Genomic DNA, 72,089 nt, shown 5'->3' on the forward strand with positions numbered 1-72,089 from the left:
AAATCATTTATACTGGCTACACTTACTTTCTTTTTCGAGATCCTTTTGTGTGATTAACACCTTTTCTTGGTTTGTCCATTAATTAAATTATTCATCTTCAATATTTTTTATGATATTGCAGGCACTGCTACAAGAGAAAAATGTAAATTTTTGTCTGAGTACCATGTGGTAAAGCAGGTGAGTTATTCCAGTTCAGTATCACAAGAGTGAACAAATGCAGGATCTTGGGTCCAACAGGGAAGTGAAGCAGAAGTGTAATAATGACAAGAGAAAGAACTGCTAGCAGTTTCAGGAGATGGACGCTTATGCCAAAATCCGGTAGGGACCTCTGAGCCATAGTAGAAAGATACACAGTATTTGCGTCTCAGTTGTCAGCCCTGCAGCAATGAATTTTGCCAGGTGAGAATTCTCCTCCTCTTGTACCAGATTTACACAGTTGAAACCAAAAATTCAGAGGAATATAGCAGTTGGAGTACAGGGCAACAAGAAGTGGGAAGGAAGATTGGGCATATTACAGGAACGGCTTTAGGAATAGTTCAACAATGCCCACCTTCATGTTACCAACATCACGGGCTGCCTGCTGGAATCAGCTGTTTTCATCTGCACATAGGTCGGCCCTCCACCTGAGCCAGGTGTTCTTAATTACCAGTCCTGCCAGGAAGGGCATGCTGGGATTGCTTCTTGTATTCACAGACACTATGTTAAACCTCTGAGCTTGTGGCCAAAAAGAAAAAGTCAAGCAAACAGACAAAATCCTGTCTCAGTGGTAAAGGTACCTCCTTATTACAAGAACTAGATCTCTGTCCTCCCTACTCAACAGCTTCCCCTCAGTTTCTGTGGGTTTTCTACTCCCTGTCTTGCATGATAGATCAATGAGAGCGAGAACTAGGACTTCAGCAAGATGGTGTTGCTGGGTTTAAGTACCCATTTGCTTGGCTAACTGTAAGGATAATAATTATGTTGGCAAACCTTCCATGCTGCTTATCCTGTGCTAAGCACTTTGTTTATTGTGTCTCAATTAATCTTCACAATGACCTTGGGTAGACTAAATTATATTCCCTTTTACATGGAGGAGAAAAAATAAGGCACAGCTAGTTAAAGAGTGCAAAAAGCATTTCCTGAATATATGAGTGAATACATTCAGTCAATGGGAATATTTATTGAGCACCTCGAAGTAATCCCTGTCTATGGAAATCAAGTCTTATTTTATGAAAAGGAAGGATGGGAAGGAGGAAAGAAATGAACAGCAAATTTTAAAGGTCAGTGCACGACTCAAAGGCTAGCAGGCACCATTGCCCTAGGCATACTGAATCATGAAATCAGTTGAGGGTTGAAGAAGTGACACTTAAAGTTGGGGAAGTCAGAGGCGGGGAAAAAGACATTTTTAAGCATGAGCTAGATGAGCTCTGATTCTCTAGTGCACATGTTTGAACTCTGCCCTGTTTTATAATACTTATTGCCTTTGAGTGGCCCCAGGGTTAAGTGTGTCCAGAAGGGGTCCTGAAGTCTTTGGGTAAATCCTTTCTGGAAGAGAGGCTGGGGCCAAATATGCTGAAAATAATTCACATTTCTGAGTTCTTTTTGTGGGGGTGAATATGGAACATCTATCTTGTTTTCTATACTCTGAAATTCATGTCTTTCTAGTTCTTTCCTGTCTTTTGCTTCTGGTCAATGTTTTTTGTTTGTTTGTCTCCTTTCTCTCTTTTCATGTGCCAAGAGATGACTTGTAAATTAGAATTTACCTAGTTATTTTACTAGATGCTAATTATTCCAGTTACCTAATTAGTGATTTATCCTGGATTTTTATTAAAAAGCAAAAAGTCATTCCAGCTCTGCCTTGATGACCAGCCTCTGGGCCCCATCAATATTTACCAACACTTTCTTTCAAAACCTTTGGACTGAACAATATCTGCTATTTTCTCTATTTTTAGTGCTGACAATTATATTCTGTTATAGAATGATTTCTAGAATAACTTCTGTGACTTATATTTCATGTCTGCCTAATCCATTCACATAGTTTGAGTATTCAGTGCTTTTTAACACCTGGCATGTGTGAAATAAGAAAAGACCCATCCCTTGGTAACCTGGGCAAAATGAAAGATAGAAATGGTTTCAATGATCCAGCCCTGGCCATGTCTCCTTCTTTGATATTAAGGTCAAGATCCTTATGATCATAGAACTATTCTTCTCAATGTCGTGTGGATCTGGAGTCATTGTCCCTGAGACTACTCAAATCTGTACCCTTCTTGATTCAGGCAGAGACAGACTTGTAGTTCTGCATGGAAGGACATGAATCTAACAAGACAAATGGAACTAAAACCACAAAAAAGGAGCCCAGATATTTTCAATTTTTCTCCTCCTCTCCTCCCTCTTCCATGTTCTATCCACCAAAGAAGGCCTATTCACTCTTCTAGGTCCCCTCCAGCTATCACATCAGACCTGGAGTGGAGATTTTCCCCTATTTTTCATTGCCTTAATTTCTTCCCAAATTCCAGTAGAGAAAGGGAATTTCATTGTTGGCTTTAAATGATACTTTATCTTACTCAGGAAGACATATTTAATAGATAAGAGTTATTCTACTGGCAATGTAGTTATCTTTTGTTTCATGATATATTTCAGCCAAATCACACTCTAACATAGAGCCTTGATCATATCAATGCAGTTTTGCTTCTATTTTTGAAGGTTAAAAATCCCTACTATTTGAGTGTTGACAATTTTCCTTTTTTTCAGTTTTCTCTCTTTAAAATGTGGGTCATAATGGGACCTACTTCAAAAAGTTTTGGGGAGAATTAAATAAGTTTATGTATGTATTCAATAAATTACTTAGAAAAGTCTGGTGCATAGTAGATTTTAGGTATTATTTTTCCCAAAGTTATATATGAACGAAAAGATCTTTAAGAAATATTCTGAACAGTTCCTGACATTTTCTCTAAATATTTTTGTATAGCATTTTACTTAATTGCACAAAGTTTGAAGTCAGAGAATGTAGGTTAGTGTTCCACCTCTCTTACTGGATAAGTGATTTTGGGTAGGTAATTATCCTCACTAAACTTCAGGTCCTTCGTCTATATAATGAACACATTATAATATTATATTATATTATATTATATTATATTATATTATATTAATTATATTATATTATATTATAATAAAGAGTGCTTTTAGCACTGAGTACATGTGATAAGCTCTGAATATATGGTAGCTATTATTATCACACGAAGAGTCTTCAGATAAAATTGAACTACTCTGAATAGTTTGACGATTCGAATTTAGAAAGGTCTAGTTAAATGTGCAAATCCTTAGGACTACAATGGATCAGGCTGTGGTCACAAGTTCAGGCTTGAAATGATTTCTTTACTCATTCAAATGGTAGTTGTGGTTTCCATGATATGTCCCCAGTGCTCATCACAATCTCTGGATAATTCATTAATCCCCAGAGAATCTGACCATCATAGATACTGGATGTAAGTATTGAGTGACAACAAGAAAGGTCAACTTACTTTAATGTGGCATTTAAAAAAAATCTACCAGATAGTGAAGTAAATGGGGTTCCCCCCTCTTTCTCTGTCTCTCTGTCTCTGTCTCTCTCTCTCTCTCTATCTCTCCCAGACACACACACATACACACACACACACACACACACACACACACCCTTAGGTATGCTGTGCTTTTTTCACTGTGGTTTTATAGAAATAAGAGATTGCTTTGATTTTCTCTGCAAAATATATTAAATTAATATATAAAGAGGAGATTCATTCAAAAACAGTGAAATATCAGTGATCTGCTGAGAATGACCTCTTTTGGAATAGATGTGGGAATTATCAGTACTACTAGGAAATATCTCCTTTCTGATTATGATATGTAAATGTGAATGTATGAAAATTTATGTAAATCTTCAGACATTTTAATTAGAAATGATAATGTTTTGTAAATATTAGGAATAATAGTGAAATTTTGCTTTCGATCATATTTAGAATAAGGTTAATTCCAATAAATATGCTTCAGAGTTAGTCCATATTACAACTCTAAAAGGGCTTTTTGCTTCATTTGCTAATAGACCCAGGAGTTGTAGTAAGGTGACTATTTGTGCTTATATTATAGTGTATGGTACATATGTATTTAAAATCATTGCTTTGAATATTTGGACAGAAATAATACAAATACTAATTTCATTTAATATTTTTCCTCTCTCTGTTTGCTTTAAGAAGACTCAGTGTTTCTCCATAAGTGTTTTCTTAATGTCATTTTCTTTAATTAGGTGTTACAAATGAAAATCCACCCTCCCAGGTAAAAAGTGCCAAGATGAAAAACAGAGAAAGCATAGAAGAGGCTACAAAAACTTCGGTCCTCAAAGCCACTTGCAAATCTTTAATTAAACTCATTGTTCTCCCAGAGAAATCAGAGCAAGAGATGACTCTACCAAGACATGGAGTAGCAAAAAAGTTTAACATAGCGGAGAGGCGAAGGGAAGATGGGAGGTGTGTGTTATATGTTTACTATCTTTGGTACCCATATTCTGGAGGAATTCACTTCAGAAGCAATAGTAAACTAAGATTTGTTTTGAATTTAAAGTAATTTAGGCATAGAGAATGTCATTCACCATGCCACTTTGTCCCAAGTATAAATGTTTTTCCACAAAGAATATGGAAAATACCATTACAACCATATAGAAAGGTGGACTCATCATATATGTAGTGATTCTGTTGATAGCTTTAGAAATGTCTCTGTATGTAGTCTTCTACTCCCACCAGAACCCAATGAAACAAATATTTCTGAATAAGAATTATATGTCAGAGTAACTTTTTAGTACCATTGGTTATCATAAAATTTCTACATTAGCTTACTCATTATACCCACTGCATTAGCTTACTCAAAATTTGTCTGTTTCTCTGTTCCTTAAGTACATGAATTTTCAGTGTTATACAGGAAACAGTTGGAATAAGAAAGCCATGCAAACCACAGAATGTGTAGGGAAATTCTTGACTGTGTTAAAAAAATAAATTTTCTTTTGTTTCCTCTGTGCGTTTTGTAGTGAATATTTATCATGGGGTAAGGAAGTTTAATTCCGTAAATTTTTGTCATTGAAACAAAGTGAATCAAAGTAAAAAAAAAAAGATAAAATTTCATTGTTGAAATTTGAAATCCAGTGGTTTTCAACCTTGGCGATTTTGCCCCCTAGGGGATATTAGGTGATTCTGAAGACATTTTTGTTTATCACAACTGGCAGAAGATGAAAGGACAGTGCTACTGGCATCTAGTGGATAGAGGTCAGGGATGTGGCCACACATCCAAAGAACGAACTGGTCTAAAATGTCAATAGTACCAAGATTGAGAAACCCTGATCTAGTTAAACAAACTTAATCTGAGTGAGGGACGAAGGAGAAAATTAAGTTGGACCTGGGAAAAAATGGCTAAAATTGGGTTTAACATCACATCTGGGACTTTTTTGGACATAATTTAAAACTGAATCAACATATTGATTCATTTCCCATAGCATATATTCTGCTCCTTATTAACTGCAATGCAGATTTTAATTATCATATTTCATTGAATTTCTTTGCATTCTTTAGTTGACATATCTGTCTCCACATTAATCTCTTTCTTTTTTTTGAATCCCTGTTCACCTAAAAAATGGATTATCTGTTTCATACTTTAAAAAACATCAGGAGGATGTTTCTGGCTTTTTAAAAATTAAAGTATAGTTGATTTACAATGTTTCAGGTGTACAGCAAAGTGATTCAGTTATATGTATATATATTCTTTTTCAGATTCTTTTCCATTATAGGTTATTACAAGATATCAAATACAGTTCCCTGTGCTGTACAGCAGGTCCTTATTGTTTATCTATTTTATATATAGTAGTGTGAATCTGTTAATCCCAAATTCCTAATATATCCCTCCCCCTCCCCCTCTCCTTTCCCCATGGGTAACCATAAGTTTGTTTTCTATGTCTGTGAGTCTATTTCTGTTTTGTAGATAAGTTTATTTGTATCATTTTTTAGATTCCATATATAAGTGATATCATATGATATTTGTCTTTTTCTGCCTGACTTACTTCACAGCAGCATCCATATTGCTGCAAATGACATTATTTCATTCTTTTTTATGGCTGAGTAATATTCCATTGTATCGATCTATATATATATGTATATATATATATATGCCACATTTTCTTTATCCATTTATCTGTGGATGGCTATTAGGTTGCTTCCATGTCTTGGTTATTGTAAATAATGCTGCTATAAACATTGAGATACATATATCTTTTTCAATTAGAGTTTTTGTCTTTTCCAGATATATGCCTAGGAGTGGGATTGCTGGATCATATGGTAACTCTATTTTTAGTTTTTTAAGGAACCTCCATACTGTTTTCTATAGTGTCTGCACCAATTTACTTTCCTACTAACAGCATACAACTGTTCCCTTTTCTCCACATCCTCTTCACCATTTATTATTGTAGACTTTTTGATGATGGCCATTCTGACCAGTGTGAGGTGATACCTCATTGTAGTTTTATTTGCATTTCTGGGAAGGTGTTTCTGAATTAGTATTACTTTTTTTTTTTTTTTTTTTTTTTTTGCAGAAAAATGATTATAGAGATACTCTCAGATTCTTCAGTGCATTAAAGCAGTGATTAAGAACATATGCTTTAGAACCAGACACACCTCAAACGAATGTTGTCTTTGCCACTTATCAGCTTTTGCCTTTGGGAAACCAATTTAACCTTCCTGAATTTTAGTTTTCTTATCTGGAAAATGGGACTAATGATATTTACTTCATAGGCTCACATAAGTTAAGGAATATAAAATCTATTACATGTTGTTTAGAACATCAGTACCTAACAGGTGACTTGCAAATTTTAGTGTAGTTACATGGGTACTCATTTACCACCACCCACCGACATTCCATGTATGTATTTACTTCATCATTGAATAAATATGGTTACAACCAAGCTTGGCAGTTGCCAGTGGATACTATGGATGAAGTGTGTCCTTCTACATCTTCACTAGCCACTTGGATTTGGACTACTTCCTCCTCCTCAGTTCTAAGACTAAAGAGTAGCTCCCTAGCTGCTCTAGTGGCATGGATTTCTACTTCAAAACATCACTGAATTGTATTTTTTTCTTTCTAAACCACTTATCTGGCATAAATCAGTAAAATTTTCTGATATGTCTCAGAAGCATTTTAGCTTACAGCTGTACATAAACCTAGATTGAGAATGAATTATCAACAAATAGTAAAAGAATAATATTTCCATTGGGAAATGAGAGACAACTTCTTTTCTCAAATACATTTTTCTAAAAAAAAGATGTTTGCGTTTTAGAGTTAATAGATCAAATTAGTACCTTCTTACTATGTTTTCCTAATTTTAATCAATGAGATTTCTTGAATGTATTTTAGTGGACATACATAATAAAAATCAGAGAAAAAATGTATGAGAAAGAAAAGTTACTAGTTATTAAAAGGATTAACCCAGAAAGATGGAAATATTTAAGTTTGTACTACAGTTGCATGTATTCTTACAACATAAATTGGTTAGTTAAACAATCAAGTTAAAATAACTTCATTAGTAAACCACATTATGCAGATATTTTAGGTGAAAATTTATTTGATTTAAAATGTTTAGATGATTAATTAAATTGTATTCATAGAAAAAATCCAAACCAATAATTAATCAATAACATCTAAAAATTCTCATTTTAATGAGTTTATCATATCATTTCGTATAAATGATTTTCTTCCTTATGAGAAGAGCTTTTGATCCTCATATTTTAAACCATTCCCAAACCCTCAATCTTGGGTATAAATACCAGCAAAAGAGAGACTTTATTATTTTACTTATGAACCAGGGTGATATTTGGAGTTTTACCAACTGGTACCCTGTAGACACCAATCAATGAGACAATAGTATTGACCAATTAGAACGGATACTGGTGCAGAACATCCAGTAAAGACGCATTAGTGAATACTGCCTGCACATTAGCCTTGTGTGTGGATTTAAAACATAGAGCTATTATTATATGTATTCACATTTTGCCTAGACTATTCATTCCCCCAAATTGGCAGGAATACAATAAAGTTCATGAGTTTCTGCTGATACATGTTTTGTAGAGCCAGAAGAAAAAAATTAGCTAAATGTCAAAGTAGTGAAGTTTATTGTATGTAAGGAATGTAGTAAAATTTCAGAGCCTAACAGATTCTTTCTTATCTAATTATCATTATTCTCTTTTAATTGGAAGATACACAAATGTCAGACATTAAATCTAAGACAAATGTCAAGTGTAATCCCACACCTGTACAGTAACATCCCTAGCATCCACATACAATTCAGCTGATCATTAGCAATTAGTAGCATTTCTCTGCTCATCTAATTGTTCTACTGATCTTTCCCAGGTGATTTTTCAGTTCTCTCAATGCACTGGCTTGGAGTTAATATGTTATTGGCTTTTCATCTTGCAACCATTTCATTAGGGTTTTAGCCTGACTGAGCCCATTAAAATCGCTGCTGCAAACTTGGGCTGTGTTTACCCATGTGAGGTAAAGTGGAGCACAGGGCAACAACCATTCATAATTCAAATCCAAGAAACTCTTTTGCCTGAAATATTTAAATAGTTGAGACTAAGTGTTTTCTCTGCTTGAATGACAAGAATTACTTCAGTTCTCCACTTCAGTTTAAGTGAATCAGTCCGAGCCCATTTGAACACGGTGAATTATCTATCTTAGCCAGAACCATTTCTTAGGACTACTGTGAAAAAAGGAAATCAGGTAGTTCTTTCTCAGGTCTTAGCACATCTCTGTATTGAATCCCCCTTGACCACTCAGTCAGATAAGGAAAAGGAGTCTTACATAGTTTCAGTACCTCACTCTTTCAGAATGATAGAGCGGAATATCTACCCAGCTGGGATTCTAACCAAGGGCTGCCTAATGCCAGAGTTCACGTTCCTATGAATATCCCACACTGCCTATAAGACCAATGTTAAAGGAACAAGAAAGATGAGATAGCTTTGGGTCACTGATAGCTTACTACCCTTGGTCCAACACTGCAACAAAAAAACCTTTTCTATGTACAATGTCATCTAAGCCCGCAGCACAGGACAAAGCTTTTTCTACCATTGCTAGGAACAGAATTGGCCTGAAAATGTCATAATCAGTTACCAGTGACTAGTGCAAAGAGTCACAGCAACATAATAAAGTGCCAAGCAGGGACAAATATCTAGAACAAGGTGCAAACCCTTACAATAAATAGTACCCATAATTAAATTATCAGATAAAAATCAATGATATGAAAATGTCTTTAAAAACAGAATTGCATTACCTTCTATTTGTATTCCACAGGGACTGTCTAGCCCACAGCCATATTCATTCATGCCCATCTCACCATAGTTCTTACTTGCCAACACCTCTCAAATAGATGTTTTGGAATGTGACAATTCCGGCACAGATATAATAGCACTGCATATACTTACATGGTAAAATATTAAATTCAGGTTCCTTTTCCTTTTTGCAAGATTTTTGTAAAAAACTAGGAATAGTTTATAGATTGAGGAGTGAATATATATGGTTTATTTAAGCATGCTGAATATTAAGTGATTTTTCACCTCATTACCATGTGTCTACCCATGCACCTGTGTTATTCTCCTAGCAGAGATTTTAACAATAGTATCTAACTTTAATAAAGCCCCTATTATGTACCAGGCACTGAGTCTGAACCCTTTATATATGCAACCATTTAACCCTTATACAACTATATGAGGTATTAGAATCTACATTTTAGGGCTAAGGAAACTAAAGCTTGGAGAGGACAGTTAAAGCATCTGAGATCCCTCAACCAAGAAATGGCAGAGCGGGGATTGGAACTCAAATAGTCTGGTGACACATACTGATTAAGAGTTTTATGTGGTACTGTTAAAATGTAGTTAGCGAAACTTAAATTTATCCTTTGAACTTAATCTCCATTACCTCTTTCTAGTGAAATTTTAATCTACAAGTGAACTTTTATGAGAATGAGAAAACAAAAAAGGAATTTTGCCTAATTTCACTCATAGGTGATTTTTTAACTTCTGGAATACTTGAGATTTTATAATTTATTAAAATAAAGTGACTTTTAATATTTGACTATATTTATACATTTTAATATGTTTAAAGATGTTTTCATGTAGTATATACATTTCAGTTCATAAAACACTGCACAAAAACAGCAAATGACTGTTTTAGATGGTGTTAGCCATACATGATATATGACTGGTGCTCTGCTTCCAGATCTTTCAAGAAGATATTTGTTTGGAAGCAGTGAGACAGTTTCAGTAAGAAACTTAGTAAATCTGTGAGAAGTTTTAAAATAATTTCTAGGATGTTATATAATGGCGGTTCTTAAAATTTCAAATACCCATATATTGCTTACCAAAAAATAAGTTGTGTGTTTTTCAAAACTGTGGACTCCAGCAACCTTAACTGCCTAAGCCATTAATTTGAAAATGTTGTGTTTGTAATTACCTGTTCCGCATCTGAATGTGCTCTCTATTTCAAGAGGCTTGGGATAGTGTTATTTCATCATGCAATTAGGCCAAGACCGGAGCTGTGTATTGTGTGCTGCTGTTCCCCTTTCTTGGGCACTTCTGATGGAGCCAGCATTCCTTCCCGATGGACTTCAGCATAATATTATACAGCTCTTCAGGCAACTACTACTAGCCAGTTAGAATTGACATGTGACTTGGACCCTACTTGTCACCCCTATATAAAAATTTAAAATCATAATCATAATCATAATAATGATGATAATAAATTTAAAAGCCCAAACAACAGCCCCAACAAAAGCAAAAAAAAAAAAAAAAAAAAAAAAAAATCCTTTCAGGAAATAGACCGTGGCCAAGGAAAAGGTCTAAGCTATAACAGCACCAGCCAATGAGTAAACACTTGAAGCTGCAAGTCTTTTCCTGTTTCATTTGTAAGTCCAGGTTTCTGATGGGAGCTCAACCATAAATTTGTCTCTAGACAGGATAGCTATGCAATTAAATTTGATGATATATGAATACTTGTAAATGTCTGCCTTGTATTAGAAGTTTTTGTTTGCTCATCTTAGATTGCTAATTGCAAGTCTCTTGAAGGCAAAGACCACGTTCTTCGTAAGTGTTCTCCTTTACATGTTTTTATTTTCAATGAATAGTTATCTAATAAAAATAATTGAATAAGTGATTCTCTAATCATTAACATATTCCTGGATCAGTTTTAAAGTGCTTTATTTTCTATGAAGATCTCTGCTGATATCTAAACAAATAAGTGTGCACATCTGGTTTATAAACAAACTAATATCAATAAGATCTAAAATTCCCTGAGCCTGACCTTCCCCACCACTAATGACACCTACAGCAGATGCCAAATTTTGCATATTAATTGAATCTGTTACAGACAGTCCCATTTTCAGTCTTTAGATCGTCCAATCTAGTTTAATGTCAAAATTTCATTGTCTTATCTTTTTTTCTGTGACTTGATGGTGATTTCTATTTTTGATAGTTGAGACAGTCAAGAAATCTGTTACAAAAGTGGTTTAAAAAAAACTTTATGACTGACATGTAACAGGTTAGTGATTGATCAATTCAGTTAAAATATACTGAAGCATGATGAATATAATCTCAGATTTAATACTATATTTTCAAAATGTGCTCTCACTTTTCTTAGCTCCTCTTGGTTTAATTCTTTCAAAAAATATATTATACAGACGGAGGCTCTTTTACTAGCTCTAGCAATTCAGCATCTACCTGTCACATTTCCGTAATTACAAGAACACCAGAGTCACACCTCAAAATTATTACTCTTATCCTTATTTTATCTCTAAGGAATTTCTGAGGATCAGTTATCCGGAGCAGATGGGTATGAAGGAGATCTAATTGGTGGTTGAGTTTGTTTTGTAAGCTTGAGATTTTCTTTTTCTTTATTTTACTTTAATATAATTTAAGTTGGGGGAGTGTATTCTTCCTGGTCATTTAAACAATTATGAGAAGACATGAGGAAACAACTCATTATGGTCACAATAAACATCTGAAATGGGTCTCCCTTCTATTGCCATGCATCGTTCTTCCAAATATCCTTTTTCTTGACATGATTATTTATTCTTTCACAAGTCTCAAAAGATCACCAATTCATTCTGGAAGAAAACTTCCTTATAGGAGAAAAAAAAAAAGAAAGTAATTTGTTTTTCTATTTTTAGAGTCAAGGGGATGACTACCCTTACAGTGCTGTCAATTGATATTGTGCTATAAGCACAGCCCTGCATTACAGAATTGTCAGGAATCACCAGACTCACTTCAAGTTTAAATTCTCCCTTCCTTCGCCACTCAACCGTTACCCAGGCCATTTATCCCTACAGTTCAGGCTTCAGCTAGGCTATGGTAAACAACAGTGGAGAAGAAAGTTGCTTTCTTTCCTCTTCCCACCTTACCTCCCTCTCCTGATGGGGCATGCCCTGGGTGAAATGGGGAAATCTGTTGCAGTAGGTGCTGCTGTAACCTGATAATGGGACTCTTGGAATGGCAGATCCCCAAATGTTGGTGTTTTCCTTTAGTAAAACTTTTATTAGTTTTTTCAAGGATCAGCCCTACTTTTCCCCTCTTGAGGACTTCTCAAAGTCTGAGTAGCTGAGTGACATAGTCACTTGTTATATATCACTTTCCTATCAAACCTTTCACCACACCAATTACTTATGCTGAGGACATTCTTCTTGGTTGGGTCTTCTCAAGATTCATCCCATGTGCCCATCTTCCTTGGTTTCTATGGTATCCTAGAGAAAACATGCATCCTTTCTGTGCCTATGTACCTGGTTTCCCTGCCATCTGTCTATCATCACAGCCAAATATTACAACCTCCTCTCCCTTACATATTTTTCCAGTCATGTGTCAGCCACCCATTCTCTTTGATCCACAAACTCTTGAAGTTCTCTTTCTATGACTCAGAGTGAGAAGTGGAGTTCCTCTCTTCTCTACCATAAGAAGAGTATGGAGAAACACACAGCTCTCGGTGACTCTCTGCATGTCCAGTCTTCTCTGCCCTGATAAATCTGGCCTCCTTTATATAAGGTAAAGGAGGATGAGACACTATGGTGACAAATTAGTTTGAGGCCATATCTTAAGGTCCCAGGGCACAGGAATTCTAGTTTTCTCTTTCGAATATGTGGGCATTGGAAATTGATTGTTTTCAGTGTTGAAACCTTAGCTAAAACACCAAATCAAGAAAAAGACCAATTGGTGTCCTGTTTTATAAGCAATGAGAGGAAGTCTAAAGAAGTGTAAAAATGTTAATATTAATGAGACTGCTCTAGATCAGCACTACCTTTTTGGTTCCAGAAAGGAATTGGTAAACCATAGTCCACTCCTCATTCAAGTGTATAAAAGATTAGATAGTAAATGTGGATGGAAAATCAGAGACAACATATATTTGACCCATATTCATTTGACAGAACAAACTTTTACCATACGGGTATACATACTCTGATACACAAAGTAAAAACATGAAATCTAAGAAGGTTAAGTAAGTTGCCGAAATCTAAAGAAATTTATTTTGTAAGTAACCTAAAATCTCAATCTGAAAGTTACCTTACAATTTTTCTATTCCTCTAATACAGGTAGAATTCTAATCAGAACGAGCCTCGCCTGACAATTCTGTGTAACTTGTTAATAATATTAATGTGTTTCTTGTGGGAGTTGTAGTTAAGTGTATAAAGCATAATCATCTTTAATAATAAGACATCGATGATAGAGCAGCACAGTGCTTGCTGCATGACTGCTGACTACGGCTTACTGAGAATGCAGGTGAAAAATGGGCATCGTGATAAGAGGGGATGGGGGAAGTTAGGCTAAAAGGAGAGAACAGGAGATTTAGCTTTAGGCAAAATACTATAAAGAGTGTTCAAAATTAGTTCATTAGGATTTGGGGAATTTAAAGGCAAAGTGTTTCTCTAAGCAATAAACCCAGCAACTTAGAGACTTAAATGTTAAAGAATACTTTTGTCATTACTGCATATCGATATAACATGCTTATATGTAATGTTGGTTCAGTTCTATTATGGGAAAAGTTTATATATATATATATATATATATATATATATATATATATATAACATATATATATATAAACTTTTCATCATGGAAATGTCAAGCATATACACATTAAACATAATTTTATAATGAATCTCTGTACCCATTACCCTACCCTATTTATTGATAATAAATTATCAATATTCTGCCAATTTTGTTTTATCTATACCTTCCCATACTCCCCAACTTCTCACTTGATTATTTTTTAGGTAATGTACATAGCTTGAAATACAATGTACCTGAAAAACTGATACATCAATGTAACTCATAACCTGGATTATGAATGTTTTTAAGAAGGTATTTTGGGTGTAAATAGTTAATAAACTCTAGTCTCACTTGAAATTCCATTTCAACTTCTGTTGATAAATTATGAAACTTATTTGATGCCTGGATAATAAATTTAATAAAATTTATTGTTTGTAGGCAATTTTGAACGTTGACTGAGACTCACCAATCTTCTTCATTCCACATAAACTTAGTGTTTACCTGGGGGTATATCAACAGTTCATGAGTTTGATTTTAAATAAGAATCCCTGTGTTGTAGCATAGTGAGACATTTTTCTTCTTTTAAAATGTAATCATTATCCAAAATCGATATCACTATTCTCTTTTTTTTTTTTTTGGAGCTTTTTTTTTTAACATCTTTATTGGAGTATAATTGCTTTACAATGGTGTGTTACTTTCTACTTTATAACAAAGTGAATCAGCTATACATACACATATATCTCCATATCTCCTCCCTCTTGCATCTCCCTCCCACCCTCCCTATCCCACCCCTCTAGATGGTCACAAAGCACCGAGCTGATCTCCCTGTGCTATGCAGCTGCTTCCCACTAGCTATCTATTTTACATTTGGTAGTGTATATATGTCCATGCCACTCTCTCACTTCTTCCCAGCTTACCCTTCCCCCTCCCCGTGTCCTCAAGTCCATTCTCTACATCTGTGTCTTTATTCCCGTCTTGCCCCTAGGTTCTTCAGAACCATTTTTTTTTTTCTTTTTTAGATTCCATATATATGTGTTAGCATACGGTATTTCACTATTCTCTTTAAAGGCTAAGTTTTTATGTTCAGAGAAAGTTGATGCTTTACTGGTTTAGAAAAAGAGCTGTTCCTTTTGAAACATTAAAAAAAAAAACCACAAATACCTTAAATATGCATTAGAAACTATCAATGCTGAAGGGAAATCTGACAGCTATAAATTTTATATAATATAGCCTTATTCCCCACACACACCTCTGGCAACCAATAATCTGTTCTCTGCATCTATGAGCTTGTTTTTTGTTTGTTCGTTTGCTTTAGATTCCACATATAAGAGAGATCATATGGTATTTGTCTTTTTCTGTCTGACATATTCACTTGGAATAATGCCCTCAAAGTCCATCCATGTTGTCCCAAATGGCAATATTTCATTCTCTTTCATGGCTGAATAATAGTCCATTATGTATATATATGATATGACATATGTATCTCACATTTATTCATTCATTTTTAGATAGATCCTTAGGTTGCTTCCATATCTCAGCTATTGTAAATAATGTTGCAATGAGCATAGGGGTGCACATATCTTTTAGAAACTGTTTTCATTTTCTTTGGATAAATACCTAGAAATGGAATTGCTGAATCATATGATAGTTCTATTTTTAACTATTTGAGGAATCTCCATACTGTTTTTCATAGTGACTGCACTAATTTACATTCCCATGAACAGTGCACAAGGACTCCTTTTTCTCTACATCCTTGCCAATACTTCGTATTTCCAGTCTTTTTGAGAATAACCATTCTAACAGGTGTGAGGTGATAACTCATTGTGGTTTGATTTGTATTTCCCTGATGATTAATGATGTAGAGCATCTTTTTTGTACCTGTTGGCCATCTATATGTCTTCTTTAAAAAAATGTCTACTCAGATCTTCTGCCCATTTTTTAATTGGGTTGTTTATTTATGTATTTATTTTGCTATTGAGTTTTATGAGTTCTTTACATATTTTGGATATTAGCCTCTTATTAGATTTAGCAGGTTGCCTTTTCATTTCATTGATGGTTTCCTTTGCTTTGCAGAGGCTTTTTAGTTCGATATAGTCCCACTTGTTTATTTTTGCTTTTGTTGCTTTTGCTTTTGGTGCCAGATCAAAAAAAAAATTATTGCCAAGACCTATGTCAAGGAGCTTACCACCTATTATTTCTTCTAGGATTTCTATTATTTCTGGTCTTAAGTTCAAGTATTTAATTCATTTTGAGTTAATTTTTGTGTATGTCGTAAGACAGTGGGCTAGTTTCATTCTTTTGTTAGTGGCAGTTCAATTTTTCCAACACAATTTATTGAAGAGACTGTTCTTTCCCCGTTGTATACTCTTGGCTCCTTTGCATAATTTTATTTACAATTTATGTGTAGATTTGATTCTGGGGTCTCTATTTGGTTCCATTGATCTACATGTCTGTATTTATGCCAACCATACTGTTTTAATAGCTTTGTAATATAGTTTGAAATTAAGGAACATAATGCCTCCAGCATTGTTTTTCTTCCTCAAGATTGCTTTGACTATTTGGGGTCTTTTGTGGTTCTGTTTAAATTTTAGGATAGTTCAATATCTGTGAAAAATATTGGAATTTTGATAGGGATTGCATTGATTCTATATATTGCTTTGCATAGTATTAGCATTTAAAAACATTAATTCTTCCAAGCCATGAGCATGAAATATCTTTTCAATTATTTGTGTCTTCTTCAGTTTATTCTCTTAATGTCTTAATTTTAAATATACAAGTCTTTCACCACCTTGGTTAAATTTATTCCTATTGTATTCTTTTTGATGCAATTGTAAATGGGATTTTAAAAAAGACCTCTTTTTGACAATTACTGCATAGAAATGCAGCAGATTTTTGTGTATTGATTTTGAATCCTGAAACTTTACTGAATTTGTTTATTAATTCTAATAGATTTTTGATGGAATCTTTAGGGTTTTCTATATATAATATAGTTTCAGACATATTGTGCCATTCCCTTCTGTCCTGCAAAGTTTCTGCTGAAAAATCTGCTGCTAGGTTTCACTTACTCTCTCTTCTTCTAGGAACTCTATGATGTTAATGTTAGTTCATTTGATGTTGTCCCATAAGTTCCTTAAGCTATCTTTAATTTTTTTTCAGTCTTTTTCTTTTTGCTGCTCTTCTTGGTGGAGTTCCACTGCCTTGTCTTAGAGTTGACTGATTCTTGCTCCTGTTTCATCTAGTCTGCTGTTGAATAACTCTAATGTATTCTTCAGTTCAATTATTATATTCTTCAGCAAATTCTGTGAAGAATATTATATTATTCTGTATTGTAATATTGCATGATTCTGTGAATCCTATTTGATGCTTTCTTATGTTTTCCATCTCTTTGTTGAAGTTCTCACTCTGTTCATCCATTCTTCTCCACAGTTTAGTGAGTATCTTAATTATCATTACTTTAAACTCTTTATCAGGTAAATCATTTCATTAAGATTTTTTTTCTGAGGTTTTATCTTGTTCTTTTATTGGGAACATATTCTTTTGTTTCTTTGTTTTATATAACTCTCTGTGTCAGTTTTTATACAGTACGTGAAACAATCACCTCTCCCAGTCTTGAAGGAGTGGCCTTGTATAGGAGATAAATTTGTCATTCAACCTGTCCTCAGCTCCTGGTTGCCTCTTATACCTCTGTGATTGCCCTAATAGTCTATTATATGCTAATAGCTCCTAGTAGTTGGGGATGTGCCAAGACCTATCAGTTTCTCAAAAGGGAGAATCTCAGCACCTAGATTCAGGCTGATTAGAAGTCAGACCCTCAGGCAGCATCTTTTAAAGTATGCAAATATATGCAGACCAAACACATAAGGCAATCTGGAGGTGTCCCCTGAGCAGCAGTCGCAGAAATGAGGGATCCAGATGATAAGCTTTTTTCTGGGTGATACCCATGAGCTGGAGCATGGCAGAGGGAGAGTACCAAGATGGTATCCAAAGCTGATGTTCCTTGAGAGCAGCTTCAGATCAGTAGAGGACTAGATGTGTGCCTAACCTTAAGCCTGCCTCTCAGGTCAAAGCTCCAGCATAAACAAAAAGGACTCCTTCACATAAAGACTGGGGTGTGCACCCACTATCTTTGCAGTGCCCTGTGGGTGGTAGCTTGCCAAGAACGGTCTCTCCATTTGCCACAGTAAGTACATATTTGAAATTTAGTAATGCGTTGTGAGTCTACACAAAATATGAAAGAATTTTAATGTTGAAAGCTGAATTATTTTTCAGATTTTAAGTAATTAAAATGTGTTTTCTTATTTGGTAGTGAGCTTGTATTCTAGCTAAAGAGCTGCATCTGTGGGCTGCCAGAGTTACTCTTTGCACACTTTCAGGTTATTTGATTAAATTACTCTATACCTAAAAATTATTTCCACAGAGTGATTAAAAAGTAGACAGAATAATGTTCATTATATTATTCTCAGAACAAGAATTACATAAAAATTTTTTTGTTGAGATTTTGATATACTATGTTATTTTTGTAGCAACATTTGACTCAAGAAACAAAATGAGATCAATTAGAACCGTAGATTACTTAAGAATAATATTACTAATTTTTAATGGATTTCAAAGGACTTTTTAATGAATCATAACTTTTGATCCTCGTAGCAGCCCTATACTAGAAAAAGAGCAAGAATTTCCCCTCTTTCATCTCTGAGGTGATTAAAGCTCAACTTTATACTCTGTTCTCTGCCTAGTGTTCTAGAGCTACTTTCATTTTTCTAATCATTGTGGGTTTAATGTGTCTAAATTTATATTCTTTGTTGTCTAAAATTTCCACCTGTGGTATATTGAGAACAAGGACTATAGTTAATTTATCAGTTCTAGTTTCCAACAATGCGTGTTTGGTGAATGTGAGTTTCAACTTTAAGGTTTTAAGATTAAAATGACCTTATTATAGAAATTGAAAATGAAAGTTAGAAAACGTCTCCTGTTTTGTCTTCAGCCGGGAAAAAAACACACTAACAGCATATGTTTTGCAGAGTATTCTTTTCAAATATAATAGCAATCACACTACACAGTACACATAAATTACTAGCACAGACAGAACCAACAGCCAGAAGTCACATCTGGTAAATTGTGAAACAACACTTTTGTCTTTCAAATCAAGACTAAACTCTGTAGAGGGAAAACTTATTTTGTGATAAACAGAGTCTTAAAGTATTATGCAATTGACAAAATTTACTATGCATTTATGGTATTATGAGTTTACTGTATTTGGGTTTGTTCAAATCATTTCACATATCTAGTAGAAATTGTATCTTATGTGATGATTTAATCTAACCACAGCTGCAGCAATATAAATTACACTTAAAACTATGCAGATTGATTATAATCAGTTGTAATCATGTCTTATAATTACATTGCATTCTAGAGGCAGAGGTTGTTTAAGCCTACTCAGCACTGAGCTATATAAAGAAAATTTTTTGTTGTACATAAATTGCACATATATGCATATATATAACATATATAGTCATATGTATATAACATCTATATGTATATATACTCACTGTTTTTAGGAATGTGTGGATAATTTTACATTTAACAAAGAAGTTAATTAAATATCACAGATTTGCTTACTATTTCTAAATGAAGATGCAATACAAGATGCATTATTATATAGGGTATAAAATAATTGATCATTCCTTTAAAGTGATTCTTTAGTACAACTGTATAATATGGTGGCCATAAATGGGATATTTTTCATTAACTACAATTTTACAGAAATGTTTCTATAAACCATAATCTTACAGATATTTTTCTATAGACAGAAGCTAAATCTTGACTTTTTCCTTTATTGGAACTATGTGGCTATCTGCCATCTGTACCTTAGCAGACCAGTGAGTATTTATTTATAAGAATATAGCTTTAGATCCCTGGACCATATGATTGAATAAAATGTGGTTCTGGCTGAAGAGTTAGTGCATATCCTAAAGAAATAACCCTCTTTGCCCATAGAGCTTAAACAAGGAATGAAACACGCTATTTCCAATTGCACATTTACTTTATTGAACCCGAAAAGCATGTAGTACCTTGAAAACAACAACGGTAAGATAATATCCTGTTTAATTAGAACCAAAGAAAAAGCTTTCCCCTTCACTGTTGTGTTCTTACAACTCACATGAGTGTGGCAGTAATATTTAACTTGTCAGTCAAGATGTCTGACAAAATAATCATAATAATGAGTCTTAGGCAGTAATGAAAAGATGTGCCTGGCATATTGGTTTGTAAAATTTGCCAGACATTAAAATTCAAAGTTACTTTATATTAGCAATAATCTATGTGTTGTTATAAACACAACAGCTTGGCCATTTCTAGTTGTAATTACCAGTGATAAACTTGTCCAAATATAAAGCTATGCAAGCTAAGCAATACAATAAAAAATGTTTAGGAATATTTTTAGAAAACATTAAAGAAAAACTTTATGTTCAAAAATCCCCTTAAAAACAGATAAAATTTTCTGCCTATCAGAACATTTTATATATATGTATAAAATACTTATATGTACATATACATAAAATACATACAATAAATATATATCATGTATATGTACATATATATCCATACAATACTTTCCTTGCCCATAATTTAAAAAAACATGCAAAAATGACAGTTTGATGAAAGAATAAATGAGTTTTAGACTCTATTGATATAAAGGTATTGTTTAGGTCATTTTCTAGCCTGGGTATTTCAAAAATATTTGTGTATTTCTCATGACACTTTAAATATGCCTTATCAGCTGTATGTGAATTGTAAACCTCAGAATCATTTCTTCATAGTTAGTTAGAGCTATAGCTAGTTCAGTTCTTATGTACTGCTATATGAAAACCCTTCCGTGAATTATGGGCATCTGAATTAAAGACTCATTGATTTGGCACAAGCTGTGGGCCAGGCACTGCAACTATATTAGTGAACAAGATAGGCACATTCTTGGATGTGACACTTGGAGCTCAGAGATGAGACCTAACCTGTTCTACTCACCTTTAGCAATTCTGTCCAAACATCTCCTTAAGGAAGCCCTATAGGCCACACAAGACGAGGTCAGTGACTCTGTTATACATATTAGCAGTTTATACTCTTTCCTCTCAAACACACACATATATATTTCCATATATATGTATATATAACTGTATATATAATTGTAATTAAATCATTGGGTTATTAGTTGTTTAATGTCTGTTTTCCAGCTAGAGTATAAGATCTTTAAGGACAGAAATTTTATCTTCCTATATGTGCTATATTCTCAGTGCCTAGAAATTGATTTGCATAAAAGTTAATAACCAAGATTCCACTTGATTCTACCAACAATATCATATTAGTTGTGTTAAACTGGCTAATATAACCATACCGGCTTTCTTGGTTGATAGTTTTTTTTTTAGCCCCTTAAATACATCATCTCACTTCCTTCTGGCTCCCATGGTTTCCCCATGAAAAAGCAGCCGTTAGTCTTTCTCCTTTGAATATTAATTGAGGTATTACCTGAGCTGTTAATTGAGGATAGCTTTTATGTAATGAGTCACTTCTCTCTTGAAGCTTTCTGTATAGTCCTTTAGTCTTTCCACAGTTTGATTGTGATGTATATAGGTGTGGATCTCTGCCCTAATCAGCCCAGGGCCAGCCACTGGAAAACTAGACACAATCCCTAGCCAATCCTGAGGCTGCTCACCCTGCCTTGCCCATTCCTTCCCACAGAAACCACAAGAAAGGTTCTTGCCCACTTTTCTGCTCATTCTCTTTGTCTCTGGATTGACCCTGATGCTTCCCCCTGTGGTCCTGCATGGCATAGCATTCCTCCTCCTCTTGGAATTGATAGTAACAAACTATCTTTTCAATTGGCAATCATCTCCTAATTTGTTGGCTTTACCCTACGTGGATAATAATAAAACCTATATTTTAATACAAAGGCTACTATAGAAATGGGGAAAAGGAAGGGACTAGAGCAAGTTAGAATGCCATAACGTTCAGTATTCTTTCCAAGATTCACCTGTTTTTCTTAAACATATGCTTTTCAGACTTTTTTCAAACCCTTGATTAATTTTCAGAATCCTGAAAAAACTGGTTTCTTTTTCTTAATGAGGAAGTGAATATTTGGAGGTTCTTACTCCATTCTTCCTGCCGATGTCACTTCCTGCCTTGTTTTTGACTAAATGAATATTTTTAAAATTTTCTTTTATAACCTGTATTTGATTATTTAGATCCATCATCTACTTTTTGGGCAATTTTGAAATATTTTACGTCTGTGTTATAAACACCACAATGCATTGTTATTTTTGCTTTAAAATTAGTTATTATCTTTAAAAAAAGAGTAAAAATTATTTTTATATTTATATACATATTTACCATTTCTTCACTCATATCTGTAAATTCAAATGTTCCATGCTCTATCATTTCCTTTCAGCCTAAAGAACTTCCTTCGACTGACATCTTCTGTAGCGTAGGTCTTGCAATGTAGTGTGATGACAAAGTCTCTCAAAATTTATGAAAATGTCTATTTTACCCTGATTTTTCAAGGATAATTTTGCTGTGCATAGAATTCCTTTGCTTTTTGGACCATATTGCATCTGGTAAGATGCAGCATTTCATTTCTTTTTCTGGCTGCTTTTAAGATTTTCCACTTTGTTGTTTTAGCAGTTTGTGAATGCTGAAGAATGGTTTTCTTCTTGCATCTTATATTGATGTTTTTCACTAAAATAAGGAAATTGTTATTTATTATTTCTTTAATTTTTTTTTGAATCATATTATTTTCTTTCCGAGACTAAAATTATACATATATTACATTGGTTGATATTATTTTTCATGATGCAGCTCTCAGCACATTTTTTCAGTTTTCTTCTTCTGCTCTTTAGGTGGGATAATTCCTAATTTTTATTGATCATCTTTCTCCTGATCTACTGATCCTCTCTGCTAGACTGTCCAATCTGCTTTAATTCCATCTAGTTCAGTCTTCAATTTATATATTGAATTTTTCCAATTTTATAATTTCCAATCAGATTTTTTTATGGTTATCATTTCTCCACTAAGATTCTCGATCCTTTCACTCACTCTGTCAATCTTTTCTCTTAAGTTTTTGGCCATAATTATGATTGTTTCAAAGTCCTTTATTACTAATTCCAACATTTGAGTTATCTAAGGTCCTGAATTGACTGTTTTTTTTTTTCCTGATTATAGATGACATTTTTCTAGTTGTTCATATATCTAGTAATCTTGATTGCATGTAGAATATTTTGAATGATACATTTTAACTGGTTTAGATTCTGTTGTGTTCTCTTAAATGGTATTGGATTGTGTTTTAGCAGGCCATTAAATTGTTGGCAGATTCTCTTAATTCTTTCAGGCTTGATTTTATTTTTGCTAAAGCAGATCTATTCTGTTTTTGTTATTTGTCCCAAGGCACGCTCTTTACACTAGAAGGTGGTTCTTACTCTAAAGTTTGGTCTTTCTGGGCATCTCAGCTGAATTCCCAAGGTGCTTAGCAAGGTTTCTTTACTCTGGCTGACTAGGAACTTCCATGTCACCCAGCCATGTAATCTCCAGTTGGTCTCAGCCAGTCTCAGTAAATATGTTTCTCAGAATCGTTTACTGTGCATATGTAGTCTTGTCCTCAGCTGACAACTCATAGGGAGGCCCAACATAGACGTTTCACCTCTCCCATCCCCACAGCTCCCTGCTCTCTGGTACAGTACCTGCAAATACAGATGCTTCTGAAGTCCTCAACTTTTCTCTCAGCTCAGCAAGGCTGCCATGCTTGCCTTAGGTTCCATACTCTGCATGGAGTTAGAAGACTGGCCCTGTCAAAGAACCAGAGAGAACTGAGTCTGACTTCATATGTTTCCTTTCTCTCCAGGATCACAGTGCTCTGGTACCATCATCTGATAATAGTTGCCTCATATATTTTGGCCAGTTGTACAGTTGTTTAGGGTAAGAGTGAAAGTACAGTGCCAGTTATTCATGATGGCCTTTTTGTTTATTTATTTATTCAGAAGTTTAAAAAATAAGAGGAAGCCATTGAAATGAATCTCTCTCTCTCTCTCTCTCTATATATATATACACACACACACACACACTAGATACCATATATAATTTTATATTATTCCATGAATATAATAGTATTAGATATATACTGTATATTAGATTATATAATTTGATTTTTATAAATTTAATAACAGTATTATATGTGTGTGTTATACATACATACATACTAGAACTAATATATAGGCATGATTACTGTGCAATTCTAGTGTTACCTATAAATGCCTTATCATTTTGGCACTGTGCTTATTACATAAAGCAAAATGGGACAGGGGAGATATCTCCTTGCTGACATTATATGGTTATCTTCTTTTCTCATCTGATTCATTTTCAATGATCAAATTCTGTATTTCATTCCCATACATGATGTATATGGACTCACTTCAGTTTGAGCCCTAATTAATTAATTAATTTGCTGCTATAAATTTATGTCTCTGTAACTATCCAAATGTGTCTTTAAAATACAACCAGCATTAATTATATTTTTATAGCTCTGTAATATTGTTTTCTGTTTGCTATGTCACATAGTCTTACACATGCTAAAGGGGTATCTCGCTCCTAATTCGATTTATCTGCAGCAATTGAACCATGGCAATATTTTATACATCTCTCTGGATTTGAGAAAGAAGGGAATGACTTAAATAGTATTGCTACTTAGAAAAATGTCACTGACCCCTTACCTCCAGTGCTTGGAATACATTTACTCTAAACCACAAAATGTTCACCATCCCTATCTATGTTCCATTCCCAGCTGCTCCTGACACATTTTCCTTATAAACTGACAGTTTGGTAGACTCCCTGAAGTCTATTTTGACCCCCATTATATAAGCAGTGAGGGTAACATAAGAACATCCTCAGGCTTAGACATAGTCAATAGTTTACAAATTATTTTTCAACAAACTTTTATGGCCTATTATGGAGCAGTCATGGTTCTAGGTGCTGGAGATACAATGAGGAATAAAGTCAGGAGTCGATCTTTTGCATCTATAAGTTCTTCGCTGTTATCAAGGGTCTGGCATATAGTAAGCACTAGATCAATAATTATTGAATAATGAATGTTTAATTTTATATCAAGCCCTAAAGAATACAGTGGGATGAGAAAAAGAAACATATTTTTAAGCATCTTCACAATCGACAGTTGTCAGAATAGTATGATAAAATGTGAAATGTCAAGATTCATAATATGCTTTGTATTCATCATTATTGATTAATTTGCAGATTTGTATTACAAACTATCAATGCCATGTAAAGAATATTATTTCATTTTGTGATGCCAATTTTCTTTTGTGAATTGATTTTGTTTTTGACATAATTCTCTGGTTATACTGGCATTATGTAAGCATAAGCCCTTTTTTTGCCAGTCAAGCTCCCTTTCTTTGCCAGGAAAGGCATGGGACCCCTCCAGGGGAAGAAATGGGAACAGCTGTCCTATCCAGTGCTAGTGTCAACTTGAGTCTTTTTAGGACAATGATACTCTGGGCAACTCATGCACCAAACCGGAAGAATTTATTGATCTCCATATTAACAATTCTTAAGAAAAATTAATTACATACATAATGTCTTCACTTTATTTTTTCATGGTAAGCTTCATAGAAGCCAAGTGAAAATTTACAATGAAGGGGAGATTACTGTCAGAAAAATGTGTTTTATTATCTATGCCAGACTACTAGAGCTAGTTCTCCATAGCAGTTTTCTCTTCTGAAGCTGAACAGCAGCAAGGTGAGTCATTATTAGAAGCACAGCAAGTTCCTGGATGCAGCCCATTTGGTGAAAAGCTTATCTAAGGCATTCGATTGCATGTAGAGAGGAAAAAGGATTTCCAAAGCAGAAAGATATCTTTGAAGAGTTTACACCCCTAAAGTGATTTCAAAGCAACAAATTTTAGCTGCTTATAATTCTCTTTAGAAAGTACAATATGGCCTGCTCCAGATATACGATATTATAGTAGCCATTTATTCAAAGAGATGGCTACCTATAAAGACTTGAACTCCAGAGAAAATTAAAACACTTTCCTAGCTATGCACAGAAATTCTTTAAAAAGCATTTACCAATTCATTAAGTTCTCTCTTTTTCTTCCTTTCCTGGCCCCAAGTGGCCAGCTCTCAGCTATACACTGATGGAAAGGCCACTTTAAAAGGAGAGAGTTATTAGGAGAATGATTTGTTTCAGTGTACAATATTGTACAAGATGACTGGAAAATTAGGGCTGCATAAGGACAAACCTTATTTGCCCCCAAACATTTAGATTATAGGACTATTAATTGTAACTACCAACAAGAAACTGATTAAAAAGGGCACGATGCTTTCTGAAACATAGCTACTTGTGGACAGGGTGATTTATTTACTTTCACTTTATATTTACCTTTCAGATGCTTTAATCACAGGGGTGTTTACACTTTTTCCAGGTCATGAGTTTTAATTGCCATATACACCTTAGCATTAGCACATCATTTTGCACTGTTAGTTTCCTACATTACACATGATCTTCAGGCCATAGATGAATGCCTTTTGAAGCTATTGAATGCCTGAGTAAAATGGACGTTTTTCTGTATATATAACTCAAGGAAATAGTTTGATTGAAGAATATTATTATCTAGACTAAAAAGAGATACAAAGACAAATATGGTGTTAATTTCCCTTATGTCATTAGTCTTTATTTCACAATTTCACTTTCTAATCTGTTGCCTCACTGCCCTCTCCTGGGAGTAGGGCTGAAAAATTAAAAGAGTGACTTGTTTGCACTCTAATGTTGAACTTTGGAGGCAAAACTTTAGGGAATCGACTTGGCAGTGAACCAATGATGAGTTATTCACTGAAATATAAAATATCATATGGAGTGGTAGAACAATACAAGCAATGACATTAACTTTTGCCTGAAACTCTATTCTAAAATTATCCAGACCAGGACAAGAAAAATGCAAAAGTATTTTGGAAGCACTGTTTATTGAAATTGATGTGGAATGTGAGTTTGTGTGTGTGTGTGTGTGTGTTTTGGGTGTTTATTTCTACCAACACTAAAAACGTTGCTGAGATTCACTTAACTAACTACTGGATGTCAGTGTTGCTCCACTATTAAGAATTTGAAACAAAATATTAGGAGTACAAAATTACTTACAAAAAATAATACATTAGAAATTTACATTTATAGAAAGGATTAAATAAAGGCCCATTAAAAGAACTTTTATCCACCCTGCTTATTTTATTTAGTTTATTTTTTTTTCAGTAATTAAATTAGTTTAGATTAATCCATCCTAGGCTCAAAGTATTAACAAGATTTTTAAATATTTTCTCTTTGGATATTTCAATTTGTATATTGAAAAACACTGAAACCAGCTGAAGAGAAATAAAATAATGCTTTAAATAATTACCTATCTGCTATCTATCTATCTATCTATCTATCTATCTATCATCTGGATACAACATTTCATGGCACTGTTTTCTAATTTTTTTTTTTTTTTTTTGGAGAGAGCAGATTAAAATTAGTTTATTTAAAGAAAATATCTCAGATATGTCATGGCAACTAGCCCAAAGCAGATCTTAATACATATGTGTTTTATTTCTCACAGAAAAATACTTCGCTTTTAAATATTACTTCTTTATAGAGTTAGAAATTATTGGCATACTACACAGCAGTGTTTCTAGATCTTTTTTCATTACCTATTATCCATAAGAAAAAAATTTTTACAACACTAACAAAAGATTTTAAATACTAAGGAATAAGAGCTTATCTGTAGATTTGAGCTCTGGTAAAACAAAACCCATTGTATTATCTAAGTTTTTCCACCCTTCCCAAGCCAGTCTTCTCCCCCTTGGGGTCAATATCACCAACGTTGAAAATCCATGTTCTACTATTATCATAAAATTTCTATTGCCTCATAACAATCATTTATTCATTTCTCAAGCTTTACAATTACTTTTGGATTAAAAAATGACTATAGTTAATTAAACACATCATTACTTTTGTTACTCGTATTTTCAAAGGCTAATCTGGTACAATAATTAAAACTCTAAAATGAGTTATTGATTATTACTTAATGGTTATTTTTCTGACTTCAATGGGCTATTTTCATAATAAGTTTTGGTTTAGCCACCTCAATTCACCAATGAATAAAAACAGACATATATACAAATATAAACACATTACAAATTTTGAAAATAAAGCTTTTTCTTTGCTGAATTGTCTCCTCCACTTCCAAAACCCTTGTTTCCTTAAATTGTGTGAGTATATGCTCTAAAAGTTATACATAATATATTCTTGTCAATGAATATATTCAGAGTTGCTTTCCCTAGTACTGTAGCCTACATCTTTATTCCTATTAGCATTTATTTCTTTTTCTAACACAAACCATTTCAAAAAAGGGAAATCCAGAAATCTGTTATGTTTTCAAACAAGTTACACTTATACAATAAATAAAGTAAAAATCCTTAGGGAGATTTGATTTCTAAAGGCCAAACGTGGTTATTTGATTACTACTTATAGCTAAAATAAATAAATAAATGACTGCTACGTATACATATGGTTTAAAAGCAAATATAATTTTAAAAGATACAACTTATTGAATCTGGCATTATAGCAAATCATTTTCTATAGCTGTCTTCAAGTAAAAAATATGGGAGAATTAATAGTTCTTAACACTTTTCAAATTACTAGCCAACAAAAAGTAAATTCTTATCTCGTATCATTAAAGAATTGCCAACAGTTAAAATATTGTGAACGTTTTTAAAGGGAGAAAGTATTTAAAAATAAAAGAAGCTCTTAATATTTGGGACATACCACATAAAATATATCCCCAATGAATGATTCAATAATATTCTTCATTTACGAATGACAGCTGACTTCTGAATTTATTTTATTTAGTTGCTTTTCATAAGAAATACTAGTATGATTATATAAAAACATATGCAGCTCTGAAACCCCATGAGTGGCTTAAATTGTTTATAATTTTATCCATTTGGGCATGAGAATTGAAACAGTTAACCCTTAATTATATGTAATAATCAGGTGGTGAAAACATGGGTAATTTACATGAAGACTTGATTAAAAAGCAAATAAATATTTTACGAAGTCTTCATTTTTAGTTTTGTAACAAATGTGATCTTATGAAGACATTGTTAGGAGACAATTTTCATAGATGTCTCATATTTCTGCACATCTTTTGAGAAAGGGCCTGGACCACCTTTTTCTGGACTATCTTATCAAAGACGTTTGTAGAGCGAACAGCCTTGAAAGATATAGTCCCTCTTTTCCCCTCCTTCCCCCCCACCCACATTCTAAGCAAATGGGGGGGATTAGTGTACCATCCAATATAACAAAGGAAATGTCTGCTTCTGGAGCAAAGGTCAGGCAGGTTTACTGCCCATTATAAAAGACTGGATTCCTAAACTAAAAACACACCTCTGTGAGAATAGATGTCACTCCCTCTTTACCTCACCCTATGGGAACTAGATTTCAGAGATCTGGAACACATGGTGAAACACTGCTACTGCTATTGCTGTGAGTAATAAAGGAGTTTTGATGTTGTCAGCATTCAAAGAATAATCTCTCCTTTTCCCCTCCCCCTCTTTATCTCCTTCTTTCACATACATATAACATGAATATTAAGTTGACCCATAACCAAGTCTCTTAGAGGAAAAATACAGTTTTACTCTCTCTGTCTTGTTCTTGCCTGGGCCATCTGTGTAGTTCAAGTCAACACCACAGGTTAGAGGAGACCCTTAGGGAGAAATGATTTTCAGATTTCAGAATCGTTGATATTTTAGAAGGGGCATTCACTGCATATAACAAGGCGTTTGGGCCATTACCCCTCACAAGGTAGTATAGTGCAAATAATGTGAGGGTTTGGCCAGGGACCCTTAATTTAACACACTACCATTTCTTCACAAAGCATGACTATTCAAACTGTTAAAAAAAATTCAACTGAGTCATTTTTAAAGGTCTACTGGCTTTACTCAATGATTCATGAATTGGGCAGCATTTAACCCAGCAGATAGAAAGGAGCTCTGAGGCACTGTTCAAAATGAAAGGCTTTTATAGGCAGAAGAAAGCAGGAACAAGGAAGTTATACTAGGCCAAAAAACAGGTTGGTTATTGCAAAGTTACTTTTCTTTACAGGATGTCAGAGTTCTATCAGGCACATTACCTAACTCGTGTTGATCAGGCAATTCCTGATTGACTAGTTTAAGGTTCTATTTCTGGGAGAGCTGCAATTGTAATTAAGTCTCAGTTTGGTCACATAGAGCTTACAAAACTGGCTACTTTTTGGGTCCTTGGCTTTGTTTTTAACAATACTAAGAAACACTTGCAAAACAGTTCCAGTCATGTTTTAACAGCCAATGAGTTTTCCACAAATTTTGGAAAATGTTTGTGGTACTAAGAGCTTTTTGGTTTAGGAACTGTTGAGGACTGTGGTTCTAGAGCTGTGGGTTAAAGGGAAGAGAGGTTGAAATAGACATAAGTCTGCTTATATCTGAAGTTTAACCTGGTGGTCAAATCAACTGCCTGGAGTCACCAGTCCACTTTAGCAATACATTGTTATTTAATGTTCTTCCCTTTAAATCTTTCATATGGAGATGGATGGCAAGGATCTAAAAGGGATTTCTGTTTTTCTACTTTCACTGAACAAAATATCAGTACACAGTTTCTCTCAAAATTAGTCTTTTTTTCCCATTTAGTGAGAGAAATAGGAAGAGAATCTAAATTTCCTAACTTCTAGTATGAATTTTCTTCTATTCCTTCAAGGAATAGACAATGGCCCTTGCCCTTCCAAGGGAGAGAAATAAGAAAGGACATTAATATTAGGTGTTTTTTTGAATCCTGTCCTTGATCATGACCATTCAGATGACAAGCCTTCCTGTTTTTGCAGGAGCAAAGAGACAAGAGTAAGGAAAAGTCTCAAGATCTTTCCTCCTTTGGATGCCAACTTTAACTTAGTATGTAGTTAAGTAACTGAGGCCCAGGGAGGCTAGATTTCCCAATCTGTGAAGTGGGAGAATTCTCCAAAAAGGATTCTTGTGAAAATGTGATGATACATGCAAAAACAATTTGGAAAGCATAAAGAATTATGTAAAGGAACATGATTATTTTGACGAAAATAAAATGGTTGTTTAAGCAAATATGTGCGTTTTAAGCTAGCTGATACTATTAAGAGAACTGGGTTTGGGAGACATCTTTCTGTTCCTTGAATTACAAGTCCCTCAAGGCAATGGGTCAAGCCATGCTCATTTATGACTTTACTAGAGCTCCTAAAATAATGATTTTCTTTTATAAATCACTCAACAAATTGATGTAGACAGAATTATCATTTTGAATATTAGGAAAATAATGTGCTTTAAAAGAAATGTAGCATAGCAAAATGTTAGAAGAGCACTCTGTTTGTTAAATTATGTAGAAGAGATAGTTTAAAGAAGTTGAAGTTATTTTAATTCAGAGGAGATAAGGGTAAAAACTAAGTAGATGGATGTATATAAGTAGAACAAAGTAAATGCAATTAAATACACTAAACTAAATAAAAGATTATTCCTTTTGAAATTATTACTTTCTACAGATTGTTATGATTTTTATTTAATTTGATATCCTGGTTAGAATTAGAGCAGTGAGAATTATGCTTTACAATTACCATGTAAAAATATAGAACGCTTCATAAATTTGCACATTATTTTTGTGCAGGGACCATGCTAATCTTCTCTGTATTGTTCCAATTCTAGCTTATGTGCTGCTGAAGTGAGCACTAAAGTATATCATAATGACTAAATCTAAACAACTATATCAATGGCTTAAACATTTAGAGAAAACTGGTCTAAAATGGACCTGAAGTGTTGATGTAATAAGACATTAGGTGCAGTGGTTATATGTGGGCATTACATCTCTAGCAGGACACTAGACGGGAGTTAATATTTTTTTGTCTTCATAGTAAGAAAGAACTATGGAAAAATTCACCTATATCTTAGAAGGAAATTTTAATAGACCTATATTTAATAAGTCAATATAAGAATAGATATTCAAGAGTGAATCCATTGAAAACTAAAGAAATATATTTACCCTGGAGACTACCAAAGAAGAATAATAGTTTTAAATGTTGATTAAGTGTTAGGCAGAGTACTAAATGCTTGCATGTATTATCATCATAACAAAACTATAGTTGGGACTTTTTAAATATAATTTTATTGATAAATAATAAAACTCAGAGAAGTTCAGAAATTTATCCAGAGTCATACAATTAATAACTGATGATGTGGGGATTCAAAAATATGCCTTACTAGTTTTTAAGCCTATACAATTATCACATAATATAATTCTGGGGTTGATTCTACTTACTGTGATCAGTCTTTAATGAGGCAGTCTTTAACTGTGATCCAGGCTTGTGATCTCAAGTCAGCCTATCTAGTTTGAATTCTTGGTCTGAAGCTACTTAATGTGTGCTCTTCAGCTAATTGCTAACATTCTTAAGGTTCACACTTCTCATCCATAAAACAGAAAAACTAATAATACTTTCTTATTGGGTCATTTGTGTACTACACTGTAAACCGAGGAAGAAAGAGGCAGCAGATAGAAAGAGGGTTGTTTTAAGCATTAATTGCAATGATAGATTTGGTTAAAAATCAAAAAACACAATAAAACACACCACTTACCATAGTATCTGGTAATAAATAAAGTTTACTTTTATTAGAAATGCTATCAACTGCTACAGTGTTCCAAATTCTTATGACATTATTAAGGAAGAGAATATGGAGAAGAAAGTCAAGCAAGCCAGAGTAAAAATCCAGAGACACCTATATTGAGCAAAACAGAGGAGAAAAAGAGCCAGAGAATCAACAGTTAGATAGGGATCAGGAGGGTTTGGATAAAACCGTGTCAAGGAAGTTGAAGGAAGCCAAGCAGGTGTCAGCAGTGATACATACTTCAGTGGGCTTGAGGAAGAGACAATGTGAAAAGTGACATTGGGGTAAGTGGGGCGTAAATGTATTTGTGTGAGGTTGACTTGTCGAATATGTGAAAATTTACAGAGCGTATCCGAAGAGTTCTTAACCATTTTGTGTGTTAAGTCTGTTCTCCTGTGATTTAATCTAAATATTTTCATAAGAATGGCAGAATGCTAATAGATAGTATGAAAGAATATCTGACAGCACTGGCTCATAATCATGTTGGCAACTTGATTAAAATAAAATTATGGCTCATTTAAGTGAGAGTTAAAAAAACAAAATCTTTGTTGGCATTTGTTAATGTCTATGACATTACCACCACCTTCCTCTTGAAGTTCTCCAACTCCTTTGATATTTTTTTATATCCTGCTGTTTCTCATCTTCTTTACTCTTCAGGAGTTTTGCATTGACCATTCCTTCTGTTTGGAATTTTTTTTTTTCCTACAAACTACTCATTCTTTCAATCTTTAAAACAACTGAAAAGTCACTTTCTTTTTAAAAAAATACAAAAAACAAAAGAACAACAACAACAACAACACACTTTATAATATAACCCTCCAGACTAGGTCTTACTCCCCTGATACACATTCATTGCTCCCTATATATTGGTTTGTTGCATGGTCAAATTGTAATTAAAAGTAAAACTCTATTTTTTTCTAGAGAAAAAATATATTTTTTCTATCTTTATTTCCAGTCAGTCTTCATCCTGACTAGAAATAAAGGTCCACAAGTAGAGGAACAATGCCTATCTATTCTTCAATGACCCTCCAGTTCTTTACATATGTTACTATCTGTGGAGAAACAAAAAAAAGACATTCCCCTGGACTGAGGGTCTTTTCATCATATTTGCATCTCGAAGATATAACATAGGGTCTAGCATATAAATTGTTGAATATATCCATAAATGATGTCTCACTTTCCACATCTTTAACATTCCACATTTGCATAGAGTAGCACTGGATAGGTAGTTGGATACTGTACGTCATATGCTCCAGGTGTTCATCATCCAACTGAGCAAAACAAAACCACACATGGAACAAAACGAATGATCAAAATAAAAATAAATGTAAAGAAAATAAATTATATTTCAGCACTTGTGAAGTTAAAACCTGCTACTTATTTTGTCTTTGAGCGTGATACATTTTTCCAAAGAAGGTATTAAAATCTCTCTCTAGGTGAATATGCTAAGGTATAGAAACTCGCTGCTTGTGAATCTCTTAGCCTGGAGTCAGGTCAGGAATACCACCTGTGAAATACTGTAAAGTATGTACAATTTGACAAGCCAGGCAAGGATTTACTTGTTGCAGTGTTCTAAATCTTTTGTTCTTAGTTTCATCCCTCAAAATGTTCAAAGGTAGCTAAACATCATGCCAGATCAGGCATAGGGAGTGTCGTAATTGCAGAGTAGATATATTTGTTCACTTTGTGGGTGCATTATTTACAGCATTGTTGTTCTGGTCGTCAATTTGAATTGCATTGTGCTCGCTCTTATTTATGAATGTCATTTGCTCCCCTTGTAGTCATACCTACCTCTTCCTGTATCACTTCCAACATCCATAGGTGAACACAATACACAGAGAAGGAAACACACTGGCTGTGTCTACACAGAGACAGTGAATCAGTGGAGTCAGCTCTAGGACTATAATAAACAATGGATCTTAGATGCCGAGGGAACCCCAGGAGCAAGAGTATGTGCTAGAAGGGCAGAGTAAGAAAAAGATTTGAGGACAGGGTCTATCGAGGGACAAATAGAAAAGTCAATGATCTTAAAAAATCTACCATTCTGCAAATTAATTCTAACACTCTGAATTCTTCTTATCTTTTCTAGTAGCGTTGCATTAATATGTGAATAAAAGGATAAGAATTCACCATCGCCTACACTAAAATTCTTTTTGATGTTATAAGGAAAGTAAGTCATGGTATTTCTATTACTCTAATTTCAGATTAACATTTTCTAAATAAAGCAGCAAAATCACTAGAACTTCATCTGAGTCCACTAACACTTCTCTCTCCCAATGTTCAAAATGTTTCCAGGCATTTGGTGAACCTGTAGTTCCTATAAGGAAAGAATTCTTACCTCATTAATAAAATTTAGCTTTATTGAAAGCTGTTTATTGCCTTGCTAAATTGCCACCAGCTACTGCCCTCTTGACCTCATAGTGTCAGCTTTTCTTTTTCACACATGTGCATTTGATTGTTTTCATTGAAAGAGGTCTTCAGCAGTATTCAATATCTTTACCTGTTAGCAACACTAGTCTTTACTCTGGCCTGGTGCTTACAATGGAAAGAACTTACAGCACTCTAAGCGTCAGGCCCTATGCCCAAACTAGACTGCATTTATATTGTAAAGAGTAAAATAATGGGGGTTTTTCAAAGGGGAAATGAAATGTGTGGTTACATAATGGGGTTTGAAAAAATAAGGATTAAGGGCAGTAAGATATAAGAAAAAGAAATGTGAGGTTATATAATAATCAAAAGGTGAAAAATGATTTAGCTGCCAATGCCAGCTTGCCTTTTTTTGAAAACCTACTTTGTTTTCCATGATTTTATGTCATCTGAGTCAGCTTTCCAAAGGAGCTTTCTAAGTTTAGACCTAAACTCAACATACCTATCCTCTAGCAACACCAACATAACTAGATAAGCAAGTGACAAATAGTTATCAAACTCAATGTGAACAGCACTTGGCATTTAGAAAATAAAAGCTCTAAATGTTACCTTCTAGGAGCTTAAAATCTATCTGCAAGAAAAAATAAAGGAGAAGGAGAAAATGAGGAAGAGGAAAAAAAATGAATGAACTGTTTAATGATTAACAAGAAAAGGAAACGTAAGTGAAAATCCAATTCATTGACTTAAATTTTGGTGTTATCTCAGGTTTAGTTTTGCCTCCTTGGCTTCTAATTACAAAGCATTGTTAGGTGGCAACACACAAAATCACATACAGTTTCAACAACTACCTATACCCCTTTAGCTTGATGATAACCAAATCTATATACGTAGCCTGACTCTCACTCCTAAACTCTCCACGTGTACATCTTATTTCCTATGTAAGCTCTCCATTTGGATGGATTCTAACCAAATGAAAATCAGCATATTCAAAACCAAATTTGTCATTCCTCACAAACATTCTTAATATTCTTTTTTCTCTTACTACATTCTCTCTCTCTTTTTTTTTTAAGTGAATAACAAGAGTCATTCAAACTGGGAATTATTCCATACTGTCCCACTCCATTGCATACAGTTGTTTTTCTTTTTATTCCATATTTTTCAATTTATTTTAGTTCAATTCAATCAATATTTATTTTATGGCCACACTATGCCAGACAAAGCTGGAAACGATATGGTAGAAATTATGGTCAAGACATATGTTTTACAAGAAATTAAAAATATAAGGAGAGTTAGGAAACAAGAAGTAAAGAGTTGTAAAAGTATATGTAGCAAAGATATTTGGTGTAGACTTGGTGGTCTCTATAATTGTTTCTACATACTAACTCTCACTTAATGGCATGCATCTCATTCTCCCAAAAAATAGAAGCAAAACCAGGGCTTCTATAATCACATCCACTCCTTACCATCACCTGTGCATATAACCCCCACCTTCATCTTGCTGCTTTGTATGAACCACTCATTCCTGTATATAAGGCCAGATCATATACCTGTATAGGAAGCTCCATTTCTGAAACCTATTCAAAGAATCTCTCTGGCAATTCTTCCATGTCTTTTGCATCATCATCATCTTTCTTACTACTGGATCATTTTCATCAAGCGATTTCCACAAGCAGCCACAAAAGTGTGACTCAGAGCTTATTTGCAGGGCAGTGGTCATAGACATGCTTGGAAAGAGGTGCTAGACATTTGTCTGCAAAAGTGCCAGTGTTGTCTCTAGGGATTACTGTTTCTCCTATTGGATTCTGTGCAGGCTTCTGGATGCTAAGAAGTAGAGGGAGATTAATCAACAGAAACTTCGGTGGGCTGGAGAATAGGATGACCCTCTCAATGGTGCTTAAGTGTAGTCTACCAGGGTCACAGGGCCATGCATGTCAGAAGGGTAGGAGCTTCAGAATCCCTGGGGGATCAATTGATAGTGCTTGGGAATTGGTACCTTTGGAGGATTGAAAGGCTCTAGGGCCAACTAAGCAAAATAAATGCAGGAGGCAGAGGAGGAGAACCCCTGCTGTGCCAAGCATAGATGGTCTGGGAGTCTTGGAGTGAAGAACTGGGTTAATCAGTTCACAAGGGGATATTTGGAAGCTCAGGGCAGCGGATAAAATATGTATCTCAATATTTTGACCAACAGAACCACTTTTCCAGTGCATAATGAGTGTGTATCAGTACTGCCTATCTATCTATTAGTCCGTGGATTTACTTATTCATATTTGCTTACATCTGCCTTCTCCCACAATAGAAGGCAGCTTCCATAAGCTTTGGTAAATGCTATACCCTCCAATACCTTAAAGTGTGCCTGATACATAGTTTGTTCTTAATATATATATTTGTTGAAGGAATGAACTGGTGAATGCCTTCTTGAGGAATGCCACTTACGACTTGAAAATGAAGAAACGTTAGCCAGGAAAAATAAAGAGGGGGTGAGTGACTATTGCTGGACGTGAGAATACTGTATGTGAAATTTCAGAAGCAGAAAAAGCATGATGCATTCAGAACTCGAAAGAAACTCATATGTCTGGAGTTAAATAACAAAGGTGAGAGGTTGGTGGTTAACATATCATGGGAACGTTTTAAACCATGTAAAAGATATTGGATTTTATTATATAGTTAAGTGGAAGCCATAAAAGGATTGTGATCAGGAAATGGCATTATCAAATCTCTGCCTCAAACATTTTTTTTCTTTTTTTTATTTATTCAGCTTTATTGTTTTTTTTTTAACACCTTTATTGAGGTATAATTGCTTTACAATGGTGTGTTAGTTTCTGCTTTATAACAAAGTGAATCAGTTATACATATACATATGTTCCCATATCTCTTCCCTCTTGCACCTCCCTCCCTCCCACCCTCCCTATCCCACCCCTCTAGGTACCTCAAACATTCTTTGTGTGAGAAGCAGTATGAAGAAGGGACTGAAGTGGTGCAAAAATGAGTGAAAGATGAGAAAAAAACCAGATCATGATTTCTTGTCTATTGTGGTAGCAATGAAGGTGGAGAGAATCAAATAGTTTTGACAGTTATTTAGGAAATAAGAAAGAGGACATAATTAATGATTGGGTGTGAATGTGAATGTGAAGAAGTGATGAAGTAAATATTTGAGCAACTGCATGGAAGGTGTTGTTATTAACTGACATAAAAGACTGGATATTGGACATCCGTGAGCAGGAAATTTGACGAAGTTATGGACATTTTGAGGCTGAGATTCCTTTTGGACAGTAAATCAGTGAAGTACGCAATTTGATAGTCAGATGCAAAACTCAAGAGAGAACAGGGCTGGAAGTTTATATTTGAGAGTCACCAGCATATAGGAGATAAAGTTCTAAGAATGATTAAAATTCCTTAAGGATAGTCTAGAGAATGAGAAGATAAGAAAACTTAGGCAGAGCTCTAAAGGATTTTTAATTTTTTTTTAATTTTAAGACTTATTTTGATTATTTTATAATCATGACAATTTAGTATTGACATAATGATGGACAAATAGATAATGGAACAGAAGATAAAGTCTAAACATGAGATATATAGTCAATTGATTTTTTTACAATTTAAATATTATAAGTCTAGTAGTGTGTGTGTGAGTATCTGTGTGTGAGGGGGAGGCATGTGTATACATGTGTTTGTATTTATTCTGCTTAGTGAGCTTGAATCTGTGGTTTGGTGTTTGTCATTAATTTGGGAAAATTTTTAGCTGTTGTTTGTTTTTTCCAGCTTTACTGAGGTATGATTGACAAATAAAAATTGTATATATTTAGGTTTTATAATGTGATATCTTTCTTTAAGATGAACAGTGTCATGATTTAACATACATATACACTGAAATGATTGCTATGTCAAGTTAATTAGTACATCCATCACTTCACCTAGTTACCTTTTGTGTGTGTGTCTGTGTGTGTGTGGTGAGAACACTTAAGATCTACTCTTTCAGGAAATTTCAAGTATACAATACAGTATTATTAATTATAAACACCATGCTATACTTAGATCTCTAGGATTTATCCTTCTGTGTGGCTTATTTTACTTAGCATAATGTACTCCAGGTTCATCCATGTTGTTGCAGATGATAAGATTTCCTTCTTGTTTACAGTTGAGTAATATTCCTATCTATCTATCTATCTATATATATCACATTTTCTTTATCCATTTATCCATCGATGGATATTTAGTTTGTTTCCATGTCTTGACTATTGTGAAAAATGCTGCAATGTATGGAGGTTAAAATAGAACTGCTATATGATCCAGCAATTCCACTGTGGGGTATTTATCAGAAGAAAATAAAAACATTAACTTGAAAAGATATATGCACCCCATGTTCATTAAAACATTATTTACAATAACAAAGATATGGAAATGATCTAACTGTCCATCAATAGAAAAATGGAAAAAGAAACTTGTGCATATACATACATACATATATATATACACACATATATATGTATATAATGGGATATTAATCAGCTGTAAAAAAAGAATGAAATCTTGCCATTTGCAACAACATGAATGGACCTTGGGGACATTATGCTAACTGAAATAAGAACAAGCTCTTAGATATAGAGAATAGATTGGTGGTTGGCAGACGTGAGTGAGAGAAATGGGTGAAATTTTTTTTTAGTTTAAATAAATTGAAAAAAATTTTTAAATGGACAAGGGACCCGAATAAATACTTCTTTGAAGAAGACATACCCATGGCCAACAAGTACATGAAAAGGTGCTCAATATCACTAATCATCAGAAAAATGCAATCAAAACCATGGTGAGATATCATATCACATCTCTTAGGCTGGCTATGATCAGAAAGATAAGAAATAACAAGTGTGGAGAAAAAGGAACTCTTGTACACTATTGGTGGGAATATAGATTGGGCCAGTCATGAGAGGAAACAGTATGGAACTTCCTGGAAAATTAAAAATAGAATTACTCTATGATCCAGTAATTCCACTTCTGGATATATATCAAAGGAAATGTAATTACTATCTCAAAGAGATATCTGTACCTCCAAAAAAGGATAATATTTAAGAGTTGGATAGACACAAGTACATAGGTGAATACAGTTTATGAAATAACATCTTCAAGAAGTTGAGTAAAGATGGAGTCTATTGATAAATGGAGTTGGGACAACTGGGTAGCCATATGGCAGAAGAAAAAATCTGGTACTATAGATCACACCAAACACCAGGTAGAACTCAAATACATCAAAGATCTAAATGTGAAAAAAAAAAAAAAGAAAAGAATTCATACAAGTACAAACAACACTGTTTATCTGAATCTAACACATGCTAGTCAACATGCTGATGGCAAATTTTCAGATAGAGGGAGCCTATATTCCATTATATTAAATGGAAATAATAATAATACAATTGGCCCATCCAAAACCTCCAGCTAATTTTCCCAGATGTCAATAAACACTCTAAAACAGCAATAGAACAATCCTCCATGGGCTTTTGCATAACATAAAGCATTTAAAACATCAATTACCTAATAATTTAACACTTAATGAACTTATTATTTGGTATGTTTGTGTTCTGCATGCAGTGATTCCTGTGGTATTCAATACAAATTTTGCTTTATTTCTATACTGTAATGAACATAATCTGTTATATAAATAATCTCCATTAAATACTTTGTTTCAAACATAAAAAAACTAAAAAACACTTGGCAAAATAAACAAAAATGACAATTTCAAAAACATGGCATTTACCACTTGAAGAAATGTTCCAGGAAGATCTCATGGAAGAAAGACATAGAATCTACAGGCACCGTTACAGTGGTGGTGGGTAAAGGTTAGTGAGAGTTAGAACACATAAACGTTTTTGGCAGAAGGTGTGATCCTACAGGCACTGCAGCTAAGACATGACGACAGTACACTCCGCATTCTCTAACCAATTCTCATGAGTTTACTTTAATGTTTTTGCAATGACACATATGTAAGTTCATCACAGCAAATTTTCAGTTCAGATGGTTTGGGGTAAAAAATAAATCTACCAAATTTGATACATTAACAATAAAAACAATATTAAAAAAAACTGCATGACAAAGAGAAATAAAGATGGGTGAGATAAGTCAGATGGAAAGATAAATACTGTGTGATATCACTTATACATGAAATTCAAAAAATACAACAAACTAGTGAATATAACAAAAAAGAAGTAGACTCACAGATATAGAGAACAAACTAGTGGTTACCAGTGGGGAGAAGGGGAGAGACAATAAGGGGAGGAAGAGTGGGAGGTACAAACTATTGGTTGTAAGATAGGCTCAAGGATGTGTTATGCAATAAATGGAATATAGCCAATATTTTGTAGTAACTGTAAGTGGAAAGTAACCTTTAAAAATTGTACAAAAATAAGAAAAATTAAAGAAACATCATGAAGAAAATAAAACATAAAAATGAAAAGAGCCAACTGAGAAAAGATATTTGCCACCCATGTCACAAAGCTTTAATTTCCTTAATAGAGAAGGAACCTTTGAGTAATTGTTAAGAACAAGACCAAAAAAATAGAAAAATGGCAAAAAATACAAATTGTTCATAAGCAAAGATAAATATATATATCCTTTCAACAAATAAAAAGATGTTCCACCTCCCTCACATAAAAGAAATACAAATTAAAACTATACTGAGATATAACATTCTTCATATATCAAATTGGCTAAAATCCAAATATTTTTGGGCAAAGATGTGCAAATACACTTCTGTATATTATTGCTGTTGTTTTAAAACTATGCAGAAGAGTATTGGTTATATCAATCAAAATGACTAACACACATACTCTTTGGCATAGCAACCACAATTTGAGGAATCTAATTGGGATATATATATACATTGAAGAAATATGAAATAGTATATGTATATTTATTTATTTTATTTTATATATATTTTTATATATATTTTAAATATAATTTATATATTATTTATTGTGGCATTGTTTATACCAGCAAACACTGAAAGCAACTTACATATCCAGCTGAAGAAACTGGTTGTTTTACTTGGCAGATCTATGCAACCTTAAAAAATGATGTACTAATATAAAGAGAACTCCAGGATATGTTGCAAACTTAAGAAAGCAAAGTACAGCATTTTGTGTATCATATACTAATTTCTAGATAAGTAAGAGGAAAAATAATACACATGCTATCATGTTTAAATTAGCAAAACACACACATTCATAAGGATCATCAATAGTCTAATAAAAATAAGAAAAGGGAAAAATTGTGATAGAGGGACATCAATGAAAACAGGATTTCTCTACGTATATCTTTTGTATAGAATTTTAACTTTTTAATCATGTGTTGTACTAATTAGTTTTAAATCCTGTAGATGAAAAACAAAAGAAACAGATGAACCTGATCTTATAATAAATCAGTGATAAAAACACAGAAAAACAATCTACTTAAGGGATGTTAGGGCACAATATATTGAATAAACTTAATAGTAGAATACATATTAATTAAATTAATTCACTAAATAAGTAAATCCAAGTTACTTTATTTTATAAATAAAGCAAATAAAAAGAGATAAAATGATAAATCAAAGACATTAAATAAAAACTCTAAAATGTTGAAATAGTAAACAAAGTGTCTGACATCTTGAGTAGAAGCAGACTTTTTCAATTAATTGACAATGATAGAACTATGGCCATCTTCATTTGAAAACATCCTTAAATTCACGTAGTCCATTCTCATCTAAAAGGAAGAGAAAAAGTTACATTGACTTGAGGTTAAGTGACATTGAGACTGTCCCTATCTTGGTTAAAATGTCTTATTTGATGATTCTTTGATACTTTGGCAAACAGAATCCCTAATACTGGAGGTAATGTGCTGCTTTATATGAATAAGATCATGAATAAGAAAGTGACTCTGAAGTAACATAAATGTCCATTGATAGAGGGATGGATAAAGAAGATGTAGTGCATATATACAATGGAATATTACTTAGCCATGAAAAAGAATGAAATAATGGCATTTGCAGCAACATAGATGGACCTAGAGATTGTCATACTGAGTGAAGTAAGTCAGACAGTGAGAGACAAATATATGATATCACTTATATGTGGAATCTAAAAAAAAAATGGTACAAATGAACTTATTTACAAAACAGACATAGAGTCACAGAGGTAGAAAACAAACTTATGGTTACCAGGGGGGAAAGTGGTGGGGGAGGGGAGGGATAAATTGGGAGATTGGGATTGACATATACATACTACTATATACAAAATGGATAATTAATAAGGACCTACTGTATAGAACGGAGAACTCTTCTTAATACTCTGTAATGAACTATATGGGAAAATAATCTAAAAAAGAGTGGAGATATATATATATATGTATAGTTGATTCACTTTGCTGTACATCTGAAAATAACACAAAAGTGTAAATCAACTATGATCCAATAAAAATTTTAAAAAATATATCTTTACCAAAGTATGTCCTCTCATTCTGCCATAATTTCAAACTATTAGAATATTAAGAAAAAGCTTAGTTTACTATTTTATATAATCTGTGAAAATGTCAATTTCACAACAAAAGAAACTCAACTTCAGTTATTTAATCTGTTAAGACATTAAATATTTTGTTAATTTTGAAAATAAATTACAGAAAGTGGTCTTATAAGCTATACCAAAGTCTAATGTATCATTCTTTTATGAATTTATTAAACAAATATTTGTGAACTACTCATTTTGCACAGAGGACTGAACCATGAAAACAAAATACCTGAAGTTCCTGTACTTGTGGAACTTACACTCTTTGGGAGGAGACAATTAATGAACAGATAAGCAAATAATTTATAACATATCTGGTGATGGTAAAAATTAGAAAAATAATGAATCAGGCTAAAAGAATATTTAATGACTGTGTGGTGAGACACTGATATATTTAACAGGGCATTTAGAGTGGACTTCTCTGCTTGGATGACACTTAAATGAAGAGGGGGAGCCCAGGTGTGCAGATACCTAAGGAATTGCTGTTTCAGTTCTAAGAAAGAGCGTGGGTAAAGGCCCTGAGGCCAGGGTATTCTTAGTATATTTGAAGATCCTCAAGAAGTCAGAGTGGTTAGACCACTATGAACTGGGGAGAGTGGTGAGAGTTGAGATCAGAACTATCCCTTGGGACCACATTGACCAGTGCCTACAAGAACATGGTACGAAGTTTGGATTTTTCATTTCCAATTTGACAAGTTAAAGATTTCCTATTTTGAAACAAATACAACATTACAAAATGACAAAACACAATTTTTTTTTTTTTAATTTCTGCTAGGAGCAGATGAAATTACAGAATAGAAAAAGCAGAAGATTCTAGAGTCAATTTCTTCTTTTTAAACTCACTACTTATCTGAGGACTAACTCTATGGTAAATTCTGACCTAGGCAATTTTACTACAATAATGTTAGTTAATGAAGAAAATTACATCCCAATACACAATTTATTTATTGTTTATATAACCATTAGCTCATGTAAATCTGCAAGGGAAGAACATATCTGTATAATCCACTCCTACCCAGGGAAACTCCTTAGCTATACTAGAAAATTGCTTCTAGGATTAGGCTCATTTTACTAATCTAGGCAATAGATTTTGAACTCACCAAGGAATCTACAAGTAAAACCTCACAGCAGGTGCAGCTGCAGGTGGCAGCGAAGCTTTCCAAATAGCCACTGAATCTGTCAGTGTAGAAGATCTTATGTCATCTGGCAAGTATCTCTAATGGACAGGAGTCGCTTTAGGGCAAAAAAAATTCTCTTTTATGTACAGAGTCAGAAAAAATGCTATTAAGTTTTTGTTTGTTTGTTTAGTTCCAAAAAATGGCAGATAGATTTTTTTTTTCCTTTTGAAAGAAGTCTAAGGATGTTTCTTTAAAATAAATTCAAATTGTTATCTGATGACTTACGCTGAAATGGATCTGCATTACATTTGTAATTACTGGATAATTTATATAATGATTCAAATAATAGTTATAACTTTAATAGCATATGTCTGGAATGTGTATCATCCAGCCTGAGACATTATGTACAATTACAGTTCTCCTAAAATGTAAAACATCGTCTTCTGACAGGTAGAAAGATCAGGCAAAGTCAAACAAACGGAGGAAAGCCCTTCAAAGGTTTACATTTGTAAAAAGAGGAATGTTGTGAAGTGGTGCTACTTGAGAAGAAAAAGTTTCTTCCTGACCACTCATTGACTTTAACCAGTGGGTTGTGGTGTGGGTGTGAGACAAGGTAGTAGGATAAAGGTCATGCATGCCCCTAGGATTTCTGCAAATTAAAAAAAATCAAACTCCCAAGGAAGTGCTGTGAACTTTTACTTCTGCTTTTTTTTTTGGAATCACACATTTGAATTACCATGGGCTATTACAGTTTGGGTACTGCTGGCTTTGCTCCATCTTTTTGCTCTTGAACGGCAAAGAAGGCATTATTAATGCAAAGATTTGAGAGGAACTGGTTCCCGGCTACTGCCCTTCTCCTTCGTTAATCCCTCTGGTTCCTCGGGTCTATGTTAATACAGAAGTCCCCACGGCATCAGCAAGAGGTATTGTTGCTGTTAATTTATACAAGCTATAGAAGAAATTATGTCTATTAAGTATATCATCGTGAAATTATTTTTAATGATTATAGAAATGCGAATCCTTAATGTGCTTATTAAATCTAAGATGTGGGGACATATTTTAAGGAGTTGGCAGTAGTAACAGTGGTAAACCGCAAGGCAAAATAGTTAGGCAAATATGAATTAGAGTTATGAGAAAAATCTGCCTAAACATAAAATCATTATGTTTATCTCTTTAAACAGAGAAAGAAAAAAGGGGAAAAAAGCACTATAGGTTTAGAAACATAATAAAGACAATTTTAAATAGAAGTGATGAATTCTGAGAATCTCAAGAATCAGAATCTTAGGTTGAGTTCTCATCTCTTCTGGACCCTAAGAATCCACCAACTTATTTCACCTTTCTGGGAATAAATTGTGAGGGAAAAACAACTCATTGTGTTAATTGTTTGTTCACAGAATTTATGAAGAGAACCCAGAGTATTTCCATCTCCTGAAAGTGTTTTAAAATTTGAAAACTTGGTAGATTTTAGAAGACATTTGTCATTCAGATTATAAAATTTTAAAAGGAGTTCAAATTTGGTCCACTAATTTTTATATCTAACAGTGCAGTATCATTCAGCATCATATAAAAATAATGTTAGGAGAGGCTTCAGGTATATAGCATGAAGCTTAGTAAATAAATTAAAATAGAAAATGGAAAAAATCGGTCACTGGAGCTTAGTGTAGAATTTAGAGCATAATCGATTTTATTATAACTAAAGAAGCATAAGATAGGGATGAGAAAGGTGATAAAGGAGATAGGATGGTCTGGATAAAGAAAAAAACTAACTTATAAACCTATATTCTCTATGAGCAAAAATATTGCCAGCTGGAAACATACAAAAGACATTTTGAATGTTACTGAAATCCAGGTGCTAGTGATTTTCTTTCTAAAAATTCACTCCATATGTGCAATGGCTTATGGTACTCAATACCCAAGGACACTTCTCAGAAAAGGAAGAAGTAACACTTATTACCTAAGTTGAATATACTCATTTTAAATAAACCATTCTTATTTAACATAAAGCATGTTTTAAATGCTTTAATTTTGCTTTCTGGAGAAGACATGAATTTTATGATTATTTACTTATAATTATTCCAACATTCTAATCACATGAAACATTCACAATGAATATAGACTTAAATTCTTTGCAGAGCTTAGAGAAAAAGACAACACCTGGCTATTATATGTGCAATGAAGATTCAAGTTAGTAACAGTTTGTGAAAGTCTTCTAACTCTAGTGTCTGTAAATATTAGGATAATTTATTTTATCTTCTTTATTATGGTATATAATAATCTATATACAGACAATTATAGCTTATATCATAAATACACACATATTTGTTATAAAATATAATGAAGCCACCACTCAGGTCAATAACTAGAAAATTGCCAAATTTTAGCGACTACCTATGTTCCCCTATCCCATAATGACCCTCCACCCTGAATTTTGTGTTTGCAATTCCCCATTGCTTTTGAAAACAATGAAAACTAAACAAGAAACTTAGTTCAATCAAATGACTCACCTTGTCTTTATTTCCTATCGATTACAAATGCCTGACATAACTGACAATATTTCATAGAGCTAAGAGCCTGCAGACATGACTAGGGATTGTTCAGAGATGGGGACATATTATAACACGACTTTAAGTCAGTTGATGACACTTAAACCCAATCTTCTCTTACCTTATTCATGACACTGAAGTTTCATACAAACCTCATACCAGAACAAGCAAAAACAATTTGTCAGCAAAACTGTTTTTCGACATGAGACCTACAGGGTGACATATTCTCCTCCTCCCTGTAGATGATGCAGTCATCCCTTTAGAAGAGTCTCAGAAACTGTGTACTGTGTAAGAACAATAGACCCCTTCTATCAACTCCATCTGTTTCACGCGAGAACAAGGCATTACTGAGTGTTGCTGGGGAGCTTTAGGCCCCGGATAATTTTTCTGAGTCCTCCTTCATAGAAAATGAAAGAATGCACAACTGCTTGTTTGTTATGTCTTTGACAACCCCCCCGCCCCCCACCAAAAAAAAAGTAAGAAAGATTTTGAATAGAATTATACAGAGAAACAAGTGAGTGAACATTTAGGCAGAGGCTTTATATATCAAAGTAAATAATTTTTTTTTACTCTGTGGGCTGCTTGAACATACAAAGAGTCTACATGATTTTTCCCAGAGAGTAATATGTGAGAGTTATTTTGATAATTTTCTGGCAAATTGCAGTTGTATTTTATTGTCATAAAAATCAGTATATTATGATAATATTATGACAAATAGTGTTTTAAGTGCACTGGGATTTTTTTTTTTTTTTTTTTAAATATATATTTATTTATTTATTTTTCGCTGCGTTGGGTCTTTGTTGCTGTGCGAGGGCTTTCTCTAGTTGTGGCGAGTGGGGGCCACTCTTCATCACGGTGCGTGGGCCTCTCACTGTCGCGGCCTCTCTTGTTGCAGAGCACAAGCTCCGGATGCGCAGGCTCAGTACTTGTGGCTCACGGGCCTAGTTGCTCCGTGGCATGTGGGATCTTCCCAGACCAGGGCTCGAACCCGTGTCCCCTGCATTGGCAGGCAGATTCTCAACCGCTGCGCCACCAGGGAAGCCCTGGGATTTTTTTAAATTTTCAAAAATGTGCCATATGGGGTAATAGTAGTCCTGTGTATAGGGCAGTCTTTGGTGAATGTTCATATATATTATCTCATTTAATCAATACAAGTACCAGATAAGGGTGGTATTGATGTATTTAATTTTCAGGCCAAGTTAAGAGAGGAGTTAAATGATTTACCCAAGATCCCAGAAAAGATAAAGAATAGTGTAATATTTATTTTCAGGCAATGGTGTACTGGTTTATATTTAACAAGCTCTGGCTGTTGGGGGTGGGAGGGATGGGGGATGAGAGCTGTCAAATGATGGCATTTGACAATTTTCATGGTGTAAATACTCCCAAAAGGGCAGATTTCACACTACCTGCATGATGTCACTGAATGAAGAATTTGGAAGTGTGGTTTAGTAGCAAAGCATTAGACAATATTTATACCATAATGAGGCAATAGACACAAATAGCATCAAGAATATAGAAAATGGTAAAATGTAGTAAAAAAAAGAGATGATTTTTGAGTGTTCATTAATTTTTTAATACAATCATTTAATTGTAAGTTTATATAGTTTAATTTTTAATTATGCATGAGTTTAATAATCAGGTACCAAAGCTTCAGAAAATTTAATAAATCAGCTCTCATAAGCTAGTACGAGCTGGCTTTAGACCACCACTATGCTCAGGTCTCTTTACAGATCCCAACTCCTTTCATGATGTGATAGTTGGCTTTGATATAAACGTATTGTGTTAGAGCAGAACATAGAGAAATGACCTTGGCATTAACAGACCTCGCTTGAACTTGGCTCCACCACCAGCCAACTTGTGATCAAGGGCAAATTATTTCACTTCTCTGGCTCCTAACAGTTTCTATTTGTTGAAAAAGAAGTTTCAGGTTTCTGCTTTCAAAATTTGAAGCTATTTAAAACTTCTTTATTTACTATCCTCAGAACATTTTCTTTGTCCTGTTAAAGGAGAAACACTCTAGTTAAAGTGGAAAGTGGGGCTGGTGAATTTTTTATATGTCTGGTACCACATGTGCTCCTTAGAACACTCCAAGGAACCCCTAATTTCTAAAGATTTCCTGCTATCATGCTCTATGATAGAATATGTTTGGTCAAAACAATTACACTGTGATGGATGTTATACTACGAAACCTATTTCAAATCACCTTCTAGGTAAGGTACTTATGATTTACTGTTGTGCCTTAGTTGCCCTTAATAGTCTAAACTAAACGCAAACAATGAAAGCTAACATTTCCAACCAGAACACCTGATTTTTCTTCCACTCTCCTTCTCTCCCCTGACTTCCATCTCAGTGAATGGAGCTACCATTCACCCTGTTTCTATGGATAAATCTCTGCTGTCATCCTGACTCCTCTGTTATTCTCACACTTAACCTCCAATTTGGCAGCAAGTTGACTTGCTGCTATCCTCAATTTCTCATTCATTTATTTAAAAAAAAAAATTTGCTGGCCACCTACGAGGTGTCAGGTAGAGTTCTAGGTTTTACCAATAAACAATGAATAAAACAAAAACCTTGCTCCCAGGAAACTTTTATTCTGGTGCAGGAAGACAGAAAATGGAAAAGTAAATGAAAAGTAAAATGGACGAAGTGGCTGGAAACTGACAGGAAGGGATGGTAGTTTGGTGGACGTTCTCTCTGCTGAGGTAAAATGAGAGCAGTGACCTGAGTGGAAAAGAAGATATGCTCTTTGGGATATCTGAGGAAAGTTTGCTCCAAGTCTCAGGGCTAAGGGTTTGAGGTGGGGTCATGCTTGGTATTTTTGAGGAGCAGAAAGAAGCTGGTGCATTTGGACAAGAACTCAATAGGAGATAAGGAAAGAGGGGTGACAGTCACAGCCATGCAGACTATGGTAAGAATATAGAGGATAAGAACTTTGTTTGATTTTAATGGAGGTCTTTTTTTTAAAAATAAATTTATATTATTTTTGTCTGTGTTGGGTCTTCGTTGCTGCACGCGGGCTTTTCTCTAGTTGCAGCAAGCAGGGGCTACTCTTCATTGCGGTGTGCGGGCTTCTCATTGTGGTGGCTTCTCTTGTGGAGCGCGGGCTCTACAGCACAGGCTCAGTAGTTGTGGTGCACGGGCTTAGTTGCTCGGCGTCATGTGGGATCTTCCTGGACCAGGGGTCGAACCCGTGTCCCCTGCATTGGCAGGCGTATTCTTAACCACTGTGCCACCAGAGAAGCCCTTTTAATGGAGGTCTTAAACAGTGTTGTTGTCTTGAGTTATTTTTGTAAAGGATCACTCTGGTTGATGCGTAAATACAGATTGACAGGAGGGGGACAGAAGTCTTTATTTTACAGCAGTAAGTTAGAAGCAGTTAGGTGTTTGGTGAAATAATTCAGCCAAGCAAGCAAGGGTGGTGTCTTTAACCAGGGTGGAAACAGTGATGATACTAAGAAATGATCAGTTTCCGATTATATATTTAAAAAAAAATACTCTACATCAGTAGGCCTTTGAATGGGACCCTAACTTCATTTTGTCATACACTTTTCCTTGCTTCATTTGATTCGTCCACACGGGACTCCTATTTTACAAACTCTCCAAAGCACTTAGCTGCTTCAAGCCCTTTGAACTTGATATTTTCTCATTCTGGAAAGCTGGTTTTCCCAGAAGTCTACTGGTTTGCTCTCCTTTGCTCCATTTAAGCACTTTCTCAAGTGCCCCCCTGATAAACACCTTCACTTTCTATCTCATCTAAAATACCAGCCACCATCATTCATTATCCCTCATTTTACTTTAACTTTTCAGCATAGCACTTAATACTACTTCAAATATATTATGCATTTATATTATGTTGTGGGTGTCCCTCATTCCATGGCAATTTGTTTTGTTCTCCACTGTTAAAACCAAATCCAACTTTCTAAAACATTGTGTCATTTCCACCTTTGCAGACTTGAATCATTCCATATTTCCTAAAATTCTGATCGTCATATGGCACTGATAAATACAATGACCACATCCTGGTATCCCTATCCAATCACTCAATTTCTTCTATCACTCAGTTTTCAAATTTCACTAAGGGAGAAAAGAATCCTGCATAAACCTACTTTTTTGGCAGTTAGACCCTGAGATAATATCCTTCAAGTATCTGTATTTCAACGTGCATTTGCACAGAGCCAGGTCCCTGTTCCCAGCCCAATTTGCCTAGATCTCACCTTGCTATTCAAGGCATAACGATGCAAAGAGCGAAGCAGATTGACAAGAGCTAAATTGTTACAATTGTGCTTGGCTTCGGCATGAAGGGAAGTATTGTATACACTGGAAATGTCAGTATTAAAAAATGTTTGCTCTTTGAGCTTTTATGTTGGGGGGATTTGAGGTGCACTTAGCTCAGTAGATTTTGTCCACATAAAGCACTTTTGTTGAAAATCTGCTTTTCTCCTGGTTGTTATTATTAACCAAACAGCCTGCTTTTGTCAAAATTGTAAAGCAGTGGCTGTTTCTCTTTCCTTTCTCAACTCTCATTATATTTCCTGGCTTCTTTTACCTTCCTTCTCTTTTCATAATGAACTCACCTTGCTTCTTGACCACCACCAATATCGACTCCCATTTCATTATTATATGCATTTAGTTTCTGGTGAATTAGGCAAAAATTGACATAAATAAATGACTTATTCTAAGCAGTGATAACCTGATAGCACAGTCTAATTCAAGGCCTTCATAGTCTGCACATTCATTTTTGCCTCTCCAAGGTCATTTTTTGATCCAGCTTTGATTTCAGACAATGTGAAGAATTTAGGTTTTGTTTTGTGTGGCTTTAATCTAGGCTACACTCTTTAAGGGAGAAGAGAGACAGATGTAGGAGAATTGAGCCACATTCATGGAGCCATGTTTTACTTACTAGAGGGAAAAACGAAAGAAGCTGATCTCAGGCCCCTTAAAGACTCTCAGTGCCATCCAAAGGAATATTTAACATGTGGGCACTGGAAATGCGGCTACTGCAAATGAGGATATTAATGTTTAACTGTATTTCAATTTAATTTGTTTACATTTAAATGAGCACACATGGCTAGTGGTGACTGCATGGGACACTACCACGACAAGGGATAGAGGGATTGACCTAATAGAGTCAAGGAACAGGAATACATGATTTCCAGTCCCTTTATTTCTAGGAGATACAATTGGAAGGAATGGACACTGTCTTGCTACTTTTTGCTCACTTCTTACTTTGAGTTCCCACTAAATATTGCTAAATGTAGGGAAGGGTAGGCTAGTATTAGCCATGTATGCCTGAGAGCTTCTAGATATATCCTACCATAAGGAAACATGCTGTTACTTGGAAAATTCTGATGGTATTTCCTTTGGATATGACAACATCCTTTTTTATGCTGTTTCCATTTCTCTTTACTTGGCTGTCCTGAGAAATGTTTTATTTGAAATGAATAAACAAACAACCCATTAATGAATCAATTACTTTGTAACTCAGTAGCAATTTTCATTCATGGTTATAATCTACCTTTGCTGAAATTATTTTTTTCTTGTTTATAACACTAATCCTTCGTCATGTATATTCAGTCTAGAGACTTGACTTGTTTAACATGATAATAAAAGTCAGCATGCACTAACACTGTGCATACTTCTAAGTGCTTTGGATATAAATTTCTTTTATACTGCAAAGTAGATACTATTATTATCTCATCCTATGGATTGGAAAATAATATGCTGTTTTACCCACAGCCTTACAATTTGAGGACAAATATTTCAACTATATAAGAAATGTTGTAAGCGCTTTACTTTTACATATATTGTATATCTCAGCTGTTACAAACTTAATTGTTATTTGAGAAAAGTTGATAATATTAATCAAATATTGAAATATAAATTAATGACTCTAACTGAAAAATCCATTTTTTCTTTATTTAATTCATTGAGTATATTTAGTCATGTGTATTATGCATTTTTGTCAGGGATGTGATAGGACAAAAAGATTATCAACGACTTTAGAAATTTTGGGGAAAATTGTGCCTAATAGTTTTCAAGGCAAATAGAAGAGAGACACCTCAGTAATTTCAGCCGAGCTAGTCGCACAATTTTTATGAACTACCTATGTTTTACTCTAGTTGCTGAATCCTGACTTTCCCTTATTGTTTCCTTAATTATTTTATTCATTAATTTCTGTTTTCCTCGATTTACTATTTTTGTTCTTTATACATTGTGTAAGGCCCTGATAACCTATAGATAAAATATCTACAAACCGTGATTTAAGATAGTCATAATCTAGTAGGAACAATGGGCACAATAGAAGCATTTATTTAGGAAATATTTTAGACTGAGCCAAAATAAGATGCTTAAAATACATTCTTTTTAGAAATGAATAAATAATCACATCACTTTGTGATATTGCTATAGTCAAATATTCTACTGGATAATCTCATAGATTTAATCTTCTGAGCTAAGTCATCTCCTATACTCACTATACTAAACTCAAGGAAGATGGATATCACACATAAGGCTTGAATATTCTGTGGTATTGTTTCTCAAAACTGCTGACTATAAATATGTGTCTTCTGAGTTTACACTAGGCAATTATCCATGGAAGTCAAATATCCTCAAGTAACTGGATAAAACTGCCTTGTGATTAAGAATTTTCTAAATGGCAGAACAGCAGCAGTCTATTTAATTTTTAAATTATAATTAGATTTTGTTCTTTGATTCTTTCACTGAATTACCATAAAATGTCTCTCTTTCCTGATTCCAGTTTAAAGCATTTGTATTTTGAGCATTGTCCTTGGAGCAAGAAGATATTAATTGAACTCTCAGATTTCCCATAACAATAGTGTAAAATCATTGACAGGAGATATATATATATATATATATATATATATATATATATATATATATATATATATATATATCTCGTATACCTGCTATGTGCCACTCTACTCAGTAATGGTCTTATTTTATTTAAATTAGACAAGTTTACATGGGTAGATACCTGGCAGGACTGGCATTCAACTTCATAGATTTCTCTGAAGTATAAGCTCTTAATCATCAAAAATGTTTATCATTCATCTCCCTATGTCCTTCCCTCTTTTCTTTGCCCCTCATTTGCACTAAGCACATATTTTGGCCATTTCTTCAGCGCCCCTACTGGAAGTCCAGTTGAAAAACACATTTCTTCAAAAATAAATAAGCTCATGCACCAGGGAAAGGTTTGGACGTGAACTTCGCTATCAGTGTTTTAACAGAGCAAAATGTGTTGTTAGGTTTACCCATGCTGGACTCTATGCAAGTGAATTTGTATATTTAATAACACTAGAGACTCATGAAGAGATCTCCCTCACTCATAAAACTGTCCCTAAAATTTGCTGCCTGATTTAACAAATAAAATATGACACCTAGTTAAATTTGAATACCTACACTAAAAAAAAAAATAGTGGCTGTTTATCTGAAATTTAAATTGAACTGAGCATCCTATATTTTACCTGGCAACCTGAAGGAAAACAATCTTTCTCTCACAGGACTCAAGCAGTCATGATTACATATTTTAAAAAAGAAAAAAAGATAGTCAAAATGACCTTTTATTATCAACCAGTGGCAAAACACTGTACTGCTTTTCACACATCAGAAGCTGTGTATGAACTGATGGAGTTTAAGACCTGATGACAGTTTTCATGCCAGGGAGGCGTGTGGACACTTAGGCCCCATAAGGATACTGCACTGAAAGCTCCACGCTGGGTGCTCCATCTCAGATTTCATGCTAATAAGGCAAACATAGCAGGTCCTCCCCGAAAAGATTTCAGACAGTAGGTAACAGAGGAACCCAGGCCTGCAAATTTAGGTCAGCATTTTATGAACTCATGATTAGTGTGGTGCCAGGTTTCTATATCGTAAAATCTGTTTTACTTAATGCAAACCATTTTTAATATTTTAGATAAAGGTTTTCTTGAATTAAGTGTACATTTTCCCATTTCTGACTCACATATGATCTTTATTATTTGGTTCCCTCATCCAGAGCAGTGACTGAGCAGCCGGGCCAGCTAACTTTTTTCTGGATCCTTTGAAGAACTTCCCTTTTTTTTTTTTTTTTTTCTTGCAATAGGGTCATTTTTACTGATTGCAAATTTCTAGGGTCTCTTGCCAGTCTGAAAACTTTCTGCCTCTGTATAATTGGCCTCCTACTTCTTTTCCTATCCCCCAGCAGTTTTATCCTGAGGCAGACACAATTTATTCTTCAATGCTTATACAAGAAGACTGTACACATCCTTGCCAAAAAGCAAGCCTTTGCCAAATGGAATTCCTGCGTGGAGTTCTTTCAAAATCATGTCTTCTAACCAGAGGTGCAGCCAAAGAACTATCCAGGCAGCAACGTTAGCTGTCATACTTTTCAAAGTTGCTGGCAGGGAGCCGAAAACACGGTCTGCCAAAGTCTCCACTTCCATTTTAACCAGGGCACAAGTCTTCAAGGACGTTCTCTCAACTCTCACAGCCACTTAGAAACGGTTCCAGAGGCTCTGCCAGTTTCCTGACTGAATGCAAGTTCCTGCTACTTTGAAAGTTTTTTAAAGGGAAACATTTGCTTCTCTATGGGTTTGGTTCAGTTTCCATTAAGGCAGTGAGCTTTCTTCATCTTTTATGAAATGTTAACAATTTCAGCATCCATGTTTTAGCAGCTTGCCATATTTCAGCTTTTAAATATCAATATGTTTGTATTTTATGGAATTTTTAGGGAGCATTGGAGATTGATCTTTTGAGGCTTGCCTCATCAGTGTGATATTAATTAGAATCTAACCTATAGTATACCTTCTTTATTGTTTAGCTTCTCCTTTCTCCCCTGATCCCTTTTAGCCTTACACCATAGATATGGTTCTATGTGAAAAACTTGATGAACCCATACATATACTTATCATTATTTATCTTAACTAAATATTTACTCTTATTATAATTTATTTTGCAATGATTCACCCATTGGCATAACTATCTGGTCTTTTGCTTTCTCATCTAAAACGTGAGGCCTCTGACACCACTACATGACCTTGAATGTGCATTCTAATTCTAAAACTCAAAGTCTTATTGTAATATTTGGATACCTGGAATTCTCTTTCCCGATAATTTTGCAAGAATATTTTCTCTACAACTTGTTTAAAAAGCTTTTACTCCATAAAGCATTAAATTGGCAAACAACAGTAAAGGAGTATCCATAGAAATTAATTAGAATTGAAAGATGGGTTTAGAAACTAGCTATCTTTTACTCTTGACATTAAATATCTTTTTTTAAGCAAAAGTCTTAAACTTGTTATTGGTTGAGTGTACTGAAAAACATGTAAGCATTAAGTCAGTCATACGTATGTTTAATTTTCTGCTAAGTCACCTAATTTCCTCATTCATTCCACTTCTGTAATAAGTATTAATATGCCAATAATTACCCAAACTACATCTATATTGCTGTTCTCTCCTGTGGGCCGAGACGACTTATACACCTCTCTATTGGACATTTCTACTAAAATGTTCCACAGGCAACTTGAACTTAGTGTCTTATAATATGTACAAAACCTCACTCATCATTTTCTTCCTCATTTCTCTCTAGTCTGTTTCTCATCACTGGAAATGGTACTGCCATTTTCCAAGGAAAACATGCCAGAAATCTCCACATCATCCTTGATTTCTCTTTTCCCCTTACCTTCAGCATCTGAATAATCACCAAATCCTATCAAATTCTACCTTTTAAATCTCTCATCAGTCTGTCTTTTTATTTCTATCCCATCACACTGCTGATTATACCTGGCAATTTCACTGCCAGTTTTTTAACTGGCCCTTCAGCTTCAAGTCCCTCTCTCTTTGTAATCCAGACTCCAGTCAGAAGCCAGAATGTTGCTTCTATAACATAAATATTAGCATGACACTCCTCTGCTTTAAAATTCTATATCAAAAGTCCTTAAAGTAGTTTAAAAGACTTTTTATAATCTGGTTGCAGTTTATCTCTTCCACCTCATAAATTGTCACTCTGACTTTTTTATTCCAGATATATTGAACTACTTACTGGTCTGAAGACTTTCTTCTTGTGGCTTTTCCATGTGCTGTTCCTTAGAATACCCTCACTCCATATATATAGAACTAGTTCACTCTCACACTTACACTCCTACCTCCTGCTTTCTGTCCCAGGGAGGCCAATTTTGCAAGTTACCTCTATACTTCTCTTACTTTCCAGCTTCTAATAGAGTTCAGCTAACAAGCAGCAACAACGACAAAAGGTTGGAAGGAAGGAAATGAAGTCGAAGTCTGTACTCCCTGAGCTCCCTTGCTGCAGGGTTCCCATGGGTTGGTTGCCTCCCATGACCTTCCGTGAACTAAGGTCCTGGTTCCTATAAAGCAGCCTTCTCTGCCCTGGCTTTCTGTCTCTGAGTTCTAGTAACCTGTGCTTCCCTTTTCCACTCCAAGCCTAGCACAGTGCCCTGCCCTTTCCCTTGTGGTGTCCTTATACCTTACTCAGGCATTTAAAATTGCCCCTTGATTAAACTTCTCTCAAAGTGTCTAATTGTGTGTTCAATCCATCTCCTGCAGGAAACTGACTGATACAGGGATCCTGATGTCAGTACTTGGACACACTTGTCTGGAGTTCAGAGGAAAGGTTAGCATTACAGGTATACATTTTTGAATCGTTGACAGTATGAAAAGTGCGAGTAGATTTAATGTCACAGTATTGAATGATTTTCGTAGGGAGAAAAGTGTAGATAAAAAAGAATAGCTGCTTAGGACTGAGCCCTGTCATTCCTATGTGAGAATATTTAACAAATGGTGGTTTGGAGGAGATGAAGATAAGTGAGGTAAGTGAAAACCAGACAACTCCCCAAGGGAAGCCTCTCTGACAACACTCCCTCCCTCCTCAATATGTTCAATGCCTTCTTGATATCTCCCAAAGTAGCTTATGTTGGTCTACATCTGCCCTAAGACTGCAAATTCCTTAATGATAGGACCACATGAATGTCCAACAGTCTGTGTAAGCCAAGACACATAAGCATTCATCAGCAACACTGTGGGTAACTGCTTGGAGGAAAACACATCTTGCATATACACACACTCATACATGCCCACACACATCTTGACCAAAGGGAAAAACCAATAATGTGGTTAAATGTTCAAACATTTCTTAAAGAATGCATACATTGTACATACACCTTACTCACTGTGCAGAGCAGCTTAGCTCACTCACTTGGTCCACATTGCCTAAACTCTGTCTTTTACCATAAGATCTTCACTGTTCTTTTGCATAATTAAAATATTTCATCCATTAAACTTCAAATATTCCTGTAATCATTTTCAGTAAGGTGACTTGCCCTGCAACAAAATATCAAAAGACAAAACCCAACAAAGCCCAAAAAAGCATTGAAATTATTGTTTTCCCAAGGTGTCAAATCCATGACCACTTTTTCAGGCCAGGTTATCCATTATGTTATCTGGGCTTCTATCTTGCTAAAAATCGGTGCTGGATAGACACTGCCAAGCATTTGGAATAGACTGCAGGCATGATTGTTGGAATGAGGGACATAGAAAAACTACATTTCCTTTCTATAGCCAACAGTAGGGCTAATGAACTATTCTTTATTATAACTATCACTGCAACTGCCACAGAAGAAGGATTCAATAAATTCTTCATTTTTGATTTGTCAGGAAGGATACACTAATGAAAAACTAGTAGGCTGATTAGAAAATAAACTAGATAATTAACTGAAAGATATTTGGAAAATTATGATTAAGACAGTGAGGGATGAAACAAATAGTTTGACACTTGACATGAAAAACAAGATAATATTTATACCTCAACTGCATTCTCAGGAAAGGGACCTGATTTTGACAATCCATTTTTTTGTTTTTCTGTACTGAGCTATTTGATGGATTTGGGAGGCTGGGTTTTGAGGGAATGGATGAGATGCAGACATGAAAAGAGGAGGAAGAGAAAGTAGGGCCCACAAGATATCAGAGGCTTTGTTCCACTTGGAGTACCCTTTCTTTAATGCAAGAATATTTAATAAATGATGCAGATTTTATAAAATTCATGATATGAGTGGATAGGTGCCTTGGTATGTGTACATAATCCTATGAAAGAGAGGAGTTTTATATTCAGAGTAAAATAAAGACTTTTAATGACAATTTAGTTGTTGGAAACAATAGAAATCATAAAGGCCTAAGCCCCAAGAATTCTTAAAGTTCATGTGGTATAATTTTAAATTTCACAAGCAGTGGTCTTGGCAAGTTAGGATCCAGTGTTTCAGACAAGCTTGTCTGGATTTCCTAGTGACAAGTAAATCTGAGCAGATAACAAGTTTATATGAAAAAGAAATGAAAGTTCTTGGGCTATTGAAAATGTTGAGAAAAGATAACACTTTCTATAAATCTTAAAATGATTGGTATGTACAATTTGGTTAACTCAACAGATCTGCATTAAGCATACTGACAGGTAGGGTATAGCAGCTGAGAACATAAATGCTTGGGTCGAATCCCCTCTTTTAGGACTCTCTGGTCATGCAATTTGAGGCATGTTTTAAAATCTGCTCTATTTCAATTTGCTCATATTTAAAATGGGGAGAGTAATAATATCTACCTTCTAGGACTGATAAAAAGATTAAAATTATTATAATGAAACACCTAAGTTAGTGTCAGCTTCATAGAAAATCCATATTACATATTAGCTATTATTGATGGTGATAAAAACAAATGCAAATAACCCTTCTGCTATATAATGTATACTTTACTAGGAAATAAAATAAGTAAAAATGAGGAAGCACTTTTCAAAAAATAAAACATGCTGATGTGATTTCAATGGATGAAAGTTATAAGAACCCAGATCACATCTTAATATAAAGATGTTTACCAAAATCAAAATTATCCCCAAATTGGAAAATAATGTGCTTCATCTTGATTAATATTTTGTGGGAAATCAGTGGTTCTCAACCATGACTACACATTAAAATGATCTAGGGATATTTTATAAATAGACCTACTAAATGAGATAATCTAGCAGTGATGCTGTGCACGTCTATTGTAATATACAACCAGGGCTGAGAAACAGAGTTGCTGAACTAATTCCTGCACCGAGTGTGGGTTTGGACTAGCTTGTAATTAGTCTGCTCTTTATAGGATAATATGATTCTGGTTTGATTAAACATTATGACATATGATTTTTTCAGCCTTTTAACCTTGCTTTTTGACCTCTTTTTTGTATGGATTTTAGAGTAATTCTAGAACTATCTTTTGCTTGAAGATATGCACAATTATGGCAAAAGATGTGTTGCTTTAACCTTAAGTTTTAAACTATACCCACTTAAAACCAAGAACTTAAAAGGTTGATTTGTTTTACTAGTGTCTTGACTATGAATGAGTTTTGTAGGACATGATGTTTTTCTGAAATAATTACTTCTAGAATAAGTTTCTCCAATTTATTTTTAAATTAAGAAGCTTAGAATCATGGCATTCAGAATATACACCCTGATTGATTACTGAAATGTGGTATATGCATTGCCTAAGATGTAATCAGCATATTGTTGAGAAAGATTTCATACATATTTTAAATTTTTCATATTTTTGCTGCATTTCAGTACCACAAGTTGTATTTTTCATTCAGTGACTGTCCTATCAAACCTAATACATATTTGTAAATCTTAATTCAAACTCAATGGGTATGGATCCATACAAGCTTAAATTGCAATTTCGCACAACTGTAGTTTTAAATTACAAATCATGAATGCATTTAATGTGCTCTGCTCTCTGGAAAGTGGCTTTAGAGAGCTATGTGCATAAAAGGTGGCACAAAACATTATAGGGCAAAGAGAAAACATTTACTATCCTTTTGCTACTCACTAATAGTTACTCTTAATTCCAATTTCCTATATTCCACACCATGATATCATTCTCTCCTAAAGATGTAATTTTTCATTTTCTGTTATTTATGCTCCAAATCAAAGAATTTTATGAATATTCTAAATGTGTGCTGCCCTTAGGGAGACTGACCTCTGACAAATGCAGTTATAAGATTATATCATTAAAATTTAGCATCATCTTGGTAATAGGATTGCTCAGAACTTATCAGCCCATCAGTATAGATGATTGCCCATGTGTTTTGCTGAGCAGACATCATTTATTCCAGAAAAGTCATTCAGTATGTAAAATCATTTCCTCTAGTGACCAGTTTATCCACATTCTACTCTATATTATCCCCAGTACCAATCCAATCCTCTAAAATCATCTGGCTCTCTTTATTTCATCCTTCATAGCAGTTACCTTTCCAAAACATAGATTGTATCATACCATCCCATCCTCAAAAACCTACAAAAACTTCCCATTGCTTAAAGAGGACAAAGTGACTCCTTAAAATGACCTTTAAGTGTTGCATGCTCTCCCTTTGAATTGCAGTTCCTCCTGCCCACGCCATTCCTCTTCACACTCTCCCGTACTTTTCTGCCAGGCATGTCCCCAGTTCTCTGACTTTGCTCCTGATTTTCAACCATTCTCAAGTGTACTTTGTTTCTTTCTCTACTGGTTTATTGAAATCTCTAGCAGAGAAGCCTGTTTAGAAATTACAACTTCCTTGATCCCTTTTCTCTGAGATTTACTTCTTTTTCTTCACCTCCACACTTGTCACTTATGTGGCACCTGAATATTCCACTAGACTTTTATTTCCTTGAACTCAATACATTTTAAAGTTCTTGAGAATAGAGATTATGGCCTGTTCATCTTTGTATTGCTAAGACCTAGGACAATGTCTTATCCAAAAATAATGCCCAAAATATGTGAACTGAAAAAATACTGATTAAGAAATCATTTCCCATTATGTCCTTTTGGAATGCTATGGTTTGTTTGAAACTGACATGCAAGTGAAAGCATATTAGTACATCATTGATAAGTGTTTGTGTACAAGTGAAGATGTTATTCTGAGACTACTGTATATGATTCTGCATATCACCGCATGATCTGTGGTTCTTCAAATACTCAATTGCCTTATATTTCTAAGATCTTTCCATGAAATATTAGAAAAAGAATCGATTTTTATTTAATACAACACTTTTCTTAAATGATGCTTGAAATATTTCTAACCTTAAATGTCTTATTTTCATATTATTATTTTGATCAAATAAGTATGTAATTTAATCATTATAAGCATGGACAATTTTGTCAAATTTCGCAGAAAACCATCATTAAATAATAGAAGAAGGGGACCTTCAAGATGGCAGAAGAGGAAGACATGGAGATCACCTTCCTCCCCACAAATACATCAGAAATACATCTACATGTGGAACAACTCCTAAAGAACACCTACTGAATGCTGGGAGAAGACTTCAGACTTCCCAAAAGACTCCCTCAGGCGACTTACACGCAGAGGCGGGGCCAAATCCAAAGCTGAACCCCAGAAGCTGTGTGAACAAAGAAGAGAAAGGGAAATCTCTCCCAGCAGCCTCAGCAGCAGCGGATTAAATCTCCACAGTCAATTTGATGTATGCTGCATCTGTGGAATACCTGAATAGACAACGAATCATCCCAAAATTTAGGCAGTGGACTTTGGGAATGCTTGTAGACTCAGGGTTGGCTTTCTGCATCTAATTTGTTTCTGGTTTTATGTTTATTTTACTTTAGTATTTAGAGCTTATTATAATTGGTAGATTTCTTTATTGATTTGGTTGCTCTCTTCCTTTTATATATATATATAAATATATATATGTATATAAATATATATATATAAAATATATATATATATATATATAAAATTTTCCTTTTTCTCTTTTTGTGAGTGTATGCGTATGCTTCTTTGCGTGATTTTGTCTGTATGGCTTTGCTTTTACCATTTGTCCTAGCGTTCTGTGTGTCCGTATTTTTTTTTTTTTTTTTACACTATAGTTTTTAGTGCTTGTTATCATTGGTGGATTTGTTTTTTGGTTTGGTTGCTCTCTTCTGTTTTTCTTTCTCTTGCTTTTTCTCCCTTTTCTTCTGAGCCGTGTGACTGACAGGGTCTTGGTGCTCCGCCCAGGTGTCAGGCCTGAGCCTCTGAGGTGGGAGAGCCAAGTTCAGGATGTTGGTGCACCAGAGACTTCCTGCCCCCACATAGTATAAAACAGTGAAACCTCTCCCAGAGATCTGCATCTCAATGATAAGACCCAGCTCCACTCAATGACCAGCAAGCTCTAGTGCTGGACACCCTATGCCAAACAACTAGCAAGACAGAAACACAACTCCACCCATTAGCAGAAAGACTACCTAAAATCATAATAAGTTCACAGACACCTCAAAACACACCACCAGACATGGTCTTGCCCACCAGAAAGACAAGATCAAGACTCATCCACCAGAACACAGGCACCAGTCCCCTCCACCAGGAAGCCTACATGATCCAATGAACCAAACTTACCCACTGGGGGCAGACACCAAAAACAATGGAAACTACGAACCTGCAGCCTGTGAAAAGACCCCAAACACAGTAAGTTAAACAAAATGAGAAGACAGAGAAATACACAGCAGATGAAGGAGCAAGGTAAAAACCCACCAGACCAAACAAATGAAGAGGAAATAGGCAGCCTACCTGAAAAAGAATTCAGAGTAATGATAGTAAAGATGATCCAAAATCTTGGAAAAAGAATGGAGAAAATAAAGGAAACGTTTAACCAGGACCTAGAAAAACTAAAGAGCAAACAAACAGTGATGAACAACACAATAAATGAAATTAAAAATTCTCTAGAAGAAATCAATAGCAGAATAACTGAGGCAGAAGAACGGATAAGGGACCTGGAACATAAAATAGTGGAAATAATTACTGCAGAGCAGAATAAAGAAAAAAGAATCAAAAGAATTGAGGACAGTCTCAGAGACCTCTGGGACAATATTAAACACATCAATATTCGTATTATAGGGGTCCCAAAAGAAGAAGAGAAAAAGAAAGGGACTGAGAAAATATTTGAAGAGATTATAGTTGAAAACTTCCCTAACTTGGGAAAGGAAATAATCAACTCCAGTAAGCACAGAGAGTCCCATACAGGATAAATCCAAGGAGAAACATGCCAAGACACATATTAATCAAACTATCAAAAGTTAAATAAAAAGAAAAAATATTAAAAGCAGCAAGGGAAAAACAACAAATAGCATACAAGGGAATCCCCATAAGGTTAAGAGCTGATCTTTCAGCAGAACCTCTGCAAGCCAGAAGGGAGTGGCAAGACATATTTAAAGTGATGAAAGGGAAAAACCTACAACCAAGATTCCTATACCCAGCAAGGATCTCATTCAGATTTGACAGAGAAATTAAAAGCTTTACAGACAAGCAAAAGCTAAGAGAATTCAGCACCACCAAACCAGCTTTACAACACATGCTAAAGGAACTTCTCTAGGCAGGAAACACAAGAGAAGGAAAATACCTACAATAACAAACCTAAAACAATGAAGAAAATGGTAATAGGAACATACATATAGATAATTACCTTAAATGTAAATGAATTGAATGCTCCAACCAAAAGGCAGAGACTGGCTAAATGGATACAAAAACAAGACCCGTACATATGCTGTCTACAAGAGACCCACTTCAGACCTAGGGACACATACAGACTGAAAGTGAGGGGATGGAAAAAGATATTCCATGCAAATGGAAATCAAAAGAAAGCTGGAGTAGCAATTCTTGTATCAGACAAAATAGATGTTAAAATAAAAACTACTACAAGAGACAAATAAAGACACTACATAATGATCAAGGGATCAATCCAAAAAGAAGATATAACAATTGTAAATATTTATGCACCCAATATAGGAGCACCTCAATACTTAAGGCAAATGTTTACAGCCATAAAATGGGAAATCAATAGTAACACAATAATAGTACGGGACTTTAACACGCCACTTTCACCAATGGACAGATCATCCAAAATGAAAATAAATAAGGAAACACAAGCTTTAAACAATACCTTAAACAAGATGGACTTAATTGATATTTATAGGACATTCATCCAAAAACAACAGAATACACTTTCTTCTCAAGTGCTCATGGAACATTCTCCAGGATAGATCATATCTTGGGTCACAAATCAAGCCTTGGTAAATTTAAGAAAATTGAAATCATATCAAATATCTTTTCTGACCACAATGCTATGAGACTAGATATCAATTACAGGGAAAAATCTGTAAAAAATACAAATACATGGAGGCTAAACAATACGTTACTAAATAACCAAGAGATCACTGAAGAAATCAAAGAGGAAATCAAAAAATACCTAGAAACAAATGACAATGAAAACATGACAACCCAAAACCTATGGGATGCAGCAAAAGCTATTCTAAGAGGGACGTTTATAACAATACAATCCTACCTCAAGAAACAGGAAATATCTCAAATAAACAATGTAACCTTGCACCTAAAGCAATTAGAGAAAGAAGAACAAAAAAAAAAAAAAAAAAAAAAAAAAACAAAGTTAGCAGAAGGAAAGAAATCATAAACATCAGATCAGAAATTATTGAAAAAGAAATGAAGGAAACGAAAGCAAAGACCAATAAAAGTAAAAGCTGGTTTTTTGAGAAGATAAACAAAATTGATAAACCATTAGCCAGACTCATCAAGAAAAAAAGGGAGAAGACTCAAATCAGTAGAATTAGTAATGAAAAAGGAGAAGTAACAACTGAAACTACAGAAATACAGAGGACCATGAGAGATTACTGCAAGCAACAGTATGCCAATAAAGTAGGCAACGTGGAAGAAATGGATGAATTCTTAGAAAAGCAGAACCTTCCAAGACTGAACCAGGAAGAAACAGAAAATATAAACAGACCAATCACAAGCACTGAAATTGAGTCTGTGATTAAAAATCTTCCAGCAAACAAAAGCCCAGGACCAGATGGCTTCACAGGCGAATTCTATCAAACATTTAGAGAAGAGCTAACATCTATCCTTCTCAAACTCTTCCAAAATATAGGAGAGGGAGGAACACTCCCAAACTCATTCTATGAGGCCACCATCACCCTGATACCAAAACCATATGATGTCACAAGAAAAGAAAATTACAGGCCAATATCACTGATGAACATAGATGCAAAAATCCTCAACAAAATACTAGCAAACAGAATCCAACAGCATATTAAAAGGATCAGACACCATAATCAAGTGGGGTTTATCCCAGGAATGCAAGCATTCTTCAGTATTCACAAATCAATGTGATACACCATATTAGAAACTGAAGAAGAAAAACCATATGATCATCTCAATAGATACAGAAAAAGCTTTCGACAAAATTCAACACACATTTATGATAAAAAACCCTCTAGAAAGTATGCATAGAGGGAACTTACCTCAACATAATAAAGGCCATATATGACAAACCCACAGCCAACATCTTTCTCAATGGTGAAAAACTGAAACCATTTCCACTAAGATCAGGAAAAAGACAAGGTTGTCCACACTTGCCACTATTATTCAACATAGTTTTGGAAGTCTTAGTCATAGCAATCAGAGAAGAAAAAGAAATAGAAGGAATCCAAATCAGAAAAGAAGAAGTAAAGCTGTCACTGTTTGCAGATGACATGATACTATACATAGAGAATCCTTAACATGCTACCAGAAAACTACAAGAGCTAATCAATGAATTTGGTAAAGTAGCAGGATAAAAATTTAATGCACAGAAATCTCTTGCATTCCTATACACTAATGATGAAAAATCTGAAAGAGAAATTAAGGAGACACTCCCATTTACTACTACAACAAAAAGAATAAAATACCTAGGAAAAAACCTACCTAAGGAGACAAAAGACCTGTATGCAGAAACAGAAAATTGAAGTAGCAAGAAGAATGAAGAGAAGCACACAAACTTTGCTTTATGTGCTCCCTTATAATATAAAATAAGGGAGCTGCTTTTTACCATATATATGTGGATATTTGATTAGTAACCCAGATATTTGAAATTTAATTCTATTACTTGTGAACAGTTTCAAATCACAAAGATATTTCGTCATTTTTTCTTAATATTAACTAGTGAAAAGAGATTACCCTTTCATGAGTAACTACTATGTACCAGGTTCTCTTCCAGAAAAACTATAAGTACTATTCTTTCAAAGTTTATATTGTCTTAGATTTGCAGATGGGAAAATAACAGCTATAATTTTCTCTTTTCATCTTGTGAAATATTTTTAGGCCCCATAGTGTACTCTATTCCCTAAAACCAACCCAAATACTCCGTAGAAATAAGAAAGCTCTACAGCTGATGTGTGAAAGCAAAAGGTAAAGATTCAACAGAAAAAAAATATAAAACAAGATGAAAAATTATTAAGCCTGTGGAAAATATGAATAGAAGACAAGATATATATTTTTTCCTCCTTATTCTATGTGTAGTGTGATTACCTTCTATAAGAAGATAAAAGGATTTATAAATGTCAAATGTATATTGACTGACTATTTGGGGCTTGTATGTAAGAGCTGAAATCAACTCTATGAAGTTGTATTTCACAAAAATCTATGCATGGTTCTCAGGGTACAGCAATATGAGGAACCCCAATAGTAAGAAAATGACTGCATTGGCCTAGCTGTAGGAAATGAGCTATATCACTAAATGGACTCCTTAGTATTGAGTAACTTATGGAATTTTCTAAGGATTGTAGATAATTATTTTATTGGATCCTGAACCTGCCTTGTCAAATGCAATTTTTTTTTATGGGAAAATTGGACTCTGAAAATAGCCCAGACATAGCATTAGCTTTTAAATAGAAGAATTGGTATAAGGGCACACTAAAACACAACTTAAAGCAATGGGAAATGCAAATCCTGACTGCAGCAAATAGACCATACTGCTATATGGGAATCGAAATAAAATACCACTAAGACTGAAGATGATACAAGTTATTTAAACATATATATTATTTGGCATAGGCAAATGCTGAGTTTGCATATATCTTTAGTCCTACCTTACCAATATGTCTACTTACAGTTTATCTATTCATAGCATATTTGATGTAATAATATACATTTATTTTAAAACTTTAACATAGTGCAGTAAAAAATGTCCACATTTGTTTCACTATAAACTCATTGCTAAATTGCCATAAAATTATGTATTTTACCAAGAAATACTCAACACTGGGGAAAAATATCAAGAAGATTTGCTTCTTATTCTCACTAACTAGAAGTCAACTTAGAGTTCTTAATTGCAGTAATAGAATCTAACTTTAGCTGTTCTAAGTTAAATTAATTTTTGAAGCTGAGCTCACAAAATTGAAAGAAGCAGGAATACAAGACAATCCACCAGAAGTTCCTGTTTGGCAGGTAATCTGGTCAGGATGTTCCTTTGGGGCAACACGATCCTTCCACTCCTTTTATCTTTGCTTCACTCACTGAAGATTCAGTGTTTAAGGTGGAACAGCTTGTGACTAAGCTGAGGTCACAAGCCTGTCCCTTAGTTGTCAAAGTATGGGAACAGGGAGGATTTGTTTTTTCTGCTTCTACCATGGGAGGCAGACGACTGCCTTCCATAAAACCAGGCACTGTGCAGGTTCATCAATGCAGGAATTAGGGTTATGAATGTCAGCCATGAGAACCTTTGGGAACATTTAGATATTATTGAGATGATGTAAAGACAACTACAATACTGGAGAGAGAAGGGATCCTTGGGGAAGAAGCAGCAGTGACAGGAAAGATAGTTCACATTAGCTTGATTTTAAAGAGAAATTTCCAGTAGGTGGGCCAGGAAGGCAGACATTTCTGCTGAGAGGTTAATCAAATGGAGGCTGGGTAAAGGATAGATGACTGAATCCATACTTAAATAAAAGTAAAAATCATGAATTCTTACAGAAAAATTAAGGAAGTTAAAATCAAAGGCACAATTTACAAGTGCATGTGAATGAGAAAGTAAATGAGAAAGACACAGTGGCACAGGATGATGTTCTTATTGCTTTCATTTTTAATGACAAACAGTGTTATTAGTTCACTGACGACTTCTAATGGCATCAAATGCTTTGAAGAATTGGCATAGAGAATGATTTGCATTAGTATCAAAAATATTACAGGATGCCGATTCTTGGGTTTTAATATTGAGGGAAACTTTAATGACATCATTCAGCCTTCATTTCTCAATTCTTCTAAAATGCTTTGCTCATTCTCTGTTATAAACAATTATGTTATTTGAGGGCTATTAATATACCTCTCACTTAATTTGTAAATTCCTTGAGGATGAAGAATTAACCTCATGCAATTTAACATCACAGTATCTAGCACAGAGCTAGCATTTAGACAGGTGTACAATAGATGTCAGATGAACTCATAAGATGCATATGAAAAGTGTGTGTGTGGTGGGGAGAATGCTCCCTGAGTCCACGTTTTCACCAGTTCCTAGCCTCAAAAGTTTGACACATTCTAGCTGGGATAATAAAGTTTTCCAGCAGGGAATATTAACAAAAAATCTGAAGCTAATTTTTTCTGATTAATCCTCTTAATTCAGTTCAACAAGCAATTATTGCATTGCTTGATTGTCAGGCATGGTGCCAAGTACCAGGAATACATATATTAATAAAACCTCCTCCTTCCCTTAAGAAACCTACAGTCTAATCTGAGTTCATCTTTATCAGATTTCTGAGCTCCAGCCAAGATGTGCTGATGCTGAATTTCTAAGGATATAGCGTGGGACTCTGATTTAAATAAGCCTATGTGCATTTCTTCGTGGTTGTCCATTTTATTGGCATATAATTGTTTGTAGTAGTCTCTTATAATCCTTTGTATTTCTGCAGTGTCAGTTGTGATTTCTCCTTTTTCATTTCTAATTTTATTGATTTGTGTCCTCTACCTTTTTTTCTTGATGAGTCTGGCTAAGGGTTTATCAATTTTGTTTACCTTCTCAAAGAACCAGCTTTTAATTTTATTGATCTTTGCTATTGTTTTCTTCATTTCTATTTAATTTATTTCTTCTCTGATCTTTATGATTTATTTCCTTCTACTGACTTTGGGTTTTCTTTGTACTTCTTTCTCTAGTTGTTTTAAGTGTAGGGTTAGATTGTTTATTTGAGATGTTTCTTGTTTCTTGAGATGACCAGGACATGGAGCCAACCTAAATGGCCATAGATAGATGAATGGATAAAGAAGATGTGGCACATATATACAGTGGAATATTACTCAGCCATAAAAGGAAATGAAATTGAGTTATTTGTAGCGAGGTGGATGGACCTAGAGTCTGTCATACAGAGTGAAGTAAGTCAGAAAGAGAAAAACAAATAACGTATGCTAATGCATATATATGGAATCAAAAAAAAAAAAAACGGTACTGATGAACCTAGTTGCAGGTCAGGAAAAAAGAGGTAGACATAGAAAATGGACTGGAGGACATGGGGTGGGAGGGCGAAGCTGGGGTGAAGTGAGTGTAGCACTGACATATATACACTACAGAATGTAAAATAGTTAGCTGGTGGGAAGCAGCAGCATAGCACAGGGAAATCGGCTCAGTGCTTTGCGATTACCTAGAGGGGTGGGATAGGGAGGATGGGAGGGAGGCTCAAGAGGGAGGGGATGTGGGGACATGTGTATGAATATGTCTGATTCGCTTTGTTGTGCAACATAAACTAACACAGTATTGTGAAGCAATTATACTCCAATAAAGATCAACTAAAAATAAATAAATAAATAAATAAATAAATAAATAAATAAGCCTATGTGATTCTCAGATATATTAAATCTTGAAAATCAGAGTCTCAGTAGAAGATAGACTATAACTTTGATGAAAATAGTCATCAATCTTCAAAGACAAACGAGGTGAAAAAGAGAAAGGTCACTAAAGAAGAGATCTTACAAAGTGCATCCAAAGGTTTTGTGGGTCTTTGGAGATTCTGAAATGGGTGTGAACAGAAATATTTAAAATGGTATATAATTTCCATAGGCAGGTGACCAAAGTCAAGCTGGTTTCTGCAGAATTTTACAATACATATAAATACATATGCTTATATATATGTATATATGTCAACTGAATTAACAGTGTGAAAGAAAACAAGAAAAAGGGAAGCTTATCATAACTTTCTCCATGTCATATCAAATTTGGATAATTCATCACAACTTCCATAATTTGCAATATGTATTCAGAAAAGCTCCTGTATTAAACTAAGAAAGGTGACCCAGGTCTCCGTCACGAGGAATTGTTGGCAGGGGAGTTATATGCAGCAAAATCTGTCTTTTGTTTCTACGTCAGAGAGAAAAGCAGATTGATACTAAATCAATTGTATTATTTCAAACAAAGAGGAAAAGCAATGTCTTCACAATGGAAGAAGAGTCTATGACAAAAACACACTTATCTGAAACAGCAGGTTGATGTCCAGAATATTACTGGATATTGTAATTTCTATAAAACAGGACCAATTGTACAGCTTTGAAAGAATTTATCAGTTAATGTCTGGTTGTGAATGTAAAACAGATGTGAATCTTATTTCAATTCTCTATGTGTTAAGTATCGTTTATAATAAGAAAGCAATCACTTTTATGATTATAATCTACTGTTATTTTCAGAATAATTGCATGCTTTGATCAGAATCTGCATCACTGAGTGTATATAAATTTAATATATATGTGTTTTTTATGGAGTATGACCAAGATATTACAATGCAGTAGAAAAAGCAGATAAAAAAAGACATGAGATTATGTATGAACCTTGAAATTTTGTTTTCAAGTAGACTAGATCTCTGCTACTGCAAAAAGGTATTTCTAATAAAAAGAATAGTAAGATGAGTAAGGATTGGACACAGGTTAGGATAAGCAGGA

The 72,089-nt window shown here is 34.4% G+C and overlaps 1 non-coding gene across 1 annotated transcript; it reads right to left on the reverse strand.

Annotated features, from left to right (window-relative positions):
• Nucleotides 1-31,760: 31,760 nt before the first annotated feature.
• LOC118887030 lies at nt 31,761-31,867 on the reverse strand. The gene has a single exon (XR_005017861.1). It is a non-coding gene; the product is annotated as a U6 spliceosomal RNA (small nuclear RNA).
• Nucleotides 31,868-72,089: the final 40,222 nt, after the last annotated feature.

Source organism: Balaenoptera musculus, chromosome 1 (assembly GCF_009873245.2).
Source record: "Balaenoptera musculus isolate JJ_BM4_2016_0621 chromosome 1, mBalMus1.pri.v3, whole genome shotgun sequence".
Taxonomy (NCBI): domain Eukaryota; kingdom Metazoa; phylum Chordata; class Mammalia; order Artiodactyla; family Balaenopteridae; genus Balaenoptera; species Balaenoptera musculus.